At 39.1% G+C, this 72,089-nt stretch overlaps 1 protein-coding gene and 1 long non-coding RNA gene across 7 annotated transcripts; both read right to left on the bottom strand.

Annotated features, from left to right (window-relative positions):
* Positions 1–6,571: 6,571 nt before the first annotated feature.
* On the bottom strand, positions 6,572–22,866 carry LOC148044163 (uncharacterized). 3 transcript variants are annotated; one of them, XR_015697622.1, is made up of 7 exons: positions 22,797–22,866; positions 21,792–21,917; positions 16,994–17,085; positions 12,160–13,314; positions 11,822–11,903; positions 10,606–10,698; positions 6,572–8,701 (listed from the first exon to the last, which is right to left on the bottom strand). It is a non-coding gene; the product is annotated as an uncharacterized LOC148044163 (long non-coding RNA). The 3 variants fall into 3 exon arrangements; XR_015697623.1 differs by having other exon boundaries at positions 16,994–17,351; positions 21,792–22,866; XR_015697621.1 differs by having other exon boundaries at positions 21,792–22,866.
* A 3,784-nt stretch (positions 22,867–26,650) lies between these two features.
* Positions 26,651–67,584, bottom strand: MAPK12 (mitogen-activated protein kinase 12). Of its 4 annotated transcripts, XR_015697619.1 has the most exons (15): positions 67,422–67,584; positions 63,277–63,406; positions 55,607–55,665; positions 50,671–50,782; positions 48,124–48,153; positions 47,384–47,431; positions 43,903–44,017; positions 43,238–43,309; positions 42,189–42,268; positions 40,223–40,301; positions 39,696–39,869; positions 38,181–38,583; positions 27,370–27,469; positions 27,174–27,265; positions 26,651–26,824 (listed from the first exon to the last, which is right to left on the bottom strand). XR_015697619.1 is itself a non-coding variant. In XM_014054790.2 (12 exons), the coding sequence occupies exons 1-12, from the start codon at positions 67,535–67,537 to the stop codon at positions 38,513–38,515; spliced, it is 1,086 nt and encodes a 361-aa protein (XP_013910265.1). In that variant the 5' UTR covers positions 67,538–67,584; the 3' UTR covers positions 36,842–38,512. The 4 variants fall into 4 exon arrangements, 1 of the variants encoding a protein (XP_013910265.1); XR_015697618.1 differs by having other exon boundaries at positions 27,174–27,469; XR_015697620.1 differs by lacking the exon at positions 27,174–27,265.
* Between the last annotated feature and the right edge of the window lie 4,505 nt (positions 67,585–72,089).

Raw genomic sequence — 72,089 nt, 5'->3', positions numbered from 1 at the left:
ATGCCCAATAGCACATTTTTATAGCCATTATAGCTAAAGCGTCTGAAGAAAGTGTTTCCATTTTTATTATGTGAACTGCAGCAATGGAATCCATTCTCAGGGAACTTCTCTCTCTCTAGAATGTTTTCTACTGGGCTATTCTCTGCATAGCTTTTATATGGTGCCTGGTTGTGTGTAGCTTTTAGTTGTTAATTGGGGTATTGATGGCCGGCCCAATGCACACATTCTGGAGAGAGATAAATTCCCTTAGAACGGACTCCAGTATGAGTCCGAAGGTTTGGAAGACTAAACGGTCTCAGTCATTGACTCTGACTGGATCATGCAACATTATCTTGAGACATGTATATTTGTCTTTATTTGTGAGTGACTAAATCGCAGAGCAGGACTAATAGCCCTTGTCTTTAATGATACTGTGAATAGAAAGGGAGGAGTTTGTTACTTGCTTGTTTTTTTTTTCTGTTCAGTTTTGCCTTAGAGCAGCAGCTGAGAGTGGGAAAAGAAACAAAGAAATCTAAGTTTCCCTATCCCAAGAATTGTAGGATGAATTCTTCTAGAACAAGGAAGAAATATAGCCCATCCAGATCTCAAGAAGCAGTAACTTGAATGGGATCATGGTTTGGCTTTACTTTGTATAGCTCAAATCAAACCTCTCCCATTTCCTTCAATCTGGTTTTCGCTGAGACGTCATTGACCTTAGTCATCCTTCCACTTTCAGAGATTAAACCTTTTATTTAAACCAGATTATCATGTGGGTTTGCGTTGTTTAGTTTTGCTGTATCATCAATTCAATCTTGGCTCCCGATGACAGCCTGGGCATGTCCCTGCAGTTTTCTTCGTAATATTTTGGAACTGGCTTGCCATTGCCCCTTTCCAAGGACTGAGAAAGAGGGACTGGACTAAGGTAACCCAACTGGCTTTGTGCTTAAGACAGGGTTAGAACTCACAGTCTTCCAATTTCAAATCTATGCCATTAACCACTAAATCTTTGTGTTCTTAATAAACTCTATTATTTTAAAAGAATATTTTGCGTACTCCCTTCCTTCTGCCATCTCAACCAATGATTCTGAGCAATGAGCAATTTAAAATCAATCAAAGCAAATTTACATCTAGTACAAAAAATTAAAATGTACACAGCAGCTGAGAAGAATGTTGCACTGCATGATTTTTAGCGCAACCAGGAGATGGGAGGTTTTGGGTGAGCATGACACTGGGTGGGTATGATCTTGTGAAATTCTTTGGAAGACAAGGCTTTGTTAGTTTGACAATCAAATGTAGACTTAATTTGTTTTCCCCTCTGTCTATAAAACTTCACTACCCACATTCACCTTAATATGGGATAAGAATGAGGCTGGAGGAGGATCTGATTTGGTGTGTGTTTTTGTGGGTGCATTCAAAGGGAGCCAGTATCAGATGACACTCGGGCTCCCTTTGAATACACTTGTGCAAAACATTTCTATCAACATCAGAGCTGATCATCCTGTTCAATTTGGACATAGGTTTACAATTGTTTTAAAAGAGAATTAAACCCATGTTCAAAAAGAGTGTGCGCGCGCGCACGCACACACACACACAAAGAGTTGCACCATGAAGCACTCCTTTTTTCTTTCCCACTTCACTAGGCACTCCTTGAGCAGCTACTGATTCTTATTCAGGCTGATCTAAGTCACCAAATCAGAAATCAGTGCAGGGACTAATTAGACATGAGGGACAGTTCAGTTTGAAAGAACTGGATTCTCCCTTTGTCTAAAGCAGAATAGATCTGCAAGTGCATAAGGGGAAGGGATCATAGTTAAACTTTTATAGGGACTAAATTAACCCCATCTCAGGAATCATCTATCTGTGATGCTGAAGAAATGATAGGTGAAGTGTCACACCCATCTACCTTTCTGGGGCTTTCTGCTTGCTTTTAGAGAAAAAAGCTGCCTTAAGTATAAATTGAATATAAGATGTAATCAAAAGTATGAGAATATTGTAGAAAAAGGTTACTATGGTATATTTGTTTTTCCCATAGTTAGTTGCAAATTGGCAAAGGTTATAATTTACAATACAACACAATAGCAGAGTTGGAAGGGACCTTGGAGGTCTTCTAGTCCAAGCCCCTGCCTAGGCAGGAAACCCTAAACCCTAACCCTATGTTTGAGCTATAAAACAGCAAAGTGGGAATATTACACAATAAGTGTTGATAAAAACCAAAGTTATTTGTTGTTATGGTTATTGATAGAATGCAAATTACTGTCAGCTCCACTAGGTAGACTACACCATGAAATTAACATCACAGGAAAACTGGAACTACTTCTATGACATTGGCTATAATAAAAGAATCTTATAAGTCTGATGATGATGCATTTCTTTCCACCCCCTTCTTACACACACACACACACACACAAAATCAGGGAGGTGTCTGAGCCATTTCCAAATATTTTCTCGTTGTTCTGAACTTAAAAAAAGAATGCTTTGGTTTTGAATGCTTCCTTTTTGGTTAGGCAACAGCTTCTCCATATGTCCATCAAGGCTACCCTCCTTAGTCTCTACAATTATTCATCTGAAGTTACTGGCTTGTGAAATCAAACGAATCTAGTGTCATTTCAGCAGGCTATGAAAAGGATGAGTTTCAAATTATAGATAATCTATATTGGAATCAAGTTTCAAAAATGAGATGAGATAAACATTAATCCTCATGTTCATCAACAGACCACCCCAAAATGTCTGGCACAAAACTGTAGCAGTTTTTTGTAGGCAAAGGCTCAGTGTCTAAATAAACCTGATATGCAGGCCTTGTAAAATCTGGCAATGACAGAAGAAAAATGTGTTGTTTTGCATAATTCCTTGGATGACCCACTAAGGCCTGGCATTTAAACAGTTGGCAGTCAATGAGATCTCTGGGATTAACTTGACATTAGAATGCAAACCTACATTTAACAACAATGACACTTCTTCCTTTCTCTAGAAAAGCAGCTAACTTTTAAGGTCCAAGGCTGCTTCAGAGCTACAACTACAGCTGATGGGTTGTAAATCAAGTTTTGCAAATAATAACAGCTTTTTAACATTAAAAACTAGAATAGCTTCCTCTTAAAGCTCCGTGAATCTACATAAGCTATGATTGCCAAAAAGGCAGAATTACAACCACAGTATTCTAAACCTACATATTTTCTACTTATATGCCACTGGATTTAATTGGGCTTTTAATTAACAGTTTTATATGTTTTGTGTTCTGATCTCCCAGAAGTCACCAAATATATAGGTTTGTATTCTTTGCTGAGAGAACAAGACACAAATCCTCGTCATCTTAGAATTGATTAAATTGCTTGGCCAAGAACACCCCTGTCATTCCAGAAGAGGAGCACAGCTACCTCAAATCACAATACACACTATTGTGGAAGGTTGAATGAAGTTGTTGAAAAAGCAGTTTTTTATGATTAAAAAAGCAGGTTTTCACACTTGGAGAAAAAAGGCGATCACTTCTTTCTAAATGGACTTTTCTTTTTCAAAGCCCACTTCATGATTTCAATATGTGCACAGATTTTCTCTGTGTTGCTCTTTAATAAATGCTTTTTATTTTTATTGCACATTTAATGCATTTTGAAAACTTCAGTATGTGGTTCACATTTATCCTCAGCAGGTGGCAGCAACTAGCATATCTTAGTTGATCTCAGAAGCTAAGCCAGGTTGATCCAGGTTAACACTTGGATTGGGATCACCTGGAAATTCCAGGGCAAATGGCTAAACTGAGAAGTTGAGAAAAATATCCCATAAGAAGACCAAGTCGCTTTCTTTCGCTACTATAAAAAAGGACAGGATGGCAATCAGCATGTGTCAAGGTGAATTATTTGTTTTATTTATCAAATTTATTTGCCACCTATCTTCAGGCGACTTTGAGTTGATAATAAAATAAAACAAGCATTCAACAATTATAAATATTAAAATGAATTAAAATTACAACAATTAAAGCAAACAATTTAGTGCATTTACTTTTGTCACACACACATACACACATTAAGAAAAATCTGTCTGCTGAATTCTTTCCTATATTCTATTTGTGGATAATTATTCACTTATCTGGCTTTCCATCCTATCTTTTTCTTTCACTTTCTAGTTTAATTTTCCTATTTTATCCTATCATTAGAAACCTAATTATTCTACTGTAGTGTCTTTTTTAATTATTTCTTTCCTGTTCCTATTCCTTGCAGATTCTCATTCTGATTTGTCCACATATCTCTGGCAACCGAGGCCTTCCCATTAATCAATCGTCTAATTAAGTCCCTATTAGTTTCTATGAGAATGGTCAGCATACCTAATGGGAAAGCACCCGAGGGCTAGAAGTACTCCAGATTGGCAGAAAAGTTTCCTCATCCCAGCATAAATTGCCACTATATATTATATACAGTGCAATGTGCCAGAGGTTGCATGGAGTAATAATAGAACAGACATAGCTTGCAGGGAATTGGCCATCTCATTTCTGGATTCTGAGCAAAGCCTAGCACATCCAGCTGTATATAATACAAAAATGTCTCCAGTCATAATAGAATCACAGAATTAGGAGGAGGCATTGAGGTCACTAAGTCTAGCCTTCTGATCAGCACAGGAATCCAAATTAATGCATTTCAGACAGATGGCTACGTGGCCTTTGCTTGAAGGACACTAGATTGCTATAACATCAGCATTTCATTCACTGTTAAGCATATTGCAATCAATACATTGAAAGCAATCTGTGGTTTATAAAGGAAAATGGTTTATATAGCTGAGTTGGTAATAAAGATTAATTCATATCTTCGACAATCAAATAAAGTTAGTGCTAATAAAAAGTGACTTTAAAAAAGTATAAACAATATGTTGCTTATTACAGCCCAGCTACATTTCATTGATATGATATACATTAAAGTTGATCAATTATAATTAAAGAGAGCTAGGTATTAGTATGTTTAGTTATATGTATCTTTTAAAGATTATTTAAGGAAATCTGAGGTCATTTACACCCTATTGTACAAATATGACTATTATATATTACAAAATCCATGCTTACTATTTTCTTATTCATTTCATTTTATTGATAACTAAGAAAATTAAGGAAATTTTCATTTCAATCAAGAATAGAATTTGCCATCATCAACTAATCAACTTTCTCCACTTGATGCACCTCTGGATGGGTTGGGCTCAACTGTCAATTGTTAGAAGTTAGACTATGAGGAGAATTTATCAGTTTTTTTAAATTTTTCTTTTCAGCAACCAACCAGGGTGAATTTTTTATATGTTTACTATTGGATGTTTGGGTCATTTTTTTTTCTTTTCTTCCTTTTATGTATACATTTTTTTCTTTTTGTTGTTGTTCATACTGTTGGATGCATGTTTTTTCTGTTTTGTATTTTATTCCTATTGGTAACACACATACACATAATTAAGAGCATCTCACTTGCTCTATCAAAGAAGTGGAATACCCTCAAGATAAGGAGAATTCACTATGAGGTGACCTCATAAACAAATATATGTTTAGGGAGTAATCTACATATCTAATGGCCATCTTCCTTTTCAGACTTCTCATTTCCTCTGGGCAATATTTGAATATATAAAGCCAATGTATACCCCTCATGATCAAAGCCCAGATACAAACATACATACATACACCACTTCTCTGGGCATCTATGTAGGATAACTATATAGGATAACTATATAGGATACTTTTAACCACTGTTTTTGATTAAAATAATTTCCCAGCTGCTGAAATTTGTGTTTATTCATCATGATCCAGCTTAGGAAACTGGAGCAAGGAAATTCTTCTAACTCAATCAATATTCATACTGCCTGGGGACAATGGAAATTGTGGTCTGAAAAATCTGTACAGCACCAGAACTGAGCATCTTTTTTTTTCCTTCCTAAAACATGCTCTTTGTCTTAATGAAAATCAAGGCTGAATCAGGTATCTTGTCAGGGTCAAAGAATCAGGACCATAGGTTAAGTTTCAGTTCAGAAGGTTTATTGTTCACACTTATACACAAGAATCCAGTCAAGTAACAGCACTAAATTGGTACTGGATAAGAGTTAACAGAATTCAAGGGTGTAAGTGTTTTTGCGTGTGTGTGTGTGTGTGTGTGTGTGTGTGTGTGTGTGTGTGTGTGTGTGAGAGAGAGAGAGAGAGAGAGAGAGAGAGAGAGAGAGAGAGAGACAGACAGACAGACAGACTTGGATCGCTTGTGGGTATTTAAGGACTCCAGATCAATTCCTCTCTTGACTTTGGCCCTAGGCTCTGTCTTTAAGTGTAACAGAGTTGGAAGGGCCCTTGGAGGTCATGTAGTCCAACCCCCTTCTCACGCAGGAGACTTATACTAGGGATTCAAACCACCGACTTGCCGACCTTTCTGATTGACAAGCTCAGCGTCTTAGCCTCTTCTCCAGCTGGCCTCCCCCACCCCAATTTCCATGGCTTCATTGTAGTTGTCCTTCCCCCCCCCCCCACTCCTCCCTTGTTGCAAAGCTGTTCAAAATCTGAGTTTGCACAGGGGAGGCAGTGAAGCAATTTGAAAAGGACTTCCCCCCTCCCACTCCTGAAACAGCCGTTGAGAGTTCAAGTGGCAGTTGCTGCAAACAAGAACACAGTTAGGCCCCTCCCCTTCCCCCTCAGAGCTTGAAGGGCCAGCGTAAGCAGTCTCCCGGCTTTCTCCTTTAACCAGTGGCTGGTTAATTGCCTCCCCCTTTCCTTCAAAATAAAAATGAGGTGCTCTGAGGTGGGAGAGGGCCCAAAGAAAGCCTCTGAGTATGAAGCAAAGCAAACTACTTCTCCGTCTGACAGGAAACACAGAGATAGTGCCATTACTTTTGGAGACAGCTTCAGTAGGAAGAGGTTCTTAATGGTTCAGAAAAGGTTTGGCCTTCTGCTTGATTTGGGCAAAGAGATAAGTTTCTTTTGCATAAATCTCTGTGAAGGATCTCGGCCCTGAAGACATCCCTATCTTATTTCTCTCAGTTCCCTCATCCCAGGGCAAAGGGTATTTCCACCAGAATACTTTTTGGAGACCAGTAGGAATAAATAGATAGGTTTTCCCACCTCCTTTGCTGTACATAGTAACTGAGTCTGTTGCTCCCTCTGGACATCAGATCATAGATATCTTCTATACCCCGCCTTTCTCCCCTCACACAAAAACAGAAAAACACTGAGAAAAGCACTAGAGCAGAGGGAGAAGACGGTGGCAACGAGGCAAAATTCAAGAAAACATGCTTAATTCATGGCAAATAAAAGTGATTCCAATTGATATTACCAGCACGTCATTTGGGTCAAATCATTCCCTTCACATTGGAAAACTGTGGAAGAAAATTTTGCAGTTGCCAGTATTTATTTGTCCCTCTGTATGTCTATTTGTTTATCATCCATTTCTTTCCTTTGTTTTCTCTTTAAGAAGACTTTAAGACAGAGGACAGCTCACAAACAATAGTAAAAACAATAACAGTTGTAAAAAGAACATTGAAAACCAGCAAAGGACCTCCCAAGTCCCCCAAACCCAAGATGTCCCCTCCTATCCATATTAGACTTAAGATGTTCACTGAGATCCAGCCTGATATTACCTCAAGAGTTCAGTGCAAAAATAAAATCAACATCAAAATTTGACCTTGCCAGATCAAGGGTATCTCTCTGTCAAAGAAAAGCTAGACTGAAATGCAAGAGACCCTCAGAAATAGAAACATCCCAAACCTGGGAGGTACTGTATGGAACATGAAAAAAACTCGCTAAAGCAGAGGTTCTCAAAATCTGGGTCATGCTTTCTAAAGAAAAATGAACAAATTTAAGAGGAGATGCAAATGGAGTAAGCCTTGTGCATAAAAAATATTGAGCTGATGTGAAAATTTGCTCCTTCTATAAAAGTGGGAATTTCCCCACTCCCCTGAATTTGGATTTAGGGTTCAGCACATTGGAAATGCATCGTGGTGTGTTGGACTGAAGAGGAATTGATATAAAGTGATTGCTGATCTTAAGGCATGCTCCATGTCATGGAGAGGGACATGGTTTGGGAGGGATATTCTCTTTCTCTCTTGTACTTCAACTTTGGGGTGCAGAAAAAAAAGTAGGGTGTCTACATGCAAGCAAAAGGGATGGAAAGGCCTGAGCCAGGGTATGGACCAATGGGACACTGCCAGAAAAACTACTTAGAATCAATTTGTGACAAGCAGAGTAAGGGAAAATGTGGAAGTAAATCACAGAAAATCATTGTGATTGTAAATCACAGTCATGTAATGTTTTGCTTAAAAGCCATAAGGATTCAATTAAAAACTAAATGGCAAGTGATGTTGTAAGGCCACCATGGTAGTCAAATGTAGTCAAGCATACAGTTTTTTAAATGCAATTTTCAGTTTATTTATTACATATTGCTTCTTGTAAGATATTTCTACATTGTTTATAAATAAAATAACCCTTAAGTAGTGAGGATAACAAAATGGTTATCCAAACTCCAGTAAACACTTCTGTATAATACATATCAATACAATATTGAAAAAGTAGAGAAAACTTGACTAATGTTTTCAAGGAAGGATACTGAAAACGTAGCACAAAAGATTGTGCATATCTATCTAAAGAAACAGTATTTCAGAGAAGAAAGCAAATAGCATAAATGCAACACGTGTCCATTCCCAGCTGCTGTCTAGATTGAATTTTGATTCTCCACCTTAGCTGCTTAAATAGGGGCGGGAAGGAGGTCACAGATTCTCTGCTGTTAGTCACCTACATGATAAAAAAGATGAGAAAAAGGCAGAAAGGAATTTGACAAATTTGGCAAATGGAACCATATGCCTTTAATCAAATGAGAATAACTGAAAGATACAGAGATATCGAAATTTAAACTCTTTGCTACATAGCTGGAAAACATATACAGGAAGTCCCCAACTTACAACAACAAGACCAAAGTTTTGGTCGTAAGTCAGTGCAGTTTTAAATTAAGTCACCATGTGACCAGTCTAAACTTTAAAACCATTTTTTACAATGTTAAGTGAATCCTATCATCATGAATTGAATTACATGGTCACAAGTCCAGATCCAGGTTATCCGATGGGGTTTTTTGGAATTTGTTTTTTGCTGGAAAATAATAAAGTATCACAGGTTGCCATATTAGGCCTCAACTGGTCATATAAATTTCAGCTGCTTGGCAAATGGGGTGGTACAGCTGCCATAATTTTGAGGAGAGCTCCCTAATAACTTTTTTCAAGTCTGTCATGATTTTGAACAGTTGTTAAGCGACCTGTTTTAAGTTGAGGATTTCTGGAATGAGGATTTCTTTGTAAAAAGGTTACAAAGCACGGGACTGTTTTTCGGTCACTTCATGTGCCCATACTCTCATTCCCTCCTTTTAATGTTCTAAATAAAGTTACCTTCATTAATGAAAGCATACATCTTTGCAGCATGCCAGATTTCACTAGGAAATGCTGCACATACTGACTAGACTTTGTTGAGCTGGAAGACACAGAAAGAAATGCATTGCACTGTTGCCAAGGTATCTTGAAGAGTAATTCTCCTTCCTTTGGCCCATCAACACCAAAACCAAGTAGAATGAGAGGAAAAAGAACTCCTCCCTGTCCTTTTGTTCCAAATCGCCTCTAGCAAAGAACTCCAGGTCCCTACAAGCACTCCCCACTTCCCTCCTCTGCAATTCTGGCCTTGGAACATTACAATTGAATATGTGTCTTTATGAAGAGATCCCTGCCTGAAGAAAAACTTTTGACAAGCCATGTTCTTATAGTACTTGATGTGTGTCCTCACAATATCCAGTAATTGTTCACAGTGGGAGATTTACCAAGAGTTTTGACATGTCATGAGATACTGTAAATGTTTGCACTGGTCAAATATTCTTCAATCTCCTTCAATAATTTTACCTTCAAAATAAAAATGAAGTGCTCTGAGTTAGTATAAGATGGGCCAACTGCCAGGAGAAATAAGGAGGTTAAACTTTCCTCTCTTCTCTCTACCTCATGTAAACCCCTTTCCTTTGATTTGGTGATCTCAGCTGAAAAATGGGTGTTATGTGAATTTCGTTGTATGGGTATACTGCGTATACATGTACAATGACAAAGTATTATAGAAAAAATCTGAAATGCCCAAGTTCCAATGAAGCACCCAGGTGGTATTCAAGGTGTGAGCTGTTTTGTAATAATCAAGCTGCAAGGTGACCAGGGTGTGGTTCTTTGAAAGGTTTTTGCTTGCTTAGTACCGCAAACAGATTTTCTATACCCATTACCAAAGAAACAAAAGACTGACGTGAATATCTTATATTGTGAGCAAAATAGCTAATCCCACAGCAAAGCTGCTAAAATTATTGTCATCCAGGAGGAAACAAGGATGGAGAGAAGCAGAGAATTCAAATTCAATCAGGCTTCTCAAGCTCTTCCTCTTTGTCCCAGTCCCTTTTGACCTGCTATTCTGCTACATTTGATCTTTCAATGTAAAGAAAAATTACCCCTAGCTTAAGGACCTTTCTCCTGGGCAGTTTTTGAAAGCTGCATTCTGTTTCTCTGACAAACTAGAAGAGCTTCTGCTAAACCTTCTGAGAATCCAGGGGTGGCTTTTCCCCTCTCTCCAGTATCTTCCTATCCTCCTTTTTGCCAACTATTTAAATCCCCCTCCCACATATTTACCATCACAAGACTATATAGGTTCTTGTTCCTGGACACTGATAGGTCAGGGAGGCTGTGTGGTGTCTTCTCCTTGGGTCACAATTGCTTTTTCTTCTAGAAAGGAAACTTAAAATGTTACTGAGACTCCATTCTGAGGAATCCCCCCCCCTATAATATTTAGTTTATTCAAAAATAGTTAAAATTCAAAATATTAACAAAAACAAAAGAATAAAAAACACAACAAACAAGGCATTAAACAGAAAAGGTATCTTAAAAAAAGAAAAAAAGATTAAAACACACACACACACACACACACACACACACACATACAGACATAATATCCTTCCAAGTTGAATGCTGATTAATATAATACAACAGTGTTCATTTGCCACCCCTTGCAAAACAGGCCAAAAGAATTTTAAATTACTAAACTACTAAATACAAATTGTTAGCCTGTCATCTACACAATATGTCACAGTAGTGAATACACCCCCTCTCATTTTGTAAATATTTAAGTATATCTTTTCATGTGACAACTGAAAAAAATGACACTTGGCTACAATGTAAAGTAGTGAGTATACAGCTTGTATAACATTGTAAATGTGCTGTCCCCTCAAAACAACACAACACACAGCCATTAATGTCTAAACTACATATTAACCCTAATTTGTCCCAGATCAAATATCCACCTTTGTTTCTTAATTTAACCTCTTATCAATCGATTGAATACAGTAAGTCCAATCTCCAAAGCCAATCTATCTCCACCCTTCCAAAAACAGATGATTGTTCCCCAATTAAATAAGTCAACTTGCTATTCTCCTTCAAACCCCTTAAAAAAGACCCATTTGCTACTTAACCATCTAGAGAGTTCTCTATGTTATATAATGGCACATAGTTGAGCTTCCAGAAGAGGTATGAAGTAGTGTTTTTACCATTTTTGCAACAAAAAAAACCCCAACCTAAAACATGATGACATTACTATGGTATGCTGCAATTGGTCATAAATTTTAGATGGTTGCCAAATATGATCATAGGAGACGGGGCTGATGTAACTTTGAAGACAGGTCATAAATAACTTTTTAAAAATCTGTCATGACTTTGAACAGTTGTTAAATGACTGCTTGTAAATTGATGATTACCTGCACCCCATTGGGAATTCAAATTGTAATGTTGGTTTTCTGTCACTTTGTGTGCCAATACCCTCACCCTCTCCACTTAATGTTCTAAATAAAGTTACCTTCATTAATGTAAGTATACGCCTTTGCAGCATGCCAGATTTTCCTGGGAACTTCTGGAAATGCCTGCTGGACTTCATCGAGCTATAAGATAGAGAAAGAAGTGACTCACACTGTTGCCAAGGTGCCTTGGAGAGTAATTCTCCTTCCCTTGGCCCATCAACACAAATATTATCAGCAAGACAGCCATTCCAGGGACTTCTTAGTCCACTGTCAAGTGGAATCAGAGGAAAAAGAACTGTCCTTTGGTTCCAAGAGAGAGGTTATATGAGGGTGAGGTCCCAAGAGCAAAGAGGGACTCAAAGTCTATAGTTCATGAAACTTTAGCTTTGCTACCTACATTGATCCTAGGATGATGGTTCCCACAGTAGAGGAGCTGGTTCAATACAGCAGAGAACAATCTCCATTTGTGTGCCTCGAAGTGAACTGAAAAAGGACATTTCCTCATTTTTTAGAATCAAGAATGTCATTGCCAAAATATAGGCATGCAATTGATAATAAAGTCTTCTCTCCACCATTGGAACCATCCTGTGCCTCTAATATTGCTCCAGTATTCTTAAAATCCAGCCTCTTAGAAGGAGAAAGCTTTGGGATGCATATTTCAGAAAAGAATTCCGTCATCGTCAGCCATTCAGTCATGTCTGACCTTTCACCGCTCTAAGGGTCACCAATCTCCATGCCTCTCTGTCTTGCACTGCCTCCTTCAGATCTGCTATGGTCATCTCAGTGTCATCTTTTATACTGTCTAGCCAGGGGTGCTAGGATGGCTCCCTCTCTTTTTTCGGCTGATCACTCCAGTCTGGTTGACTTTTTGAGTGAGCCCGCTTTCATGACATGACCAAAGTATTTTCAGCATCTGTTTGGTGATCTTGGCTTCAAGTGGTATTTTGGGTGAGGACTTGTTTGTTATTTTTGTAGTCCATGGGATACATAATAGTTGCGTCCAGAAAAGAACTCTAGATCCTGGTCCCCTTTCCTCTGCAATTCTGGCCTTGAAACATTAGTTGAATACACATCTTTAGGAAGAGATCCCTGCCTGGAGAAAAACAACTTTTGTGACAAGCCATATTCTTATGGCACTTGATGTGTGTCCTCACAATATGCAGTTATTGTGGATAGTTTGACAGTGGGACAGTTAACAGGAGTTTTGACATGCAAATGGTTGCATCTCCTTCTATCATTTTACTTTCAAAATAAAAATGAAGTGGTCTGACTTAGTATAAGATGGGCCAACTGCCAGAAGAAATGGGGAGGTCAAACTACCCGCTCTTCTCTCCACCTCATGTGAAAAATCTTTCCTTTGATTTGGTGACCCCAGCTGAAAAAGTCGTAAATGGCTATGGTCCAAATGAAGCTTCTGGGTGCTATTCAAGGGCAGTCCGATGTGAAGTGTGTTATACCAATCAAGCTGCAAGGTGACCAGGGTGTGAGTGACTTTCTGAAAGGCTTCTCCCTTCTCAGTTGCTGAGCACTGCAAACAGATTTTCTTTACCCACTACAAAAGAAACAAAAGGCAACCTGATGTCATATATTGTGAGCAAGGTACCTAGTTCAGCAGTGAAACTGTTGAAATTATTATCACCCAGGAGAGCCTGGCAGAAAGCAAGACTGGAGAGAAGAAGAGAATTCAAGTTCAACCAGGCTTCTCCAGCTCTTCCTCTTTGTCCCAGCTCCCTTTGACCTGCTATTCTGCTACATCTGGTCTTTCAGTGCAAAGAAAAATTACCGTCAGGTTAAGGACCATTTTCGTGGGCCAGTTTTTGAAAGCTGCATTCTGTTTCTCTGATAGACTAGATGAGCTTCTGCTAAACCTTCTGAGAATCCAGGGGTAGCTTTTCTCCTCTCTCCAGTATCTTCCTATCCTCCTTTGATTGCCAATTTGCCACCCATTACCATCTCCCTCCCACTTAATTACCATCACAGCAAGACAGTACTGGCTGTTGTACCTGGAATCTCATTTGGCTGTTTCACAAAGGGTGGGCACTATTATTGTAGTAATATATTAATCAGTATTCAAGTAGGGGGTAACATTTATGTGATGGTTTTTTTTTCCTTTCAATACACTTTTTAATGTCTTGATTGTTTTGTGTTTTTTGTATTTTAACTTCCCTTTAATTAAAATAATACAGAAAGATTTAAAAAAGGAGAAGAGGCAGAAATGGTTCCTTCGTGGAGTAGTCCATTCCTGAAGAAACTCTTTTTCTTTTCCTCTCAAAGTTCCCTCCCAACCCAAAGTGTGTACTCATCACACTGCTCCACTTTGTTCCATATCAATCACAAATCGGATTCTTTTGTCAGGAGGCCAGCTTGTGTCATCCAATTTACATGTTGGAGGACTTGTTGCCCTGGCCTTCCTTGTTTTTTCTCCTCAGAAAAAAGAAATCCCTGAATAATGTCCCAGAACACAGGAAAAGGAATCTAAGGAATTAAAATGCACTAAAACTAGACTTATTTTGACTCAACTGAACACAATATCCTATAACAACATCCCTGTGGTGGAAAGAAGCCAAAGTTAAAAAAAAAAAAAACTTTTGTGATGAACTGTCGATTTAATCATGGTGTGTTCCAAAACTATATGAGTTTATCAAATATAAAAAGCTTTCCTAATTCAGAGGTTAAGGATGCTATGTGATCCCAATCAATTGGAAAAGTGGCCATCCCAGTCTTTTAGGACCACAAAAGATTAAAAGATAAAACTGCTCCGGAACACATTTACCCCATTTCCTAAGATGACAACAAATACCCAGCCCTGGACTATCCCAATCCTCTGAGAGGTTAGCTACAAAATGAGTACAGTTGCTTTGAGTCCAGCAGCTCTTGAGAAAGCCAACTTACTGGAAATGGAACTTTTCACTCATTGACGACAGGTAATAACTGAGAGTTAAATTCAGAGGTAGATGGAGGAGGATACAAAGGCCTTGGAGTTTCCAAGAAGACTCCAGACCTCCTTGCCATTAAGCATTGTGAGGTGGTAGCTGCCATCCTTTAGCTCAGCATTTCTGCATACCAGAAATGCCAAGCCAGTGTCTTTGGGAAGTTATCCTCTAAAATCACAAAACAGCCTATTTTCCATTGTATTGCTCAGGAGGACTAGCTCTTTGGATGTAGGCTGCATCTTAATGTGGAAGCTGCATTAAGTTAGCTGCTTGAGTAAAACTCACTAACTTTTGGAAGCATGTTGTCTGTGGATGTCCCTCTTGGGCCAGCTCACACTTTTATTTCTGCTCAGATGAAGACACTTCCTGTTTTCCTCTACCAAAATATTAAGATAATTTCTTACTATTGGAAATTATTTTTTTATAGCACTCTTTGGCCTGGTTAGTCTAAATTTACAGTCTAAATTTGCCAGTGTGAATTTAAGATTCCTGGCAAATTGTTGAGGTATTTCCCAAAAGGCAGAAAGCCTCAGGGGAAGGCATGGTGGTCAGAAGAGCTTCAGTAGGAATGGGTTCTTGGTGATTCAGAAAAGATTTGGCCTCTGCTCAATCTCTGAGCTGAAGCGAGCATTTGGGCAGAGAGAGAGAGAGAAAGTTCCTTCTGAATAAATCTCTGTGAAGGAGCCCAGTCCTGAGGGAATTCCTTCCCTACCTTACCCTTCTCAGTACCCCTTCCCAGGCAAATGGTCTTCTCGCCACAATGCTTTTTACAGATCAGTAGGAATATTTTTTCTCCTTTGCTGTACATAGTGACCAGGTGTGTTGCTCCTTCTGAACAACTTTGAACATAGATGTCTTCTACAGTATGTCTCCTTCCCCATATACAAACACCCCCTCCCCCCAAATAAGAAGAAAACATTAAGAAAAGCACTAGAGCAGCTCTTCTGAAGACCAACTTACATCTTGGAAGACATCTTTCTTGGTACTAATTGACAACTGATAATTAGTGACAGTTGAGCCTGGATTAATGAAATCGTAAAGCCAACAGAATTCCTATGGAAATGATAGGCTGGGGTTTTTCTTTCTAGGATCAGCTCCCTGTTATTTTGGTTTACATGCAGAAATCTTTTTTTGTATGCCAGAGAACTGTTAGAAAGTGCTGAGTTTAAGGACAGAGCTCTTTGTCTTTAAAATACTCCCCAGGTTTTTAACTACAGACCTCATTTTTCATACAGCAATCCAAGCCAGAAAAAAATGTATTCATATTCACATTCTACCCAAACAAAATATGGTGTAGCTTCATGATGCTGGAAGCCCAAATCACATGACCCTCTTTTAGACATGTTCCCAAGGATCCAACTCAAGAAAGGCAAAATATCGGACTTTTTGATCCCTAGCTCTCCTAGTGTACAGGGTGGGGCATAACCTTTTCCTAGGGGGTCACAGCAACACTTGTAATAACAACACAAATAATTCATACACCATTCGAAAGCCCATCAAAAACTGAGTTTATTGACACGATTTAATAGTCAGTATGACCACCATTAGCCCTTCGAACAGCATTCAAACGAGGTGGATAAGAACACAACAAATCTTCAAACAGTTCCATTCGATTTTCCAGATTTTTCAACACAGTTTCCAAATTCATTCTCAAAGTTTCAACCGAATATCGATTTTGACCTTGCTCCTGAATCATCAGAGCTTCCACTTCATCCTTAATTATGGCCCCAATGTTCTCTGCCGGATTGAGATCTGGCGAATTTCCCGGCCAGACGTCATTGCCCCAAAATTCGACATTGTTTTCCTTTAACAATTGCTGAGTCGCATTTGCACGCATGCAAGGAGCTTTGTCATGAAGAAAGACAGCCTCACCAACCACCAAGACATTGTCTGGATCACTGAGAAATGGAATGACATTCTCCAATAAAATTTTCTCACGGAAATAACTGCCATCCCAGGATTCCCCTTTATCCTTCAAAACCCAATGCAGTTTCTTGGCTGTGAAAATGACGAAAATCCCGATGCAAGTCGAAAGGCAATGCATTTTATTCTGTCAATGATCCTTTGTTCTTCCGAATCGAATTTTCCAGCCATTCTTAAAGCAAATTTAACATTTAATAGCTCATTCAATTCAGTTTTTTATGGGCGTTATGGAAGTTGTAAACTGCTGTCAATCTTGCTGTGACCCCCTAGGAAAAGGTTATGCCCCGCCCTGTAGATTCCCCCTTAGTATGGAAGCTCTGTTAAGGCACCCACTTGAACAAGACTACTTATTACTGCTCTGTTCTAGCTACTTACCTGGCAATGTCCCTATGGTCCACATCACTGCTCAGCCTTCTTCATTCTTTTTGCTTGGATGAAGATATCCTTCTTTTTCTTCTGCATGCAGTCTATGTACACAGGAAAGAGAGAGAGAGAGAGAGAAAGAAAGAAAGAGAATATCCCTCTCCAACCACATCCCTCCTCAAGACTTATCCAATTTGCATTACCATGCTGCTCCACTTTGTGATATAATTTTTGTCTTTCTTTGGCCAGAAAGATTGCCTGTGTCCTTCAATGTAGAGTTTGAAGGACTTGCTGGCCTGGCCTTTCTTTTCTTTGTCCCCAAACAGCATTGGAAGACTTTTGCCGACAACGTTCTCGGAATCTCAAGAACCTAAGAAAAAGAATAGAATTGACTAAAACTTCTCTTCCAGACTCTACCTGCTTTATGTTTTACCTGGCAGGAATAGCATTTGGGCAAAGAGAGAAGCTCCTTCTGTGTAAATCTCTGTGAAGAAGCCCAGTCCTGAGGGCATCCCTTCCCTACCTCACCCCTCTCAGTTTCCCCATGCCAGGTAAAGGCTCTTCTCACCAGTGTTTTTTGGTGACCAATAGGAAAACTTTTTTTCTCCCTTGCTGTACAGTCTCTAGGTGTGTTGCTCCCTCTGGACAGCTTTGAAGATCAGATCATGGATGTCTTCTACTGCCTGCCTCCTTCCCCACACATAGACAAACCTTCCACCTCCCAAACAAGAAAATAGAGAGAGAGAGAGCAGCCCTTCTGAAGACCTACTTACATCTTGGAAAACATCTTCGCTCTCCTTCACTTTGCTCTCCTCAGTGACCCCTGGCAATTGGTGAGCTTTGACCCTGGATGGATGAAGTCCTACCACCAATAAAATTCCCAGAGAGCTGAAGGGGACCTGCTCCACCTTTTCTGCATACATTTTTGGCAGCCAAATATCTCTAGAACCTAGAAAGAAATCTCTCCAGCTGCCTCTTTCTCAGCTTTTGGTACAGAAGCCAAAGCTCTTTGTATGGAGCCTTTCTAGAGACAGCGCCCTCTGTTCCTTCTGTTTAGGTGCAGATACCTTTTTCTGCAGGCCAAACTTTTGTTAGTTGGTGTTGTTTAAGGACAGAGAAAGAGCAGAGAAATTCTCTCTTGAGGTGTTTAACTTCAGACATCATTTCTCATAAAGTAATTCAGACCCCAAAAAAATATTTATAGAAAAGATTCTACTCAAAGAAAATATTGCATAACTTAATAATGCTGGGCCCCAAATCACATAACTCTTTTAGACTAGTTCCATCACATAACTCTTTTAGACTAGTTCCAGTATTGAGGGATCCAGTTCTTAAGGGAGCCAAAGGATCAGGTTTTTCCCCGTTTATTCAACAAATTGATAAACTGCCCCTTAAAATGGTGGCTTTATTAAACCACCCATTTGAGCAAGACTCATGATGATAACTCTCTGCCAGTAACTCTCTTTTGTCCTTTAGTGCACATCACAGCTTCCCCTCTCATTTCTTTCTGTTTGCATGAAGCAAACAGTTCCCCCCTGCTTTTATATCTGTACACACAAAGTTCAAGTGGAAGAGAGGGAGAGAAAGAGAATATCCCTCCCCAACCAGATCCCTCCCCAAGACACAGATAAATCAGCAATCACTTGGTATCGCTTCCTCTTCATTCCATCTCCACATCATGGTGCATTCTCCCTCATGCTAAATCCAGACTGGGTGTTGGGGATGGGGAAGTTCCCATTTTTATAGAATATATTTTTCTCAAATAAAAGCAATATGGTGCTGTTATTGTTTTAAATGAGGAATGAATTCACCAGCTGAGTTTTTCTAGGGTCAAGACTTATCCAATTCGCATCCTCTCTTAAATTTATTCATTTCTCCCTGTTTGAAAACCTCTTTAGAGATATTTTCATGTTCTGTACAGTATCTCACAGTCAGTCTCTTATATTTCAGCTAACGTATCCCTTGACTATGGCATACTCTTGATCTGGCAAGATCAAGCTTTGAAGTTAATTTTGCTTTTGCATGGGCTACGACTTTTCCTGCCACAGTTGTTAATTGAATCACTGCAGTTTTTAAGTTAGTAACACGGTTGTTAAATGAACCTGGTTTCCCCATTGACTTTGCTTGTAAAAAGGTTACAAAAGGTTATCACATGACCCGGGACATTGCAACTGTCATAAACATGAGTCAGTTGCCAAGTGTCTGAATTTTGATCACATAAACATGGGCATGCTGCAACCGTCATAAATTTGAAAAGCTGTCTTGTCACTTTTTTCAGTGCCTTTTTGTAACTTTGAATTGTCACTAAATGAATTGTAAGTCGAGCATTACCTGTATTCTATTTCTGTTGGTCTCTTACAGTTCAGCTTCTTTATCCTTGTCTGTGACAAACCCTTGATCTGACAAGTTAATTTTGCTTTTGCATGGAAGTGTTGAGGTAGTGTGAGGCTGGATCTCAGGGAAGTTCTCAAGACTAACCTGGATATGGGGGAATGACTTGCATTTTGGGGGAATTGGGAGGTTCTTAGCTGATTTCTATGTCTTTTTACAGCTGTTGTTGTTTTTACTATTGTTTGTAAGTGTGTTCATAAACAGACAAGCAGGCAGGCAGACAGACAGAGGGACAAATAAATTGCTGATTACTGCAATTTTTTCCCTATATAGTTTTCCAATGTAAAGGGAATGATATGCCTCAAATCTGATGTTGATAGTATATTTCTAAAAAATGGAACTCATCCTCCTTGTTTCTGAGGTCTATATATGTTATTTCTATTAATTCGTCACTGTTTCCTTCTGAAATTAAAAAAATATATTTTTATTTGCCAAATTTAATTTGGTACTTCTAGTGGAAGAGCTGGAAATAAAACATTTAATTTTGAAAGAGCCATCATTTCAACTGCCACAATTCAACTCAGAATATTTAAATACTTTTATCCCACTTTGTCATTTCTTTATTTTTTTCAATATTGGGATGAAATTATTATTAAATAGTTGATTGATATTTTAAAAATATTTATAGAGATTTGAAGGAGTTTCTTTCCATAGGTATATTTAAAATACTAGCTATCTCACTTAGTACTTTAGGAAAGGGATGGAAGAACATGAACTTTAACTTTTGAAAAAGTATTGTTAATCCCGAAGAATCAGGCCACATGTTAAATTCAAAATATTTATTGCTCAGGCCTACAAACAAGAATCTAGTCCACTAACGGTCAGCACTAAATTGCTGCTAGTTAACTGAATTTAAGGGGGGATGGACTTGAAACATGTATGGACGTAACAATTCTAGGCAGAGTCTTCTCTTGACTCACTCAAGGCTCTGCCTCTTCTTCACCTACACCACCCTCTCCTCCAACTCTCCTCCCCCCACATCAATATTCTATGGCTTCTTTGTAGTCATCCTCTTCTTGCATGGCTTTTTTGAAATCTGAGTTCACATGGAAACCTGACAGGAAGTAAGCAGTAAGCAGTTTCAACACTCTTCCTCTCCCACTTATGAAATGGCTAGAGAACCAGGGAGCAGTTGCTGAAAAATGAGAACAGCATTGAACTTCTGAACTTGAAGGCCAGAAGTTCAAGACCCATAGCACGCCTCCCCTTGGATGTGCCCATAGAGGCTGTAGATAATTTTCATCTAATTTTTCTCTTTGATTTCTTTTTTGCTCCAAAGACCTACTGCTAGGGTTTCTATAACATGATTAAATAATAAAGGGGAACATGGACAGCCCTGCTTGTTACATTGTACAGTAACAAAGTCCAACCCCCTGCTGTAGCAAAAGACCTATACTATTTCTGATAAATGGCTGTCCAGCCTCTTCTTAAAAGCCGCTAGTGATGGGGCACCTACAACTTCCAAAGGCAATTTGTCTTTTGTGACTGGGAATTGCACAGAATCATAGCTGCTAATTCTAATCTAGGCATTGATAATATTATTAGTGTCAGGGTTCCAAGTAATATACTCATGGCAAATAAAACTCCAAGGCAAGTGTTTCCCTAAAGAACAGTTTTATTAGATACATATTGGCATAGACTGGTGAAAACCAACTCTAATGGTTCCTGTGGTTTTCACCGAATTAAAAGTAAAAGTTTTCCCTTTTTCCCAATCAGTCAATCACATGGTCCAATCAATGCGCTGTCCAGTTACTTGGTAACTTCACTACTCCTCTCTTCATCCAACTGTGGGAATGTCCTTGGTTCCCAGAGAAAACTATTTTGTTTTGGTTACTAACTCCTCCAGCTATCTCTATTCCCCACTCCCTAACCCTCATCTCTATAGTGAATCCTCAAAGATGGCTTGTGTCAGGCCAGTTCAGAGTTGACAATTAGTTCTACCACATTGTGACAGGCCTCCCAGGTAAACCTGGGAGAAACATGACTAATTCTACCTTATTGTAAGACTACATTAATGGAATCTTGAAAGTCCGAAGGTAGGCATTTTGACTGAACTTCTGTATTCTTTATCTTGTGTTTGCCTTAAATGGGTGGTCTGGAATTAGGGACATATAAAGGTCCCATAGATACAAGAAAGACACTCTCCTGTGAAAAATCCTAGTCTATCCTCAATAGAGTTCATGGATTTGCAGTATGTTTCATTGTTCCTCTATCCTGGGGAGATGATAGTTAGCCAGTGACAGTTCAAACAAGCAGGTGAAATTTAGGCACCACATGGAATTTTGTCCCAAGCTTCTAAACAGCCTAAGAAGAGACAAATTACCTGGCAAAATCAGCATCAACCATATATTTGATAGAAGAAAAACCCACATTTGCAGAAATTCAACTATCTCTTAGTCCAATCTTTCATACTACCAACCTGCTGCAGCATATTAAAACCGATTATACCATAGTTGGCATCTGCTACACAAGACACGCAGTCTCAGTGCCATCTTTGAAACTCAAAGGAGAACTTCATAGTACAGAGGTCCATTCTTCCAATGATCTAGAAGCAAAAATACCAGGATTTACAGTAAGGTCATAAAGTACAACAGAGCAAATTCAACTATTACAAATAATTGCTGTAGGTTGTACATGGAACAAATGAAGGGCCTTTCCTTGAGACAGTGGAATTTTTTTCATCCATCTTTGAAAGGTAACTGTATACTAACTATACTATACTATACTATACTATACTATACTATACTATACTATACTATACTATAGTTACTACTATATAGTAACTGTATAGCTGGATCGATAGAGGAGGGTGGGAGGTGACAGCTCCTCTACTGCTAGGTCACCTGCATGGAAATGAAAGGTGAAAAAAACTAAGGAGGGAAGTTGATAAATGGAAGGGGACTTTATGGCTCCAAACAAAGGGAGAAAATCTGAAAGACAAAGAGATATTAAAATTTAATCCGTTTGCTACATAGGTGGGAAACATATACAGGTTTTCTACCTATGGTAGTTTTCCTCAACTTATGACAGTAACTGAGCTCAAAATTTTGGGGTGGTAAGTCATTGCAGTTTTAAATTGAGTCACCACATGACCAGATTTAATTTTACAATCATTTTTACAACAGTTGTTAAGCGAATCACATAGTGGTTAAGTCCCAATGTAGATTATCTAGTGGCTGTTTTTTGCCATTATTTTAATTTTGCTCTAAAACAACAAAAAAAATCTCAAAGAGTGATCATGCAAACATTGGATGCTGCAAATGATCATAAATCTGAACTTATTGCCAAGTCCTCGAAATGTGATCACATGAGTTTAGGGTTGGTGTGACTGTCATAACTAAAGGGGCAGGTCATAAGTAGCTCTTTTCGAGTCTCTCATGACTTTGAACAGTTGAACAGCAACAGGTCGTAAATTGAGGATTACCATTGGAGGGTAAATCAGATATGCTATTGATTTTCTGTCACTTTATGTGCTGATGTCCTCACCCTCTCCTCTTAGTGCAAATAGAGTTACCTTCATTGATGTTTTTGTTTTTTTTTTTTTATTTTTTTTTTTAAAGATTTTATTGGTAAAAAGAAAATACAACATCCATAACTTGTAACAAACAATACAACTACATTTCGAGATATTCCCATACTATCAAATCATTATAAACATCAAAGGTTAGGTATCTTTCCCTCCCTCTTTTCTTCCCTCCCCCCCTTACTTCCTTCTCCCCTGCCTTCCCTCCTTTCTTTTCTCCTTTCCTCCTTTCCTTCCCCGTCCTTTCTCTCCCTCGGTCCCCCCCTCCTTCTCACATACCTTTCCTCCTTCCCTGCCTCTTTCCCTCCTCCTTCCTTTTAATCTCCCTCCTTTCCTCCCTCCTTCCCTCCTTCCTTTCAAATCTCCTTCTCTCTTTCTTTCCCTCCCTCTTTCCCTCTTTACTACCCTCTTCTCTTCCCTCCCTCCCTCCTTCCCCAGTTTTCCCTTTCTCCTCTCCTTCTTTCTTCCCACCTTCTTTCCCTTCTCTTCTTTCTCTTCCTCCTCTTTATCCTTCCCCCCTTCTTCTGCCTTTCCTATTCCTCTCCTTTCTCCTCTCCATCCTGACTTCCCTACTGCCCTCCCTCCCTCCCTTCTAACCTTTATTACATTTGCATATTTTCCTCTGCTGAGGACAACCTGGTTTTCTTCCCCTTTCCTTGCTTGAAGAGGCAAGGATTATAAGTCCTCTCGCCTCATCTAAAATGAAGTTTGATCGCTAATTTCATGCAGGTAATTATAGCGGATTTCCTATCAGCTTTTTAAAGTTTTCCCAACATTGTAGCGTAACAAAATTGCTCGACGGTGGGTTCTCGCCCCTGATACATTTCTCCTTTCGTTTATCTCTCAGTTGTTGTATATTGTTCATTTGAGTTATTAGTTTAATCGTATTAGGTTAGTCAGCTATCTCTTTTTATGTCTAGGTCTTCACTGACTCATCAAGCCATTTGTATAGCTTCTCCCAGACTGTATAAAAGTCTGTGTCTTCTTTGTCATTAATTCGCATCGTCAGTCTGTTCATTTCTGCTAGTTCTAAAATTTTATTCATCACCATAGTGTTGGTGGGGGCATTTTCACTCTTCCAGCACTGTGCGTAAACAATCCTTGACGCTGTCAGAATATGGACTAGGAGGTATTGGTCAGATTTGCAAATTTTTTGATCTATTATTCCTAATAAGAAAGTTTCCGGCTTAAGGCATAGTTTAATTGACAGGATTCCATTCAGCCATCCTAGTATTTGCTTCCAATATGCTTTGGCTACCGGACACGTCCACCACATGTGGTAGTACGTGCCCAGCACCGCTTTACATTTCCAGCATATGGCCGAAACTTTTGAAGACATTTTCGCCAGTCTTGTCGGTGGAAGATGCCAGCGGTAGAACATTTTATATATATTTTCTTTATAGGCCGTCGACTTTGTCAATTTTAGGTTCCATTCCCAGACTCTTTCCCAGTCGTCTAGGTCTATTGTGTGGCCAATGTTTTGGGCCCAGGTTACCATGACTTCTTTTACCCTTTCTGCTTCCGTTTTTCGAATCAGTAAGCAGTTGTATATTTTTGAAATTAATTTCTCATCTGGTCCAATTAAAATTTTATCTAATTCCTGGTTCTTGTTCTGGAAGCCAGGTTGTGCTAGATCGAATTTGTGTTTGTTTTGAATTTGGAGATATGGCCACCAATCAATGTTTATTCCCTTATCAGCCAAATTTTCCCTGGGGTTTAGTTTGTTTTGGTCGTCTAGCAACTGTTGGTAGGTAACAATTTTATCCAAGTTTATCAAATTCGGGTATATCAGGGCTTCCGTCGGAGATATCCATTTAGGTAGTTGCGTGTAGTATCTCCTTCTAATTTCGAGCCAGTCCTTAATCAATACCCCCCTTAAATGGTGACTACTAAAATAATTGTGAATTTTATTTCCCTCGCACCATAGGTAGTTATGCCACCCGTATTGCAGGTCGTGGCCCTCTATTGTTAAGATTCTTTTATTAGCTAACATTACCCATTCTTTTATCCACATAGTTGTTGCTGCTTGATGATATGTTTTCCATTCCGGTAATCCCATTCCCCCTTGAGTTCTTTTATCCTGCAGGTGCATATATTTTATTCTGGGCTTTTTACCATTCCATATAAAGTTTCGAATCATTTTGTCCAAATCATTATAAAATTTTTCCCCTAGTTTGACCGGTGCCGTTTGAAATAGGTAGAGGATTTTTGGCAGAACATTCATTTTAATTACTGCGACTCTTCCCATCAGTGATAGTTGTAGTTTTGACCAGGTTTTTAAGTCCTTTTGGGTATTCTGTAACAACTTATCATAGTTGTCTTCTTTTATGGAAGAGCATTTCGCAGACAGCCAGATCCCTAAATACTTAATTTTTTTAGTTACCTTTAATTCCATTGTTTCCTCTAGTTCTCCAATCTGGTTTTTGGGGAAGTTTTTTATAATCATTTTTGTTTTTTCCTTGTTTATTTTTAAACCGGCCACACACCCAAAGTTCTCAATGTCCTTCATCAAATTCGGTCCTGAAAGTAAGGGGTCTTCTACGATAAAGACCATGTCATCCGCGAAGGCCTGTACTTTATATTGTTCTCTTTTTATGGTCAAGCCCCTAATTTCCTGATTTGATCTTATCCGATTTAAAAGGACCTCTAGTGACGTAATAAATAGTAGTGGGGAGAGCGGGCACCCTTGTCTAACACCCTTTCCAATTTGTATCCTCTCCGTTAGTTCCCCATTGACTATAATATTTGCAGATTGAATACTATATATTGAATATATAGTAACTGTATAGCTGGATCGATAGAGGAGGGTGGGAGGTGACAGCTCCTCTACTGCTAGGTCACCTGCATGGAAATGAAAGGTGAAAAAAACTAAGGAGGGAAGTTGATAAATGGAAGGGGACTTTATGGCTCCAAACAAAGGGAGAAAATCTGAAAGACAAAGAGATATTAAAATTTAATCCGTTTGCTACATAGGTGGGAAACATATACAGGTTTTCTACCTATGGTAGTTTTCCTCAACTTATGACAGTAACTGAGCTCAAAATTTTGGGGTGGTAAGTCATTGCAGTTTTAAATTGAGTCACCACATGACCAGATTTAATTTTACAATCATTTTTACAACAGTTGTTAAGCGAATCACATAGTGGTTAAGTCCCAATGTAGATTATCTAGTGGCTGTTTTTTGCCATTATTTTAATTTTGCTCTAAAACAACAAAAAAAATCTCAAAGAGTGATCATGCAAACATTGGATGCTGCAAATGATCATAAATCTGAACTTATTGCCAAGTCCTCGAAATGTGATCACATGAGTTTAGGGTTGGTGTGACTGTCATAACTAAAGGGGCAGGTCATAAGTAGCTCTTTTCGAGTCTCTCATGACTTTGAACAGTTGAACAGCAACAGGTCGTAAATTGAGGATTACCATTGGAGGGTAAATCAGATATGCTATTGATTTTCTGTCACTTTATGTGCTGATGTCCTCACCCTCTCCTCTTAGTGCAAATAGAGTTACCTTCATTGATGTTTTTGTAGGTCGTTCCAACCTGCCAGATTTCCCCAGGAACATCTGGGAAAGCCTGCTGGACTTCATCAAGCTAGAAGATAGAGAAAGAAGTGACTCACCCTGTTGCCAAAGTGTCTTGGAGAGTAATTCTTCTTCCCTTGGCCCATCACACAAATATTATTAGCAACACATCCTTCCCAGAATGTCCTCAAGTGGAATGAGAGGGAAAATACCTTCTCCCCCCCCCACACTTTGGTTCCAAGAGAGTAGTTATTTGAGGGTGGGGTCCCAAGAGCTGTGGGGGACTCAAAGGCTGCAATTCTTGTTAGTTTAGTTTTCCTGCGTACATCGATCCTGGGATGATGATTCCCACAGTAGAAGAGCTGGTTCAGCACCGGCAAGAAGTTTCCCATGTGGGTGCAAGTGCTGTGGAATTGACAAAGAAAGGACACGTTTGCTCATTTCTGAGACCAAAGAATCTCACTGCTAAACTACAATGTGTGCAATTTATAATACATCCTTCTCTCAGGCTCTGGGACCATCCAGTCCCTCTAATAAGGCTCCAATATTCCTAAATTTATTCCGAAGAGATCCCTGTCTGAAGAACAGCAACTTTTGTGACAAGCAAAGTTCTCATGGTATTTGATGCATGTCTTAAGGAACAATCCTCCAGTTATTGTTCACCCAGGGACATTTTATAGAAGTTTTAAATTTGATTCTGTGAATGTTTGCACTGGTCAAATGTTTCTTCAAGCTCCTCATGGGATTTCCTTACCTTCAAAATAAAAATGAAATGCACTGAGGTGGAAGACTGCCGAAGGAGGCCTCTGAGCGTCAGGCCAAAGGCCTCCTCCACCAACTTCTCCACTTGAAAAGAAACATAAGAGATGGTGCTATTACTTTTGGGGAACATTTTCCCATCCATGTCAACAGCAGAAAAGAAATTCCAGAAATGTTGGTGAAGGAGGTACCTCAGAAACATCTTCATCTTGTATCTCCATGGTGGCCATCCAATAGAAGATAGAGGTCTAACAGCATGGATTCCACTGGTGGGTCCATGGCTGGTGTGACCTTGCTGTGGGATCAAAAGAAGAGATATCAGTGCCCATATTAGTATAATAATATTAGTCTTTATTGTCATTGTACAAAATAAATACAACAAAATCAATGAGCAACCCTCAGTTTCATTTTTCCCATAAGAATAGGATAAACTGGGTCAACTGCTAGGAGAGATGGGGAGACCAAGCCACCCTCCCCTTTCTTCTCTCCACTTCATAAGCCACTTTCCAAGCCTCAAAATGGCTACCGCTATCTTCGCAGGCTTTTCCGACCCACAAAATGGCCACCAATACTAAGTGTGGCCAGGTGATCTGCAAAATGGGCCAGCAAACTCGCCTGGAACCGCTGCGCATGAAACGGCTGGTTGCGCGTCCCTCTGAGTCAAGGAGCACCGCAGGGAAACAGCTGTGCAGCCGTAGCTCGTGAGCTGGCCGATCTGATTGCAAAGCAGGCTTCCTGAGTGAACTCGTGGCCACAGGCAGTCAGACGGCTGAAGAGAGACAGCCAGAGAGCAGTTTCGAATTTCCCTCCAATTTGTCAGAATAAAGAATTATTTGAAAAACCAATTTAAAGGAATAAAAAAAAACTTGGGAAAAAATCGCCAATTAAAGTTATAATTGAATTTTGGAAGAGAGAGCAATTCTCACAGCTAGTCCAGGTTGGACTGAGTCTGAAACTGGGGAGGAGCCACAAGGGCCTGATGACATCATAAGTGTAGACTCAGTCAGATTGGTTAATGGACGGGGCATACCCAGTCTGGTTGCTGTCTCTACGATCACAGGAAAACTTTTTTTCCCCCTTGCTGTACAGTCTCTAGGTGTGTTGCTTCTTCTGGACAGCTTTGAAGATCAGATCATGGATGTCTTCTACCACCTGCCTCCTTCCCCACACATAGACAAACCTTCCACCTCCCAAACAAGAAAATAGAGAGAGAGAGCAGCCCTTCTGAAGACCTACTTACATCTTGGAAAACATCTTCGCTCTCCTTCACTTTGCTCTCCTCAGTGACCCCTGGCAATTGGTGAGCTTTGACCCTGGATGGATGAAGTCCTACCACCAATAAAATTCCCAGAGAGCTGAAGGGGACCTGCTCCACCTTTTCTGCATACATTTTTGGCAGCCAAATATCTCTAGAACCTAGAAAGAAATCTCTGAAGCTGCCTCTTTCTCAGCTTTTGGTACAGAAGCCAATGCTCTTTGTATGGAGCCTTTCTAGAGACAGCGCCCTCTGTTCCTTCTGTTTAGGTGCAGATACATTTTTCTGCAGGCCAAACTTTTGTTAGATGGTGTTGTTTAAGGACAGAGAAAGAGCAGAGAAATTCTCTCTTGAGGTGTTTAACTTCAGACATCATTTCTCATAAAGTAATTCAGACCAAAAAAAAATATTTATAGAAAAGATTCTACTCAAAGAAAATATTGCATAACTTAATGATGCTGGGCCCCAAATCACATAACTCTTTTAGACTAGTTCCAGTATTGAGGGATCCAGTTCTTAAGGCAGCCAAAGGATCAGGTTTTTCCCTTTTATTCAATAAATTGATAAACTGCCCCTTAAAATGGAGGCTTTATTAAACCACCCATTTGAGCAAGACTCATGATGATAACTCTCTGCCAGTAACTCTCTTTTGTCCTTTGGTGCACATCACAGCTCCCCCTCTCATTTCTTTCTGTTTGCATGAAGCAAACAGTTCCCCCCTGCTTTTACATCTGTACACCAAGTTCAAGTGGAAGAGAGGGAGAGAAAGAGAATATCCCTCCCCAACCAGATCCCTCCCCCAAGACACAGCCATGTCTTAAAATCAGCAATCACTTTATACCAATTCCTCTTCAGCCCAATTGATTTGCAACACCAGGTGCATTCTTCAACCCGCTGAACCCTAAATCTGGATCGGGGGAAAAGTTCTCCCTTTTACAGAATATATTCTTGCAAAATAAAAAAAAAACCATATGGTGCTCTTATTCTTTAAAAAGAGGAATCATTTCATGTGATCAGCCCAGATCCAGGAAGATACAGAGCTAATTTTCACATCAAATCAGTTTTCTTATGTGCAAGGCTGACATAATTTGCACTCCTTCTTAAATTTGTTCATTTTTCCCTAGAAAGTCTGACCCAGAGTTTGAGAACCTCTGATTTAGAGAGTTTTTTTCATGTTTAATATAAAGTATTCACAGAGTTGGGTTACAGGTAGTCATTGACTTATGAACACAATTCAGACCAAAATTTCTGTTGCTAAGAGAAACATTTAAGTGATTTTAGCTCCACTTTACGACCTTTCTTGCCCAAATTGTTAAGTGAATCACTGCAGTTTTTAAGTTAGTAACACTGTTGTTAAGTGAAACTGGCTTCCCTATTGACTTTGCTTGCAAGGGTTTGAAAGGTGATCACATGACCCAGGACAATGCAACTGTTATAAACATGAGTCAGTTGCCAAGTGTCTAAATTTTGAACATGGGCATGCTGCAACCGTCATGTTTGAAAAGCTGTCTAAAGTTTTTTCAGTGCCCTTTTGTAAATTTGAACAGTCAATAAATGAATCATTGTAAATCGAGGACTATCTATTCCTAATTCTGTCGTTATCTTACAGTTCAGCTAGCTTATCCTTGCCTGTGACATACCCTTGATCTGGCAAGATCAAGCTTTGAAATTAATTTTGCTTTTGCATGGAAATATTGAGGTAGTGTGAGGCTGCATCTCAGGGAGGTTCTCAAGTCTAAAATGAATGTGAGGGAATGGCTTGCAATTGGGGGAACTTGGATTTATTTTATTTTTTGTTGATTTCTATGTTTTTTTACAGCTTTTGTTTTTTATTATTGTTTGTGATCTGTCCATTGCCTTGAAGTCACTGGAGATAAAAACAGTGAAAAAACAGCTCGTAAACAGATAGACAGGCAGACAAATGAATGCTGATTACTGGAAGGTTTTCCTTCCCTCCTTTTCCAATGTAAAGAGAATGATGTGCCCCAAATCTACTGCTGATCGCATAATTGTAAAAACAGAAACTTTTTACATGTTCTTTCCATGAATTCTTAACTGTTTAGTTTTGAAACAAGTTAAACCCTTTTCTTTGCCATATTTTATTTGGTACTTCTACTGGAAAAGTTAAAAAAAAAACACAACAGTATTTAATTTTGAAAGAGCCATCACATTAAATCTTGCAATTCAACCCAGCATATTTAATTATTTTTAATCCCACTTTTTCATTTCCTTCACTTTTTTCACATAATAAAATTATTATTAGTTTGTTGATTTTTTAAAATAAAATTAATTCCTAGATATTAGAAGGATTTCCTTTCTATGGCTCTATTTAAAATACGTTATCTCATTTAATATTTTAGGAAAGGTATGGAAAAACATGAATTGTGACTCATGAAAAATGACTGGCACTTCTACAAATTATTTCAAATCTATCTTAATATCCTTAGCTGTATTACTAGAATTTGCAATAGATATCACCTGCAAACAAATAGTCACCAATTAAGAATGGTTACAGTTCTTAATTATCTTTAACATGAATTTGTATGTTACTGAACTAAAACTGTTGCCTATTACTAAAAATGGTAGATGGTGTAGCCCTTCCTAGAGCTAAAACTTTGCAGGCTATATATTAAAATCAGGCAGCTTTCACTGAAAGAATTGCACAGCTTTGATGGTTTATCAGCTCAAGCAACAAGAATGCCGTCTGGAGCCTTAAATTGTTTATCTTTAATATAAAGCAATATATTTCTGAAATACCTGGATATTTAGAGAAAATAGGAGGCTGTCTTTCTGGGAGATGCATCTGATCACACCCTTTTCATCCAACATGTTTGAGTTGACCCCTGATTTTCCACCGTGAAGATATATAGATGGAAAGCCATTGTTCCATGTACAGTACAGCACTCGTAGGTTGCTGGTTTTTTGTTTGTACATTAAAGCTATTGAAATAAATTGTTTGGATTTGGGTTCCTTTCCTCACATCTGTAATGCAAAATTTAAATTAGGGCATATAATCTTGCTCAAGGAAATGACATGTAAATTGCTTCATGTTTTTTAAATCCTAAGCAGGCTGGTTTCAATAGGATAAGATAAAGAAATTTCAATAATAAAAATAATAATTATCTACAATGTCATGATCAAGTTGCCAAAATTATGCATTGTTAACTTTGCCAGAAGTTTGGGTTTGAATGCAACAAAAATTACTGGGGACACCAAGTTGATAAAGTTCTTGAAAACAAACAGGTCAAGATCTTGTGGGATCCAAACAGACAGACATCTGGCCCACAAGGCAGCTGACATCACTACTGTGGGGGAAAAAAGTCTGGTTCATTGATATTGCAATATCAGGTCATGCACGATTTGAAGCGAAACAACTAGAAAAAAATAACAAAATATCATGATGTGCAAATTGAAGTTAAGCGATTGTGGAGGAAGAAATCAATGGTTGTACCAATAGTTATAGGAGCCCTTGGAGCAATACCCAAAGGGTTGCCTAGATGCATGAAAATTTTGAACTCATATTAGACTTGAATATTCTGACTTTGCAACAACAACAAAAACACCTTACTCGGAACTGCCTATAATACTCAGCTGCTACCTTAATAGCTTTTAGGTTGTTAGGACTTAAACTGTTAAGTTTTTATCAGTCCCAGACTGTGAATTGAATAATAAATTTTAAATGGGTAGTAAAAAAATAACACACCTAGTGTGAGTTGAGAAATGAGAGTGTTTCCCTATCATTACAATAAAATGCATTCTGTTTTTTTCTCAGATGTAGTAAAAGTAGTTTATTTCAAGAGTTATTTCTATCAATTTTCATAAATTTTCAAGCCTGTATCTTTCTTCTTCTTTAAGTAAATAGCTCTAAAACAATCTATCTCCCATCAGTGATTATATTTCTGTTTTTATTAATTGAGTAGCAGCCATACTCTTACTTTCACACACTTTCTTTGAGCACATCCTACTATAAAAAGTTGCTGGGAAAATTTTCCATTAACAATAAGCATGCCTCTGCTAAATCTTATTTCGCACTGTGCAAACACCATAATAAAGATACGCTTATCTAATCAAAAGCTGTTGCTGTGGAGATGTAATAGCCCAAGGATTCCCTTCAATGTCATTTTGAGCTGTTAAATACAGGATAAACATAAATTCATATATACAATCCTGAAAACTGGTTGTGATGTCTTTCCATAACCACTAGGTGGCTAGCTATAATTCTTAAACAGACTTCATCTATAATGGAGGAACATCAAGAGTTTTCGCACTCTTGGCTACTATCAGCCACAGAAATGGGTATGTTTCTATCTCCCAACCTAATCAACTGGAAGATGTTTTGTTAAAGGTGCATGCAGTTATAAGCAAAACACAACAGGGAGTCCTCGACTTACAACCACAACTGACCCCAAAATTTGTTGCCAAATGAGACAGTTAAGTGAATTTTGCCCCATTTTACGATCTTACTTGCTACAGTTGTTAAGTCAACCAGTGCAGTTATTAAATTAATAACACGGTTGTTAAGTGAATCTTCCCCATTGACTTTGTCAAGTCGCAAAAGGTGATCACATGATCCCGGGACACTGCAACTGTCATAAATATGAACCAGTTGCCAAGTCTCTGAATTTTGATCGTGTGACCATGGGGCTGCTGCAACAGTTGTAAGTCACTTTTTTTTCAGTGCCGTTGAAACTTTGGTCACTAAATGAACTTTAATGAATGGATTTCTTAAAATATTGGCTGTTTTGCAGGCATAAATGGGAGACTGGAAGAACCCTGGATGCCTACTTTAATTAAAAAACACAAAGATGCTGCCTCCTTTCAAATTGCAATTGACCTGAATCGTTTTAAATGGGCACAGCTTTGAAAGGCATTTTGTTGTGGCCTGTTGGCTGCCGGCCCCTCCAGCAGCTGAATCAGAGGAGGCGCGTGTGTGAGTCAGGGTCAGCATCAAGGCAACCTGGGAGCTCTGAGGGGGAAGAGGGAATGGAGCTGGCAGAGAACGAGACTGTCAGTCTCTATCTTGCATGCTTACTATTGGCTGCCCTAATAACGTGTGTGTGTGTGTGTGTGTCATGGTATTTGGAAGGGGATATGTGCTGATGGAACGATCTCAGAAAAGGGAGTTTTGTTCTCACCATCTTCTACGTATACTGATGGTTCGTATTTAGGTTTGGTCAAGGCCAACTGTCTCTGCATACCTGCTAAATGAGGCCACCTGAAGATGCGCCCCACATGACACCTTTGGGAGTTGGAGATTGGACATTGGTTCTTGGTAATTGGGGGCAGGGATCTGGGTAAACGTTTGATATGTACAAGTTCACGCTTTCTTGCTTCAGATCTTTGCGTCATTTTCACTGTTTTCATTTCATATCCAGTAAAAGTATATTTTCTCTAATTAAATGGAGTTGGGGGTTTTCTTTCTTGGATGTTGAATGAGGCATGCCTGACCATCTGTCAGATGAAGTCAACAACCCCAGTCTGGAGGTGGTTGATGAAGAAAAGGAACAGCTGGGTCCAGTGCCTGACACACAGCTGCACAGAAGGCAGAGAGTAGTGGAAAGCTGTGGGCCAATCCTGGGGAAGGAAGAGCCACTGCTGCTAGCAAGGCTCTTGGTATAAGGGGGGGGGGGGGAGAGATGAAGAGGTGTGGCAAGCAACTATTCATCTTCTGGCCAGCCAGACTTGTTAGCCTGCGAGGGAAAGCTTTTTGCCGGGGCTGCCGGCATTCCCAATAAAGGAATCTTTTGAGTTCACGTCAGGGGGGGTTGTCGTGTTTGGGGATCACAATGTGTTCAAAACACATTGATGTTAGTATTAAAAAGGCCCTCCTTGTGACCATAAGTGACAAGGATTTCAAATTAGAAAAATACCCAGAACACTTTTGAACCCTTTCACATAATTCACGATATAGTATTACTGTCCTTACAAGTATCTGTTTTTATACACAAGGTATAACTGAATACTTGTATCATGATTTATGGATATAGGTGTTTGATCTGTGAAATGTATTGTGTTTTTTTAAACTGCACAGAAGGGATACTCAAGGTGAAGAAAATATTATTATTATTATTATAGCGGATTTCATAGTCATACCGGTATGTACCTATTTTTCAGAGTATAAGACGCACCGGAGCATAACACACACCAAGGTTTTGAAGAGGCAAATTAAAACAAAAAGTAGGTAGGTAAATAGAGGGGGAGAGAGAAAGAGAAAGAAATACAGTAGGTAGGTAGGGAGAGAGAGTAGTTAGGTAGGTAGATAATGGGATAGAGAGAGATGAGAGAGAGAGATACAGTAGGTAGGTAGGGAGAGAGAGTGTGTGTAGGTAGGTAGGTAGATGTTTCCAGGTGTATTTATCCATATGCTGGAGAAGGAAATCACTGACAATCTGCAGCACCTAAGACTTTGTTTCTGCTGGCACAGCACTTGATCAATGTAATTCTCATCAATCAGTTAAAGAGCTTTCCAAAAGGAAAAAAAGTTTTTACACTTTGCAAACCTCCCAAAAAACAGACCATTTTTCATGAAAACGGCCCCGTTTTTTTTAAAGGCATGAATAGCCTTGGGGGGGCTTGCAGAGTGCTCCTGGAGGAGGGGGGCAAAAACAAGCAAAAAATGGCCCATTTTTCACAAAAATGGGACCATTTTTTTTGTAAAGAAAAAATACATGCATAGTCTTATGGAGGTTTATAGCTGCTGGGGTGGGGTGGGGGCAAAAAATGGCCCATTTTTTGTTCATTTCTGCCCTCCCCAGCCCCCAGGAGCTCTCTGAAAGCCTCCATAAGGGTATGCACGGGCATTTTGGTGAGGGGGGTGGGGCTCCGGGAGGCAAAAAAATGCTGTATTCGATGTATAAGACGCACCGAGATTTCCAGCCTCTTTTCTGAGGAAAAAAGGTGTGTCTTATACTCCGAAAAATACGGTATTTAAAAATATGCTGTAGGTATAGGCAGTCATCGACTAACGGCCACAATTGAACACAAAATTTCTATTGTTAAGCAAGACAGTTGAATTTTGCCCCATTTTATCACTTTTTTTTTGCCATAGTTATTAAGTTAGTAATATGGTTAAATGAATCTGGCTTCCACATTAACTTTGCTGGTCATGTCCCCGGGGCACTGCAACCAACACAAATATGAGCCAGTTGATAAACATCCAAATTTTGATCATGTGATCAAAATATGCGGCAACAGTCAGGTGAAAAATGGTCATATAACTTCAAATGGTCACTAAAGGAATGGCGTAAGTCAAGGACTACCTGTACAAAACTTTCAAGACATGTATCAAAATGATTGAAAAATAGTAAATCCCCAAAAAGCTAACATACCAAAACAATTGAATGAGTTATTCTTCATCAAGATTAGATGAAGGATAAAAACCTGTTTTATTTCAGTCTCATCAGCTTTGTCCTTGAAAGGAACCAGTGACAAGAATAGGATTTCCAGGCCTACGTATTAATAGTGGGGGCTAGATGGAACCATTACTTCATGTGCTTATAAACTAGCATGTGGCCATTTATGCACCCAGAAGGGTTATCCTGCAAAAAAACATATCTACATGAAAGTGTCCTTCATCAAGTTATCTTACTCCTAGCACATCATCCTTCAATATTTGATTCCACAAATAAATTGTACCTTTTATGAAGATGTACTGGAAGTAAGTCCACAAGCCATGTTGGAAATATTTTCCAGAGTTAAGCAAATAGTTAACTAGATTGGATACAAAAGGATAGATGGTTACCTGAAGGAAGGCAAGCAAAACAAGTGAGGTCTTTGATCTATCATCTTCTCTAAATCTTCAAAGGACAGTTAGGAATGAAAATTATTTTGAGAAAAAGAAATCATCCTTGCATTAATATAGACCTAGCAAGTTTTCTTCAGACAACTATACTTTCTGGCTGAATATTAAGTTACTGGAAGCACATGAAGTCTGCCCATTTTCTTCACACTTAAAAACAGCCAACTTGGGTACAACAACCATAATAGATCACACTCTTTTATTCTGTATCCCCAATAGATAAATTCACCTTAGACAGTCTAACCTTATAGAATTTTAGGCTGCATAAATCCTGACAACCGCTAGATGTCAGTACAAGAAATCCAGAAAATCTCAACTTGATTCTTCCATTTAGATGATGTTCCCTAAATGAACACTGGATATTGCCTTTCAGTTTGAACTACTGATGGTAACCTGATAGAACTGTGCTGCAATTTGGAATTTTATTGCAAAAAAGATACAGGAACTCTTTGAAGAAGCTGCCTCTTTTGGTTGTTGTGATTAATTGAACAAAAAAGAGTGGTTTCTTTTGTATCCTGGCAGCTGTTTCCACCTGATTTTAATAGCAATTAATATTTGTCTTTTAAAAAATTGCTAGCCTTACGAAAAACTGCTCAGAACAGAGAAGAAAAACATTACTGTTATTTATTGAAGTTGGAGGTAGACAAAGCATTGCGAAGAATTTACAATACATTCAATTTACAACACACTTGTATTTACATTTAATTTTAAAAGAAAATAGTTACTGTTTTTTTATTCCTGAGTTTCTCAGCATCAACAGAATTGATAAGTAAAAGGAATGGCATGCTATATTTCCAACTCAATAGTCATATTTATGAAGGTTTATTTTCACCAGAGAGATGGATTATTTCATTAATCATTAACCATTTTTCATACATGTTTTTTAAAGGCGCATATTCACAGTTACAGAAGGTTGAGTTTGGGATTCTAGATTTCTTTCATTGAAAGAACCCTGCACAGAAAAGCAAATATGCAAAAAGAAAGCAGTGAATTTAGATAACATTCAGCAAACAGACATGGTAGGAAACAAACAGATTGTATGTTTTGCATGTTAAAAAAGTCCCTTTTTAAATTAGTGTATAAAATTTCAAGCAACACAACTAGGAATTATTACTAAATTAAATCCTTGGATTATCTGTGCCAGTCACAACAGGAAATACTGAACAAGAGAATCTGACTTAATCAAAATGTAATCTACTCTCTGAAGAGTTGGTCGAGGGGCTTTGGACCACTGTAAGATACAGGAACTTGACTGTAAATTTCCCATGTTCATAGGTCCATATTGCTAGCTATGACTCTACAAAACTGATGCTCAATATGCACATTATGAGTTATTTTCCAATTTAGTGTAAACGTAGTGAAAACAAATTGCTGTATTTTTCAAATGATTTTTTTTAAGTACAAGAAATTATGAGCACATAACCTATATACTAGGAAATCTATAAACTAGGAGGAAGAGAAGGGACTGCAGAATTGTTTCTAGAGATGCTCATGTAGCAGAATGAAACATTCACATAATCATATAATCTCATTTATAAAGGCACTAGCTTCAAAGCAAATATTCAAAATATAGATAACTGATTTTCAACAAGTGTGCATGGTCTCAATATATATGCAGTCCTCAACTTATGATCATTTAATGATGATTCGAAGTTACAACAGCCTTGGAAAAAGCAATTTACAATCCGTACTGTCACGTATGATTGTCACTTCATCCCTGCAATCATGTGATTGCAATTGGGCTGCTTGGCAACTGGCTCACATTGTTCTCATGGTTGCAGCATCCTGCAGTCATGTAATCACAATTTGTGACTTTTTTGTCAATTTCTGACAAAAAATGCCCATTGAGAAAGCTGGATTTGCTTACTGATCATGTGATTCATTTAAGAATTGTGTTGATTCACTTAATGATGGCTGTAAAAATTATCATAAAATCAGATTCAACTTACAATCACAATGATTTATGATGGAAATTCTGTTCCCAATTGTGGTCGTAAATCAAGGAATACCTTGAAAAATATCATAATAGAGGTGGTAAACATATCAATATCCATCTTGGGGGGGAAAGTTTTGTTTCTATAAGAGAATTAAGGTTACAGAGGGACTGCTGTAATTTACGATATAAAAAAATTCAGCACAATGGCTTCAAAATTCATATTAAAATTGTTACATCTAATTTATAAAAGATTTGTACAATTATATACATATATACATTTACATAAATTTAACATTTACAATCTCTTTTCTTTACTCTGTTTTTAAACAAACCCACAACTTGATGTTATACTACCGTTTCTTTTGACTCAGGCAATTGCAATGGCTTAAAGTTTACAACTTCTTTATATGTGATACCTGGAAAAGTTAAAGAAACATAAAAATATTCACGTTAGATTCAGAATTTTTAAATATATATATCAAAATTTATTAAGATGGTGCAATAATCCAGATTTGGGAGAAGGAGGAAAGTCATCTGGAGCTTGGTGCAGGCAAGCATATCACATTTGTTCACTAATTTTTTCCCCCCTGAGATCTCATAAGTGTGTTAATAAGTGTATCAATCAATGTCATCAATAGCTTACAGTTTGAGGTCTCCCATTTAGCTATATATGAATTTTTAAAACACAATTTATTACATTCAATTCTAAAATGCCAGCAGCAATAAATTAACCTCACTATATATAACATCTTGAATTTTGTAAATTTGAATTGGCCCAATTAAGGTTTAGCTATACACAGAGGGTAGCTTTTCCAATTATATATTTCAGGTATTTTAAGCATCCAATGACTAGAAACCAAAAGGGTGCAGTTCCTCTCCTCTTCCTTCACCGATTCTCAGAAAAAGAGCCAGTTTTATCTTACTACAATACTTTAAAAGCCACCTGATACACAAAGTAGTTGATGATCTTCATGGCATGGAAGTATATTGTTTAAGATTCTGAAAGAATTTAGCCACTTTAATGACCATGAGTATCTGATTAAAAAACACATTAAAAAATCTCCCTAATGAATTCCCTTAATGCAAAATTTACAGAATGCTGTCAGCAAATATTTTTCCCTCATGATAAGGGCAGTTTTAGTAATTATTATTAAATTTATACCATGCCATTTCTGCTTATAGAAGCTTTCATAACTATTTTCATTTCTTCTTGCTATTCTCTCATTTCTTGCCCATCCATGTATATTGAAGTCTATTGCAGAACTGAGCGTAGAAAAGACATTTGAGTAAGAGTTTGTAAAATTAATTGGGAGAGAGGGAATAATATATATCAAAGAGACAGAAGAGAACAGCAAGGACAAAGAAGTATTTCTATGTGTCTTACTTAATGCAGCAGATTCTTCAGTTCCCCTGATTATATTTTAATTAAAATGTTTAAAAATCTATTTGAAGAATGTAGATAAGGTTTCCTACACCAATCTCATTGTCATTAGAAGACTGCTATTCAACACAACAATTCTAAACATACACTTCCATTCATCCAGGGGCAGATCCATGTTGTCAAAAGTGTCATCATATTTCTCTGCTTTGTTTTCCTCTTCAGGATCATGAACTGTTTCAAAATAAGAATGTGCCAAAGCTTCACTTGCTGTTATTCTCTTCTCTGGGTCTAACACCAACATTTTTTCCAAAAGATTTACAGCTGGATAAACAAATCAGAAAGGAGGTTTAAGGACAAATTTTCTGGAAATAGATCAAGCATGTACTTAATATTTTGTGTAAGTTCTACATCTTCTGGAGATCACGTAGCTCAAAGAACTTTAGTTGATAATAAAATGTATCTAGCAGAAAAAGCTGACCTTTATTAAAACGAGCTAATCTGACAATTATGAATAAATTATTGAGAAAAGAATTCTACAATGAAATTTTCACAGGGCACACAAAAAAATCTTGGAAGTTTATTTTATGTAAGAGGATAGAAGATAAATCAGCCTGTTTACTATCCTGATACTGCATAATTTTCTAATATACTACATCCATCAATATTTAACTTACCTGAAGGGTTTGCATTTTTCAAAATGGCAGCAAAATCTTTTTTCTCTACTTGTGGAAGGTTTTTGATATAATTTTTTGCCTTAAAATAAATAGACACAAAGATTACTGGATATTAATTGTTTATTAATTCAGGAAATGAATCAGAGAAAAAGAAATTGTATGCCATCAAACTGGGTTTTATTCCTGGTGAATATATGGGAAAAAATGCACTTGTAGAATACAAATTATATACAAATTCACTTTGGATGCAAAGTTCCTAAATTCATACACAATTTGCCCACTTTCAATTTATAATTATTGTCCAATTCTAGCAGGCAGTGCTCATTTGTTTCTTAGCCGAGGGAGCCAGCATTGTCTGAAGACACTTCCGTGGTCATGTGGCCAGCATGACTATACACTGAGGTGTACAGGACACTGCTATCTTCTCACCAAAGTGGTACCTATTTATTTACATTTTGCATACTTTCAAACTGCTAGGTGGGCAGGAGATGGTAGAAGTAATGGGAGCTCACCCTGTCACATGGCACTCAGATCTCAAATCCAGGTTGTCAGTTCAGTTCAGTTCAGTTCAGTTTATTGTATTTGTATGCTGCCCTTTCCCCCCGAAGGGGGACTCAGGGCGGCTCACAACTCGAACTGGGGAAGGGGGATACAGACAAAATTTAAAAAAACAAACATAACAATATATAATTTAAAAACTCACAACAGTCATACCATTCGAGACGGGGGCAACAGCTCTTTAGCCCCAGGCCTGTCGGAACAGCCAGGTTTTGAGGGCTTTGCGGAAGGCCTGGAGGGTGGTGAGGGTTCGAATCTCCACGGGGAGTTCGTTCCAGAGGGTCGGAGCAGCCACAGAGAAGGCTCTCCTCCAGGTAGTCGCCAGTCGACACTGGCCGGCGGATGGAATTCGGAGGAGGCCTAATCTGTGGGATCTAATAGGTCTAGTGGAGGTAATTGGCAGCAGGCGGTCTCTCAAGTACCCAGGTCCAATACCATGACAAGTTTTGCAGCTGACAAGTTCAGAGTTTTTAACCGCTGAGCCATTGCATTCCCTACCTATATCTATATACACATAAAGTCAGCTCCTGTGTTAATATTCTGAGCTGCCTATAATAAATGAATTAAAATTGGGCAGAAATTGTTGATCCCCACATTCAAACTTCTCTCTGCAAACAGGACTGAAACAGATAACCTGTCTTTCAAGGATATTAGAGCTTTTGATTGGCTTATTACAGAAAAGCTTATCACGTGATCTTAATTCTATCCCTCTGTTTATGTAGCCTAGAACTGTGTTGGCTTTTTTGGCAGCTGCTGCACACTGCTGGCTCATATTTAAATGGTTGCCCACTAGGACTCCAAGATCCCTTTCACAGTTACTACTGTTGAGCAAAGTACCACCTATACTGTACCTGTGCATTTTGTTTTTCTTGCCTAAATGTAGAACCTTACTCTTTTCACCATTGAATTACATTTTATTAGATAGTAACCAATGTTCAAGTTTGTCAAGAGCCTTCTGTATCTTTAGCTTATCTTCTGGAGTGTTGGCTATTCCTGCCAGCTTGGTGTCATCTGCAAATTTGATGAGTTCCCCATTTATTCCCTCATCCAAATCATTGATGAAGATGTTGAAGAGTACTGGGCCCAAAACAGAGCCTTGGGTACTCCACTGCATACTTCCCTCCATGTAGATGCAGATCCATTGAGGACTACACGTTGAGTGCGGTTGGTCAGCCAGTTATGAATCCATCTGGTGGTGATGCTGTCTAACCCACATTCTTCTACTTTATCTAGTAGTAGGTTATGGTCTACCTTATCAAATGCCTTATTAGTTTCTAACCAGATTTCCTTTGTTTGCTGTTTTCTGTGCTGTGTTAAAGGGAAAAAAAAAGAACTAGTACATTTAAGTACCACAGAACCATCTATTTCTGAACCTGCTCATGTAAATTTGGTAAAAGCAGCAACTTACATCTTGGCTTTGTAGTTTCTGAACAAAATCCTGAGTTGGTGTGCCTGTAACTTTCATAATTTCTGTAAGCTGGTCCAAATCTGAATGTCAAAGTCAGGAATCAAATATTCAGTTAGCATGTTATTTAAAAAATGATATAATTAATCTGATTTTCTTACTGGTGAAATCAAAGCATATAACATATACTTCATATACTTTTTCATAATTACCAGCAGTTGGCTAGGAATTGACAACTAAAAGGATACTCCTCAAATATTCATTAATGGATCATCTTCACTTTTGTTTTTTTTAACTACACTTTTGTTCACCTCAAGTGTTTTCAGGTGTAACAATTTGTAAAAGCTTTCATACCTATATTAAAATTTTAGATTTCTTTTTGTTAAATTAGTATCAAAGATCTCATCTTCCAAATTTTGAAGAAAGAAAGCTATGTTTGTCTTTAAACACTGATTCTTCATAACTCATTTTGAGCCTCTAAAAATGTTCATGACATTAAAAAAAAAGATTAACTCAAAGGTTAGCTACATCAACGCATATAAAATAAACTAAAATACAATCTGATATGCCAAATATTAGAACCAAAAATGTGACTTTCAACCAGCATTTAATTATATTTAATTTAATTAAAATAGAGCCCTGGTGGAGCAGTGATTAAAATGCAGTATTGTAGGCAAATTCTGCCATAGCCTGGAGTTCGATCCTGATGTGGCTAGAGCCTTCCACCCTTTCAAGATTGGTAAAATGAGGACTCAAGATTGTTGTGTGAAATATGCAAATAATGCTTCTTCATTGTAAATTGCCCAGAGAGTGCTGTAAAGTGCCATTGGGCGGCATATAAGCCTAAATGCTATTGCTATGAGTTGTGTTGAATTATTAAACTTGCAACTTTCTGGCAAAGCTACAGACCTCCAAAACTGGCTTGATGCTTGCAAGTTAATACCTCAACTGATCATTTTTCACTTGACGTGATTATGAAGTAACTTACTTTGATTCCCAAATTTTTGCATATTTTTCCAAATTAGCATGAAGCATTCATCAAGAAAGGATACGATCATTGCCCTTGAAAAGCGGCCTTCCAGTTACCATCTCAGCCATTATACACCCCACCGACCAGATATCCACTGAAACACAGAAAATGCACCCATTAAATTGGTGTGAGCAGCATCTAAATTCAGCTCATGAATCAAGAAAAAAACCTTCAAAAAGAAAGCAACAACACAGAATCAGTGTTTTGTGATTTGTAACTGAAAATGTGTGTTCTATTTCTGCAATTTCAATAGTTCAATGAATGCTTTTTTAGAACGTTGATGGTCTGAACTATATGCATCTTCTTTGTTTCAAAGTTTCTTTTGAAGGGTCACTGTTAAGAAGGGTTGAATAGGAAAACCAGATAAGTGTAGTCAGACATTGCAGAAAACCAAGAATTTCAGAAGCCTACCTGATGTCCTGCAGATGACTAGAACTAAAATGTTTCCCTCTAAAAATGTTATAGAAATTAATGTGCAAACAGCTATACCATCTATTCAATTCTTAGCAATTTTATTCAATGTCTCTGCAAATAAAACAACAGAGTTTTTTGATTGGTCTACAAAGAGATTGCAGCAGTTTTTGTAAAGCTGCCACTCTTTTGCAGTAGAAGTGATGAAATTATATAATCAGTGGTTACAGAAACCCCAACGCAGAAAAAACAGTTTCTACCAAATACAAAAATTACCTGTTTGTGTATAATGCATCCAATTAAGTATAACTTCTGGGGCTCGATACCACCTAGTAACCACATAGCCAGTCATCTCACTATCTGTATGTCTTGCCAGCCCAAAATCTAAAATCTGTTTTACAGGAACAAAATATAATCAATTTTCATTTCTAGAATTGTCATAAAAACCTTGAATTGGAATGAGATTTGTTCATGTTAGAAAATATCCCTAAACATTTCCCTAAAAATATAAATCTATTCCCTTGAGAATAGTTAAAAAAGATGCCTAACAGGCACTGCTAATACACTTATTTCTCATATCCGTATATATTCTCATTACCTCCATTCAATTTACAATGTTATCCAAATAATTGATTGCAATGAAATGATACCCTTATTTTAGAGGAATGCAAATTGTTATTTGGATTGTGTAGCCTTGTACATATTAAACAGCATTTTTGCAAGTAAAAGATAAGAATCTCAAAGGCCTATTCATTACATGCTATTTATTCAAGCATCATAAACACAAGTTTGACATATTACATTGTTCCTGACAGTAGTAAGTGGAAATCCCAGTTCACAGGAATTATTTTTTACTTATATAATCATAAAGGCAGAAAACTGAAACAACATGAATTTGGTTTATTATTCATATATTCACAGCTACCGTTGCGTTGAGCTTACTTTAGGCCATGACAATGTAGCTGGCAGAAACAAATTTTCTTCCCCCATTATCAGCTACTCCAAAATGCCACGTAAAGGGTCAAAACCTTCTGGCTCCAAGCATTACACAGGGTTCAGGGTTACTATGCCCAAAGTGGATGGAAATACAATTTGAAAATCAATCTCACTACTCATTACTGCATGTACCAATATGTGGATCCAACTGAATGCAATTATTTTTTTTAAATTAAATTGTTATGATTTTAAAAGTGAAAAAAAATATGAAATAAAGCACTTAATCCTCCACTTATAACCACAACTGGACCTGAAATCTTGTTGCTTGAGATACCATGTGACTATTTTGTTCACTGACTGCAGTCCTGGTTCTCCCACTTGCAGCTGTGGGTCATTAAGCAGACTGCTGGGGTTTGGGCTTCCAGTGGAGGGGAGAGGGCCCAGGCCAAGGAGAATGATCACCAGAATGCTGGGGTTTGCTAGTGTTTTTGCCAGATTTGACGACCATTCCTCCAGTGTGTGGAAGGATTTTTCCTCCCTGCATAAAGGGGAAGGAAGGTCCCTCTGCACACTAGGGGAATGGACCTCAAATCCAACATATCCTCCATTTACAAACTTCCCTCTCTGATTCCCTTATTGACTTTCTGGGTGTTAGCCACAAACAACCACAACACACATCCAGAGTTTGAGTTAACTACTTTATTATGTTCTGTCTATAATATAGGAATCCCCTCAATCTAGCAGCCTACTCTTGGGAACCATTAGATAAGGCTCCAAGGAATTTAGGAAGGGTTGACCTTAAGCCCTTTTGCGGCCGTGCAGTAATTCCAGGCTAGCTCTGAGCTTGATCTCTTGCCCTGCCAGGTTGGGTGCTTCCCAACACTGCGGAAGCTGGCAAAGGAAACTGTAAATGGCAATCACAATTTCAGGACATTTGGCAACTGGTTGTAAATGTGAACAGGTTGCCAAGTGCTCAAAATGCAGTCATGTGATGGGAGAGCAGCGTGACATTTTCTTATGGCAGGAAGCACTTTATGATCTCTAAAGCACCCATTTCAAGGCTTTAATGACTGACAGACATTAAATAACTGGCCATAAATTGTGAACTACCTGTAATTGCTTTCTTATATTACAGTTGCAATTTAACAGTTGGCAGGTAAGAAGCTTTGCATACTTTCAGAGGATTTTGCTGCAAGATTTTCATGAAAATACCCTACATCTAACCCTCTGTTTTCTGTTGGAATGTTTTTTTAAAAAACAGTGTATCTGTTTAAGCACACCTATGATGCTCTAACAAAGTTTAAGCGATTTATGTTGCCTTAATGTGCTGTCCTAGGGATTATTGCTTGTGAGAAACATTGTCTGTTTGCCATGAATTCAAACAAATCCTGAACTCAATAACCAGCTATGGTGTCAGGTCCAGCGAGCCCACAGGCCCAAATTGCCATTTTGGGGGGTGGGTGGGTGGAGCTATGGGAGCTGCCAAGAATAGTGCTTATCAGCTGGGGATCTCCCTCCTCCACAGGCAATCCAGCTGAGAACTCTCCATAACTCTTCATGACTGACTGCCGGGTGGTTTCCACTGAGAACATTCCATAACTGATAACTGACTGAGAACAATCCATGACTGATTCCTGGGTGATTTTCACTCTGGGTCACGAGGTGATGGGTGTGTGCGTGCGCAGGGGTTGGGTTTAGCCTAAATACCAAATAAAGTATAAAAGGTGGTGGGGAGCACTGGATGTCAGTTCTGATAATTTATTCATCGCCTTAGTGCTTTGTTGGTCAGTTTGTGTTGCAGGATATAAACTACATTTTTCAAACCATCTCTGTGTTTGGCTGTTTTTCTTAACCCTTCAGACCCTGACATATGGTTGTTGTCAGAGTGCACAGTGTGATTATGTGAGACAACCCAGGAGCAAATACATGAAACAGGTTTGTGTTTAAATAGTGGTTTTATCTACAAAGAATATACTTTAGTCAGACCTCAAACAAACAGCAATCAGCAATTACAGTATGGAAGCGCACACACAGAGATACACCGCAACAGGGCCACTTCTTATTACAGGTTCTTAAAGTGATATTTGCCCAAACACCTTGCTGACTCATTCCCAGTATTACATCATTCTAGCAGCTGGTCAGCTCTTAAATCATTACCCTGACAGTTGTAACATAAACCCAAACTGAACATCACACTGAACTGCTTGTAGCTTCAGCTATACATACTAATAATAGTAACTCAAAAATAATTTAATTTAAGAAGCTTTTTACATGAACCCCATCAACAGAGTCTTTATTAAGAGGCTCAATTGTCTAAATGAAAGCTTTACAAAGTGAAAAGCCCTAGAGTGTCTACTCAGCATTTTATTCCCATTACCCCCAATCTAGGAGTGCATACTATGTTTCCAGCTTGTATCTTATTTTCCAGTTTAATTAAAGATACCTTTTGAAAAAGACAAATGGTCTTTTGTAAAAGACAAAGACTTGATTCTGCTGTCTTCTTACAAAACAATGGGATTAAATTCAATAATTATCTATGAAAACATTCAAGCTTAAGCTTCTGGAGAAATGTTAATAAACTTCTTTTACAAGCAATCATCCTTACATAGTGTGCAATGTTGCAGAATCTACCCTTAGTCAGGAAATCTGCAGTTAATCTAGGCACACAGACATTAACAGTCTATTACTTCACACAATAGTGCTACAGACTGCAACCTGTTCTCATTTTTAAAATGTTTTTTTGGATTAGTTATATCTGACATAATTCCAGATTCCCCTGTATTTACTTTTGAAAAAGCCACTAGAGCATTCAATTTCTTACCTTCAACTCACAGTCTTCATTAACCGCTAGGTTTCCAGGTTTTAAATCCTATAAAGATGTTTAAAACAAGAAATATAAAACTGAGTTCATTTGTAATTGGATTTATTTCAAAGGCAGACTTTTTTTTAGTTGTTCAAGACAAACAATGGCCCAGAATGCAAATGTGCCGATGTGTTGCCAAATATGAATATAAGAAATGAAACTCAAGGGATCAGAAGCTTCTCTGGCAGTGACTGAACAATTTCAGAAACCAAGGGAGCAAGCAAAGTATTACAAAAAATCCAAAGTCAATCAAGTTTGTGCATGTGAATCACTATAACATTTCCACTGAGCAAAATGAAAATATTACAATATTGGAAACATCCTGATCTCCTTGTAATCAATCACAAAGGAAACTTGTACTATTCATCACATTTATAATGAATTGGAAATAGTTATTGTAATAATTCCTGAAGGATAGTTTAATTTACATTTAAGCTGTGACTTTGCAAATAGTACAACAAAGAACCCAAGGAATACATTATCAAGTTCTCATTAAAACAGCAAAGAATTTTTCAAAGTAGCCTTGTAGGTATCAATAATTAAAATTGTACAATAAATGTTATCTTTCTTTGTATATTTCAGTATAAAACTTCAGTGTAAAATTTAAAAGCATTATATATGGATATGTGATTGAAGAGAATCCTTCTACAAGAATATATAAACATATCAAAAAGGAAAGCTTGAAGTTTTTTACTTACTCTATGAATTATGCCAGATGAATGGATATACTGTGGAAAGAAAGAAACACTATTTTACTCAGGCAATTAGGCAATGGCAAAAACAATCCATGGGGAACCATTGTGATGCAAGTAGTCATCACAATGACACTTCATCTTGATCTGACTTTCCTTTCTTTGGTTTTAAAAAAGGTCTTCTACTAAGCGAAACACCAGGCTGTAATTTTGTCTATATTTACAGATATGCCTCTGGGCCCCACAAAACCTCTTTACAGTTCTTAAGAATAAAAAAATATATATTTGGTGTCTTCAAAGAGGCATTTTGCATGGATACCCATCTGTTAATGGAGAAAGGTAATCTGAGGCAATAATGAGCATCTTGCAAGATTAGAGTATGAAACTGCCTCGTCTGTTTGCTTTCTCAAAAATGCTATTTTGCGATCTGAATGCCCCCACTCTAACATTTGTTATGTGAATGGGCAAGAGTTCAGAGGAAGCATTTTGTCAGTGTTCATGACAAGGTTTTGAAATTAAAATGGGTCTTTCAATTCAAAAAACCCTACCTCCTGTACTTTAGCTGTGTGTTTATGGAAGTTGCAATCCAACAAACCTAGAAATCAATCTTTAAGTTGTCAGAAACCAAGTATCTAGATTGAGAAACATGAATGGAAAATTCAGAATTCTTTTATCAAACCAGGCACTGTTAACTGGAGGATTATTTCTTTGCTGCAGACCAACGTTTCATCTTACCTACAGTACATAAGTAGGAAACCAGTCTTTCAAACTATGGCTCAAGACCAATTGTGTGCCATTCTTCTCTGCAAGCACTAAACTTCCAGATAAAATGAATTTGCAAAACAGAGTTTGGATGGTGCTTTTGCACACCACAGCTCTACTTGGGTTCTATTTCTGTCCTTGTTTTACTTCAACAGATGGCATTGCCATCAGTATGGGATTCTCAGATTAGAGCCTTCAGGCATTTTAATCTTAGCTTTCTTGTTCTTGAAACCTTAACATGAGCCCTTACATTTGCACAACATATTCACAGTATATTTTGTGTAGAAGAAATTGATTATTAGTAGTCCTACAAGTAGGAAAAGATCATTATGGAAATATTCTTAGGTAAGCAAAGCTTCCTAAGAAGCTAACAGGGAACAGGGAAAAGCAATGATTTCAGCTGGAAATTCTGTAATGGGGTGATGAATGTGATGGATTAGGGACTGGGGAGGCAGATTCAAGATCCGCCTGAGCCATGAAAGCTAACAGGGTGATTTAGAATCACTCTTGCAATTCAATATATCTCACAGGAATGTTATGGAAGGATAAATGCTCTCTATCGGTATCCTCAAACTTCTAAAGGAAAGATAGGAAATCAATCAAATAAATATATGAAACCATTCTTAATCTTGTGACAGTACAACAACATCAAATATACATTCTTTTTCAAAAAGGTTGTTTTCATTTCTTGTTGACATAACAGGCAGTTTAAACAAACATGAAAAACAGCCAGGTGTTGTTTCTCAGCAAACACCAAATACAATATTTAGGCCTTTCCACTCTCCCTATACCTGGGCCAGATTTGCACATTGCAAATGAGATGGCTTTCTTGCTTAAAAGAACCAGAGCACTACACAAGGCCCAAGGTAATCAAAGGCCATTGTTGTTTTCCTTGCTTGATTTGCCGTAAATTCAACAATGCCAAGGCCTAAACCTGACAATAAATTTCCATTCCATTCTCATTCCATTCTCCACACCATTCTACTCTACTGTATCCCTATACATCATCTCTATCCCTGCTCTATCCTTTCTCCTTCCCTCAGCAAGTAAAGGGAGAGATAATTTACTATTAAGTCGAAATTTAGAAGATATTTGATTGCTGCCAAATAAGTCAGGATGTTTTTAAAAAATTATAACATATTTTAAAGGAGGCTTATAGAACTTGGGATATTTTAGGATCAAAACCGTAACTCCAGCTTTAGACAAGTCATGAAGCAGTTTTTTATTTGCTAGGATTCCTCATTTTCCTGCACAGTATGAATAAGGTTCATAAGTAAATGGACTAAACAGAATCTTCACACTTACCTTCAAATTAATTAAATTTGGGACTAAGAGAAGTTAGAAGGGATTTGTGCAAATAATCAAAGTTTATAAACTTAAAAGGATTTAAAATCCAAATCCTGATAAAGAGAAAAGTTCACCAATGAAAATGTAACATAAGAATCAAAATTCCTTCAGAGTAAGGATTTGTAAAAACACATTCTAATTTCAAACTCCATCTGTCAATGAATATGTAATTTTATACCACATTGAAGCACACCATGAAGTGGATTAGAAACTTGCACGAGGAAGTTCTATATATATATATAGTTTCTGAAGTGGTTTGCCAGGACTCAAAATAACAGCTCCAAAGTTAACTGGCTGGCATTGTGCCTAAGGCAGGACTAGAACTCATAGCCTCCTGGTTTCTAGCATGATGTCTTAACTACTACTAATCATAGGAAAGGATATATTGTGACTCAAGAAAATGATGACAAAAACCAACAAGCAATTTAAAGAAAAATCTCTAACCTTTAGACCCTTTAACATCTGGTAAACCAGGAACTGGATCCTATCTTCAGTTAGTTTCTCATGCTTCATTATTTTACTTAAGTCTGTTCCCATAAATGGCATGACAAGGTAGCTAAAATGAAAAGGCAAAGAAACATGAACTAAACCAAATTACATTGTCTAAGTGTAATATTGTATAGCAACTTAACATGTAAAAACATGCCAGATTATGAATATTTCAGTTAGAAGATATCAGGACGATATTTAACAAAAAAAACCAAATAAATCTATCTATCTATTAAATCTATTAAATATGAACATTAAATTGGAATACAGGTAGTTCTCAACTTACAATGAAACTTGAGCCCAAATTTTTAATTGCTAAGTAAGATAGTTGCTAACTGAATTTTGTCACAATTGTAAAGTGAATCACTGTAATTGTTAAGTTAGTAACATGGTTGTTAAATGAATTTGGCTTCCCCATTGACTTTGCTTGTCAGAAAGTTGCAAAAGGTGAGCACATGACCTGGGACACTGCAACCCTCATAAATACATGCCAGCTGCCAATCAATCAAATTTTAATCACGTGACTATGGGATGCTGCAATGGTTGCAAGTGTGAAAAATGGTCATGTCACCCCCCCCCCCGTAACTAAACAAATGGTTGTAAGTCAGGAATTATCTATATAATAAAAAGGCCAATGTAAAAAGATGTGCCTTGAAACCTTTCCTAAAATTCCAGGGAACTGGTGGCGCAAAACTCTTTTCTACAATGTATTATCTAGGTTGAGAGCAAGATAGAATTTACTTTGGATTATAAAATAACATGTAAAAATTGATCTTATTTTCCAGTAAGCATTATGTTATATAAAGGCTTTCCATTCTTTTTTTTTAACTGAACATCAAAAATGGTTTAGGCTTTAGAACAATAAATGTTGATTGATAACACTATCTGCAGTTGGCACAGTTTTATACTAGTACCTAAAATTGGACTGAGCTAGATGATGTAGGTTGCCAAAGCTACTCTTTTGATTCCTCCATCATCTAGCTGCTTCAGCTGAAATAGATTTATCAAGAAGGCAAACCAGAAATGAGGATGAGTGGAGACAACTGAGAATCTCATATACATACAGATAGAGCAGTTCTTCCAGCCCACATTTCCAACATAAAATACATGAATCTGGTCTATGTCAGGATTTTAAAAAAATATTTATTTATTGAACCAATTTAAATAGCCACCTATCTCACAAACAAGTAACTTTGGACAGTGTACAACAGGGTTAAAAAAGTTAATACATTTTTTATTAAAATAAAGATAAAACAAAGTAACATATGAAAGTTGTTAGTTTATTGAAGCCAGCCAGGCAGAAAAGCAAATTAAACAAGGCCTGATTTGTTTTCTTCCTTTCCTTCAATTAATATATAAATTTTGGAGAGAGTATCAAAGCAAATCACGAATTAACTATGACCTGTGGTTCAGCAATATCCAAAACTAAAACTAATCAGGCTTCATAAACCAAGAAGCATGGTAGCTTTTCTGTGGTGTGTTACACAGCATAATAAATTCCAAAACAATCATATTACATTGTGACATGTTTTTTATATGCAAGGCCAATATCTGTATAAACCAGGGAAAGATGCCATCTCTTCAATGTTGACTCTTAATGAACATATAGATTTTCTCCAGGAAAATGTTGATCATAAGCATAAGGACATAAAGCTGAACTACACAGTTTAGCTTATGTTGAGTGACCTAATTTTTTTTAAAGCAGGACTAATTCTTGGGATCGGGATCTACAGGACCATAGACAACAATAGATACTTCTTAGAGGCAGACAATGTAAGTCATTTCCATATTGCTATCAAGAAAGTCAATGGGAGATTATCTCATTGCCTGTCAATAGGATTTTTAATGTTGTAAGCTGCCCAGAGTCACCATGTGTGAATTGGGTAACCATATAATACAATAATAATACAATAGCAGACCTTGGAGGTCTTCTAGTCCAACCCCCTGCCTAGGCAGGAAACCCTATACCATTTCAGACAAATGGCTATCCAACATCTTCTTAAAGACTTCCAGTGCTGGGGCATTCACAACTTCTGGAGGCAAGTTCTTCCACTGATTAATTGTTCTGTCAAGAAATTTATCCTCAGTTCTAAATTGCTTCTCTCCTTGATTAGTTTCCACCCATTGTTTCTTGTTCTATCCTCAGGTGCCTTAAGGAATAGTTTGACTCCCTCTTCTTTGTGGCAACCCCTGAGATATTGGAACACTGTTATCATGTCTCCCCTATTCCTTCTTTTCATTAAACTAGACATACCCAGTTCCTGCAACCATTCTTCATGTTTTAGTCTCCAGTCCCCTAATCATCTTTGTTGCTCTTCTCTGCACTTTTTTTAGAATCTCCAAATCTTTTCTACATTGTGGCGACCAAAACTGAATGCAGTATTCCAAGTATGTCCTTACCAAGGCATTATAAAGTGGTATTAACACTTCATGTGATCTTAATTCTATCCCTCTATTTATGTAGCCTAGAACTGTGTTGGCTTTTTTGGCAGCTGCTGCACACTGCTGGCTCCTATTTAAATGGTTGTCCACTAGGACTCCAAGATCCCTCTCAGTTACTACTATTGAGCAAGGTACCACCTATACTGTACCTGTGCATTTTGTTTTTCTTGCCTAAATGTAGAACCTTACTCTTTTCACCACTGAATGTCATTTTATTAGATAGTGCCTAAGTTTGTCAAGATCCTTCTGTATCTTAAGCCTATCTTCTGGAGTGTTGGCTATATAAATGTCTTAAATAATCAATCAATCAAAGGAGAGGCACAAATGTGTGTTGTTAAGCCCAAGACTGATAAAATGATGAAGACTCTTAACAATTGGTGGTTGTTTTTTTTTTGAAGATTGTAATGTAAGTTACTTGGAAGGACCAAGGCTTGGGGGCTTTGGAACAGAACAGATGATGTGAGAAGCTTTGGCACCTGGAGAAATATTATCTTGCTTGCCTAAGTAATAAAATATTATTAATGCTTAATTAGAAGTTCTACTAAATTAAATTAAATCCACTTAAACCTTTAAAAATGTCTAAGGTAGTCCAATTATACCCTCCTATCTATTATTTAAATTCAAAGGGAAACAATGAAATTTGCAAAAAAAAAAATCCCACATAAAAAGGGAGGAGAAAAAAGCAGGTACTTTTCAGCTTCTGGGAACTGCATTTAGTGCAAAGGAAAAAGCAGAGCTTTCTGATTAAAATAAAAACAAAAACAGGATAAACAAAGAACCAGGCCTGGAGTGCTGACAATTGTTGAATAATGAAAACACTGATGTGTGCTTTCCTCCATGATTTTATTATGGCTAATGTGCCACAGCTTATGAATATTGCAAAGCTGCCGAATAGCTTGCAAGCTATTCCAACAATATAAGTAACTAATGACAAAAATATGGTTGAAGTAATAACTGTAGCCTTTTTACACTAATACATGTATGGTAGATACTACTGTGTTCACATGTAATAAGAAAATGCAGGATTTTAAATAAGGGTTAAAAGCTGACAAATACATGCAAAAATGCAATACTAATTTAAAGCAGAAGAGAGGAAAATAAACTGTTTATAGAAGCAATAAATTGTAAAAACCCAAGTAACTAATAAAAGTTTCATAGACTTCTCTGGCTAGATGGGGCGGGAGAAATTACATATTTCTATTTTTTGTGCAAGTAGCTAAAACTTCCCAAGTGTTGCACACTATAGCACCCATCAGTCTCAGCCATTTTATATGTCGACTGAATATAGCAGAAACTGGCTACTGTCACAGTTTATACCCGGCTACTGTCAAGTAGAAAAAGCAACGTTAGGTTTTAAATGGCTACACCAATCTACTTTTTAATAAATAAATAGATCTTCAAATCGTGACCTGACAAATGCGTGCCGATGAAACCGCGCTGACAAAACCGCGTCCATAAAAAGCGTGCCATCCACAAACAACATAGTGGGATGCAAAAACAATGTTTAAGGGTTAGGGATGTTGTTTTTGCGTCCCACTATATTGTTTGTGGATGGCACGCTTTTTGTGGGCGCGGTTTCATAGGCGCGCATTTGTCAATGAACCCTTCCCATACCTAATTATAAATAATAAACTTGCTTTTAAAAAATCAGATATTTAAGTAGTCTGACAAAACAAAAGGTAGCATATAAACCTAACAAATAAATAAATGAACTACTTTTAGAATAAGACATATTACTTTAAATAATTCCATCAGCAATATTTTCACTACTAGAAAACAAAACAAGCATTAAAGTGCTGGTTTACATTTTATTTGGCAGATATGGTCTAAATGTCCTACGGCTTTATTTGGTAAAATCTTAACCTTTAAATGTAGAAAGATCATTCAGAATTAAATTTTCTACTTAATGCTATAAGGAGATAACAATCTATCTCTAAGTTCATAGTGTGTAAAATCATAGATGGTTGAGATGTCATTTTATTCTATGTATAGTCATGTGATTCTTGCAGCATGACAATGCTCAACAACATCTAAATTAATGTATCCTAATATGAAAAACCAGATTCCAAACTGTTCCTGTTAACTCCAAAGCAAGCTTAACCAAGAACAGGGGTAGGCCACTAATTTTCCTAAGGGCTCACATGAGAATGCTGTGGAGGGCCACTGCCACCCTGCCAATGCCCCACCATTTGCAAGTGCTACACGGGGATCCTGCCTTCAACATTCTCTCTGCCCCACCCCCACCCCACCCCCGACATATTTCTGAATATGTCCTCCCACTGATGCCAATGCCATGTGCCAGACTGGAACCTGTGAGCCAAAAAATGCCCAGGTCTGCAAGAAGGAACAATTCCATCAATATAAATACAAAGAAATTTGAGATCAGCATCTATTTTAGTGTAAATCATAACACAGAATCCAAAGTTTTCCCCCAAAATTATACACTTACAAGTCATTAAATTTATCCTGTGAAGGATCTGGTGTGAAGACATCTAAAAGCCCAATTACCTATAGAAGGAAAGAAACACAAATAAGAAAATACTGCCATTGCAATTATTTGCATAAGAAACATTAATTGCCAGTCTACTTCCAGATCCAGATTAAGGTATTGATTATGATCTTTAAAGCCCTACATTGTGTGAGCTCAGGTTACCTATGGAACTGTCTTTATCCCATTACATCAGCCTGATCCACCTGATCACACAGGAAAGATGTGCTGCAGACCCCGTCAGTTAATGAATGACTGGTGGGGTCCACAAAGAAAGTTTTCTCTGTCTTTACCCCACACTCTGTGGAAGCCTACCTATCCTCCCAGAGGTGAGGCGGATCCCCAGGGCGGGCAAGGATAGTTGATGCGCAAAATATACATTGCAACGCTTATTGCAAAGCCTCTCAACTATCAAACGACAACCCGGCCTTCACGTGGTGCCCCCCGTTCCCACCAATCGGGCTCTGTCGACCCTTGGGACTGGCGTCCCCTTGGGTATATCCAGCTGAAACAGTTTTCATGGATCGCCGTAGGCGTCAAATTTCCATGGAAGTTGCCTATACCCACGATGGGTGAAGAGGCGTCAAGTACAAGTACAAGTAAGAGGCGGATCCCCACTCTTGGCCTTCCATAAAAGTGCTAAAAACACAGCTCTGAATCTTTTCTTGCGCCAATGAAAGGGAGGGTTGGTGCCTTGAAAGCCCCCCAACTTTTAATCAATTTGTAACATCCCTTACCTGTTTTAAATTTTACATATTGTTTTATATGTTTTTAATACTTTATCTTACCCTTCACAGAATCATTTTGTGAAGGAAATGGACAAACAAATAATTAGTGAATTTAGGGTTTGTTTTGCTGTAGGGCAAGAGTGTCAAACTCAAGGCTTCGATCCAGCTCTCAGGGTGCTTAGATCTGCCCTGCGGAGCCACCCCGGAAACAACTAAGGATTGACCCACGGTGCCCCGAGATAGGCAACAGAAGGAAATAATCTTAAAGATTTATCACAATTAAAAAATAAAGCCTCTCACTGTATTGCCGCCACCTAAGTTTAGTTCACATGGAAGATGTAAATCCCTTATAAACATCATTCATCCAGAAATATTAACTATGATCCTTCACCACTAAAAGGTTTCTACCCATTTTAGATTTGGTTTAGCAACAGAGCATACATAGATACCCCTCCCTAAATATTTAATGAGTAGATAAAATATTACAAGCCTGTAATTATCTCATATATTCTCATGAAAATTCATGACCCACAAGCATTCATCTGAGAATGACAAAGCCAGGAGTCAATAAAAGTGCTGAGCCTTGATTTACCGCATCCCATCAAGAAAACTTTGACCAAATTAACTTGCATGAAACCACAAACCTGCCTGATTCTTACCTACTAATTTATTTGCTTGGCAGAAAAAATAGAAGATGATTAGTGCTGAAAAAAGAGTAATAAATGGATTCAAAATATATTCTGTTTGCTCCATGCTAAAATGCAATGCTAAAACAAACACTCTGAAACAGCACTTTAACAAAACTATTATGGCTTGAGTGAAATGGAATATTTGCAACTAGCAACAAGGCAGCATTCTCTTCCTCAACCCCCGGATTCATAATCAGTACTGATAATTACTAGACAAAATATATGTTTCATTGGACCGAAAATTATTCCTGTCAAAAACACATGGAAATATCAACTGGTATAACAAAATCCTTTGATCTCTAGCTTTCAAAAAAGGGGAACAGGCATTCTGCAAAGTTATGATTGTTCAGATATGATAGTAAACTATTTACATTATACGTATTTAAATATTCTATCTATCTATCTATCTATCTATCTATCTATCTATCTATCTATCTATCTATCTATCTATCTATCTATCTATCATCTATCTATCTATCTATCATCTACATACCTACCTACCTACCTACTACCTACCTACCTATCATTTTTAATGCTGTAATTCCAAATCACAAAAATAATTTTGCAGTACCAATATATTAAAAATCAGTTATAATTAAAACAAAATTTCCACAACAACATTTCTAAAACTGCATTTAAAGTCACAGTTCCTATAAAATTCCAGGCATTTGAGATAGCAATAGCATGGAAATACACAACAATACCATTCAGCCAAAGGGCTCGGTGAACAAAATATCAAACTGGCGCATTTGTTCATTAGGCTGTACAACAATTCTCTCTTAATCATTAAGATTTTTTTTTAATTTGGCATTCTGTAATATTACCCTACATATTAAACTATGGTTAGCATTTTCACCCACCTGCTCTGTTCCTTTATTATCAAGACTATGAGATTAGTGTATTTTTCAGTTCCAATTTTAACTGAATAGACTTTAATTATGGATAGATCTTAATTGTTATTCATTTAACCAATTCTGACTGCTGATTGTTTCAATAATGTTCAATAAGCTTCTGCAGACTAAGTGATCCTTTTACAAGTGTACTTTAAGGCTGAAAGAGATTAAAGCTGGAAGAATAACAACTTTTAGAAGTCAGAAACACAAAAAACATGTTGCCTATGTAGATAATTTTACTGATGACTTTGATTTGGGATTGTTCTGTTAAACTTATCCCAGATTTGGAGTCAAAGGTAATGCTAACTAAAAATGAGATGGCATTCTCATGGCCACACTTGGAAAAAGGGCATTGGTACTTAGGTACTTACCTGATACGCCTCTTCTAATAGGATGGAGATAGCATCCATGCACAGGTTGACATTGTACGCCTTCTGATTGGACTGAGTCTGATTAAAGTTAGTTAAGACATGCCCTTTGTTGCTAGCCTTACCCAGGTTTTCGGCGAAGAAGAACTTAGACAGACTCAACGTGTCATCAAACAAACAGTTTAGTAAACCAACTCCTTATGCAGAAAACGCGAATCACAGTATTTACAATAACACAGTAAATGCAGAGCCCAGTTTATAACTCATAATATGGAAGACATAACCATGCAGTACATACCGAACATAACTCAGATCAGTCAGTGAAGGGAGGGGATGGAAGCTATCTCCACCCTATTAGAAGAGGCGTATCAGGTAACTACCAACACCCTTTCTCAATAAGGGTTGAGATAGCATCCATGCATGGGACATACCCAAGCCCAATTGTCCCTAAGGGAGGGAACCAGACTGTTTGGAACAGGTACAGTAGAATGAGCAGCTCGTAAGACTGCCTTTGCAGATGCAAATTTATCAATCTTATAGTTGGTAATGAAGGGGGAAGGGGAAGCCCAAGTGACCACCCGGTAGATCTCCTCGAGAGAAGCCAGGGTGACCCAAGTTGCTGCAGTAGCCGCGCTTCTTGTAGAGTGTGCTGTTATACCTACAGGTACTGGCTGATGTTGAGAAGTGTATGTCTTGGCTATGCAACTGCAGAGCTACCTGCCAATGGTCGAGGCAGTCACTTTCCTACCTAGGGTTTCAGATTGAAAGGAGACAAACAATGCCTCCAACCTCCTAAAGTCATATGTGCGACTGATGTAGACCTTGAGGGCCCGTCGCACATCCAGCTTGTGACACCATCTCTCTAAGGGGTCCTCAGGTGAGGGGCAGAAGTTGGACAAAACTACTTTCTGTGTCCTATGGAACCAGGAGGAGACCTTTGGCGTAAAGGAAGGATCAAGCTGAAGCACCACTCTTGTCAGTATGGAAGATGCAATGATCTCCCTCACCGACAGAGCCTGCAGCTCCGAGATCCTCCTAGCAGAGATGATGGCCACCAGGAAGACCACCTTCCACGTGAGGAACTGCAGTTCCACAGGGCGGATAGGTTAAAAGGGGGCTCCTGCTAGGGCTCACAAAACTGTGGATAAATCCCACGTGGGATAGTGGCGAACCACGGGTGGTCTCAGGTTTATCGACCCTTTTAGGAACCTCCTTACCGCCGGGTGGTGGGATAAAGGCTGTCCCCCTCCCCAAATCAGAATCATGGCAGAGCGGCTACCTGCCGTCTCAGCATGTTGGGCGATAACCCTTTCTCCAGCCCATCTTGGAGAAACTCTAATACCTGGGGTACAGAGCAGTTGGGGAATGAATTGTCTTGGTGTCGCACCATTTGCAGAAAATACACCTTGTAGCATCATTTATGCGGACCATGGAAGGCCGCCTGACGGCTTGGATCGTGCCAATGACCCTGGAGAAGAAATTGTCCTCCCTCAGAGAGTCCCACTCAAGCGCCAGGCGGTCAGCTGGAGCCATTGAGGGTCCGGATGCTCCAGCAAGCCCTGGCTGAGGGTCCTTGCGGCCTGAGGGATCCTCTAGGGGCTGTCCACCGACAAGGTCTGAAAGTCGGCAAATCACAGCCGTCGTGGCCAATGAGGGGCCACCAGGATCACCTCAGTTCGTTCGGTGATTACCTTGCGCAACACCCAAGGGGTCAGGGACGGGGGGTAAAGGTGTAAAGAAGCCCTAGGGGCCATTAACACTGGTGAGCATCCGTCCCCTCTGTCCCGTGTCCAGAACCTTGCGTAAAAGTAGGGAAGCTGTGTGTTGTCTGGGGTGGCGAACAGGTCCACAACTGGTGAGCTGAAGTGGACTGAGATCTGTTGGAAGAGGCCCGGATGGAGTCGCCACTCTGCATTGTCCATTTTGGCCCGGCTGAGCCAGTCGGCCCGAACATTCAACACCTCCGAGATGTGTTCTGCAGTCAATGAAGCCAAGTGCCTCTCCGCCCAGAGACCCAGTTCCTTGGCTTCTTTCATGAGTCTTGGACTTTGTGCCACCTTGACGATTTACATGTGTTTTGGTGGCCACGTTGTCCGTCAAAACCAGCACATGCTGTCTGGTGTCGAGGAACCTCTGAAGGGCCAGGTGGATGGCTCCGAGTTCCAACCAGTTTATGTTATGAGCCCTGTCCACCTGGTCCCATTGTCCCTGGGCCATTTACGCCTGCAGATGGGCCACCCAGCCATAAAGGCTGGCGTCCGTGGTGACAGTCACCCTGTGAATCACCCTGAAGTGGCATCCCTTGGTTATGGCAGTCGACTTCCACCAACGGAGAGATCAGAGGACATCCGCCGGAACTGTGACCTTCAGCAGTGATGTATTCCTGAGAGCCTTCTGGAAGGGTAAGATAAACCACTGAATGTCCCTAGTGTGTAGGCATGCCCAAGACATGATGTTAATAGCTGATACTAGTTTCCCCAGCAAACGGGATAAAGTGGCTAAGGAGACCCTATGGTGACTCAAAACCTCCCCAACCAGCTGTTTAATGCTCGCTTGCCTATCACCCGATAGGAAGACCTGTCCAGAGATCGAATCAATCCATGCCCCTAGGTGTAAGATCCTAGTGGAGGGCTCGAGATGGCTTTTGTTCTTATTTTGTTCCTTGGCCTTGGTCAGCAATGTTTTGAAGTGGGCTGGCTGGAACAGGCCCAAGAAAGATGGTTTTTCTGGGACGGCCTCCTCATCCCCAGAAAACTCCACGTCCTTAATCTCCCCATCCTCAGAGACGGGAGACTGGCTACGATGAGATCTAGCTGGTGGCAAGGGCTTCTGGACTGCTGGAACCAGCAATGTAGTAGAGTTAGCCACAGGAGGCACTGGCACATTAGCCATCAGGGGCACTGGGGGTGTCGCCCCAGCACCCTGGGAGACCTGCAGCTATGCACTGGGCGATGGCGGAGGCTATGACTTCCTGTACATTGAGCACTGTCAGGGAAGGCCCTATCAGGTCCGGGCGGAGCCCTGGAGTTGTTGGGGTGAATGTAGCCTCAGCAGGCCTTTTGACCACAGTCCCAAATTGCACATCATGCAACAGCTGTCCTTTCAGATCAGAGCCTGACCCCAACAGACCAGAGGTGTTTATTGGAAAAAGAGGGCTGAAAGGACCAGGGGTGTGTTCCAAATGAACAGGAGAGGGCTGGACAGATTTAATGCTGCTGGCCTGTGACACTTTATTCCCTTTTGAGGACAAAGAAGAATGCCTACGAGAAGCGGCCTTGGAACGTTTTTGCTCAAGTGTCTTATCACTGCCTGTGTCAGGCCGAGAGGCTGATTTAGAAGTCTTTTTGCCTTTAGAATGGGCCTTGACCTTGTCAGAGTTCTTATGCCCCTTGGGATCAGCCCCAGCCCAGGAAGTGGAAGCCGCCACCGTGATTAGAAGCCCCTGGCTCACAGCCCCCTCAGCAGTCGGGACAACAGCCAATGCGTTTGCCATCTTAAAATGGTGGTTGAGAGTCAACATGGTGGTTTGCGCCTTTTCTAAGCCGCTGTTAGAGGCCTGCACTTCGTATGGTTGTCCCTGGGGCAGAGCGTGGCTAAGAAAAAGGCCTGGGCAAATTTGAGCGCTCACCCTCCCTCTCAGCACGATCGCTGTCACGCACTGCTTCTGTGCCTCTCAAAGTTGTCCAAAAACACTGCTAAAGAGACCTGACTTAGCCAAGTCAAAGGGATGGCTTAGACAGCTGTGCAGCTTCACTCCCTCAGCAGAGGATCCGGCCGGCTTATGGATGGCGCAGCAGCAATTTAACAGCCGCGCATCTCAAACTACAGCTGATGCCTCTGAGACAGCGTGGCGACAATCTGACAGCCACGCCTCTCTCTCCTCTCGGTCCTTACAAGTCAGGAAGCTTCGACGACCACAGCAAAGCAACGCTGACATGGCTGCAAGCTGCGCGGCACTTCAAAGACCTCAAACACTCCGGAGCTGTCAGTTAACTAGCTGAAGAGAGCTGTGGCTGATCTTTACCGATGGAGATAAGCGGGGATCCAAGATACCTATAGTGCCCTTCCCAAGAGCGCTGCGCTCTCTTCTGCCTTGACAGAGGCTCTGGGCAAGCAGATGGCCCACATGGCAAGCTAAGGGCCCAGGCCCTCACGCTCCATTCCAGATGACAGCTCAGACTAAAGTCTAGTCCTGGCACAAGGTTGGAACAAATGCCAGTAATTTATGAAATTAGATAGAATACCAATTAGCTTAGGAGATAAGCGATAACACAACCGTCATTGAAGTGGACTGAGTCGAAAAGCTGGGTAAGGCTCACAACAAAGGGCGTATCTTAACTAACTTTAGTCAGACTCAGTCTAATCAGAAGGCAGACAATGTCAACCCACGCATGGATGCTATCTCCACCCCTATTGAGAAAAAAGAAGTTTATTTATGAAGGGCTAAACTAGAGTTGTTAAGCAGTGCTTGTTCATACCAGGTTTCTGGTAGAGCCGAGGTGGCGCAGTGGTTAAATGCAGCACCGCAGGCTACTTCAGCTGACTACAGTTCTGCAGTTCAAATCTTACCGGCTCAGGGTTGACTCAGCCTTCCATCCTTCCGAGGTGGGTAAAATGAGGACCCCGATTGTTGTTGGGGGCAATATGCTGACTCTGTAAACCGCTTAGAGAGGGCTGAAAGCCCTATGAAGCAGTATATAAGTCTAACTGCTATTGCTATTGCTATTCTGCATCTCATGAGTCATGACCTGTTACTAATAAGTTGATGAGGCAGTGGAGGAATGAAAGGCTGTGCAAAACTTCCTCATTTAGACGAAATAGTAAAACAAGAATAACGATTCAGATAATCTAGAATAGATCCATGTTAGACCACGTGAACTAGTTCCTGCTAGGCTACTAAATCAGAGTGCGCAAGGACTGTGGAACAAAAGGTTTGTTAGAGCAAGTACTCACATTTTCATGCTTCATGTGCTTCAGAAGACGCAGTTCCCGATAGGCTCTTTTGGCAAAAAGCTCTGATTGAAATGGGCGGTACAACTTCTTGATAGCCACCTTGCTTCCACTTTTCTGGTCAATAGCTGAACTTAACAGAGACAGAAAGAGTTGAATTAGATGTAAATAGAGACGACGTGTGGACCTGTCAAGCCAAAATAGCTACTGTATTAATCATCTAAGGTGGAAAGATTCAGCTCCTATCTTTAATTGTTCTATAAGGATGTATATAAATGAATAAGGATGGTTGTTCAAATGAGGTTACCTCTGCCCTGTTCTCCTTCTAAGTGTGGCAAGAAGTCTGCTTATGTTGGGAAAATTCTTCACTGACTGGAGGCTCACTCCTAGCACCACCAACACAGTAACTACATGCTTCTTCCTTAATAACAAACTAGTCTGCTTATTTATAAGTTTGTCAGCTTGAGAGGTGTATTGTAACAAGAAATCTGCTCAAGTAGTATCGTTTCTCTAACTGGCACTGACACCTATTTTCAATCACCTTCCATCACCTCCTTTTAAGAGGAGCCAGAGAACTTCTGCATGAGAGACAGATACTTTATCAAAGAATTAAGAACTCACCTCAGCAGAGTATAATTACTTAAGATTATGTTCCACGTAAGAGAGAGAGAAGCGAGAACGAACTGTGTATGTATGTGTGTAAGATAGAACAACAACATAATGTATTATTTACAGGGGGTCATATGCCACTCCAATCCAAAAGATTGAAGCAACTTAGATTCACCTCTACAATAACTAAACACCTGAGGAACAACCAAACATAACGAGAGGTTACACCATCCTCTTCCACGGCCATGCTCTGATGTGTTCTGAAAAGCCAATGGAATTTAAGGCAGTTAAAACTTGAAGGAGTTCCAAAGCACAGGCAACATGGTCCCTGGGGATGATATTCCTTAGGGGGCTGGGGATACTCTTTATATGGGTCTTATTGGACAGGAAGAAGCCACTGGGAGAAAATCCAGGTCCTAAGCCATGTAGGGTATTAACGGTAAATACCTCGACTTGCACTCAGAAGGAAAGAAAACTTGCACTTGAGAAGGAAACACTTCCCAAAAGATGTGTTACATGAGAGACTCTAGATCAGCGATGGCGAACCTTTTGGGAACTGAGTGCTCAAACTGGAATGTGTGTGCATGCGCATGAGCTAGAGCACCGGAAACTCAAAGACTAGCTGGCTGGTGCACATATGTGCACATGTTTTTTTGGCTGTTTATGGACAGTTTTGGGGCCATTATTCGGGCTGTTTTCAGGCCGGGTTTTTTGGCCATTTTCAGACCATTTTTTGTTTTTTTGCCAGAGTGCTAAAAACAGCCTGAATATGGCCTGAAAAATGGCCAAAAACGCCCAGAAAAGGGCCTGTTCTGGCACTCCGGTGGTCGGCATGCATATGCACACCAGAAACAAGAAGAGCAACTGCTGACAGCGCGCGTGCCCACAGAGAGGGCTCTGCGTACCATATCTGGCACCCATGCCATAGGTTTGCCATCACAGCTCTAAATGTTATCATCATTATTGAAACTATGTTCTGGACCAGCTGAAGCTACCAAGGTAGTTTCAAGGATGTCCCACATAAGGTATACCGCATTAATTCAAACAGGTATGAGGAAGGTGTCAGTGACTGTAATCAGGACCTTCTGATCCACAAGACTGAAGCTAATGCACCAGATACAACCATGCAGGAGTCCATGCAACCTCAATATTTGCCTGTTTTTTAAGGAGATCGAAAACATTTTCAGAAGGATAAGACTCTTTGTAGCTTATAGGACTTGTATATATTGAAAATTATGGGTTTCTGACGCTGCAGGTAGCTACCTCAATTTTGCTTATTTAGATTCAACTAGATGGGCCTAATGTTCTTGTCCATAGCAGGATTTGGCCTGGAGGAATTGAGAGATGCAATGACTGCCTATATATAAAGAATAAAAAGAATCACATCTATCACAAGTGTTCTTTAGAAATTCAAATTCTATACCCCAAGACATAACATGTCCAGCAAGGTGGAGAGTTTGGTAAATCCAGTAAATATAGGTAATATTTAGTACTTGCACCCATTTAGTCCGGAATACCATGTGGTATTCTGCCCAATGTATCAATAACTACAGGAATGATAATTTCACACTTTTTTCATAATTACTCGTTTTAATTGTTTAAACTCAGTATTTTGTATTTTTCCTTATATGTTATCAATATTGCAAAAATTGCTCTTTTCAATTATTGCTATTATGCAACACAGCTTCACATTGCTCAATTTTACTTCTTTTGACTTAGAATATATACTGGAAACTGGAAAGTTTAAAGGAGCCAAATATTTTTCCCAGTTAATCCCATTCAGAATACCTTTTTCCACATAGATTCACTTCCATTTAGTTTACCCAATGAATAAATTGCACACAATGAGTCAGAGATATATCCACCTGGCCAGATAATAAGGCTACCCCGAAAGGAAAAATCTGGACAGGCTCCAGAGTAATTGAAGACTGAATTCAAGATTCCAGGATTTTATTTTCCAAAATCTGTCAGAATTATAACTGGTCACAGACGTACAGTTTTGTCAATGCATTCAAATTGCCAACCATCCTCAGGGCACATGCCAGAGGAAGTAAAACATCATTTTTTCCTATTTCCATTTGATATCTGGCATCAAAAGAAGAAAAGAAACCAGTAATTGATAGATGGAAATAATAGAACGAACCATTAAAAGGGAAGGGAAATCAAGAAGGGACAGGATGTAATGTGATGTAATAGACACACTTCATAGTGTTTTGGGCAGTAATATAGAAGCAGTTTTCAATTGCCTTTTTCCAAGTTGCTTTTTCAACTTCCCAGTCTACCCTATAGCTATAGAATCTCCTGGTGGTCTCCCATCCATAAAAAGAAGTCCAATTTGGTTTTTTTTTAATCAGATCCTCTTAGGTTGGCTAGATGTTGGCTATAAATTATTGGAATTGGGTTTCCAAGAGAACATTTGGCTTTCTGTTTATTTGGCTTTTGTTTTTAATTACTCCCAACAAGATATTCAGAATAATAGAATTGGAAGGGACCTTGGAGGTCTTCTAGTATAGAATGGTATAGGATTTTCTATCTTACTCAGCTAGGAAATCCTATACCATTTCAGACAAATGGTTATCCAAGCTCTTCTTAAGAACTTTCAATGGTGGCGCACCCACAACTTCTGGAGGCAAGTTGTTCGACTGATTAATTGTTCTGTCAGTTAATTTCTCCTTAGTTCTAGGTTCTCTCCTTGATTAATTCATTGCAAAGATGTTAAAAGGCTGAGTCATTTCCAGTTAGTAAAAATGGCATGTATTGCAAAAATATTTTGGGGTGGATGGGTGGTGGTAAACATTTCCCTTTACAAAGACCAGCCACATTTTTGCTGTTGTTGCAAAATTATAATTTACTGCCCAAGGTTGTTTCAGATTTCCCCTTCAGTAACTGTTCTCTCTCCTCCCTCCGCATTTTCTATACAACATAGTAAAAAGAGCAGAATTAATTCATCCTTCAAAGCCATCCGAAGAGTCCTGCTAACACCACCCACTCGTTCTGGGTTCACTTTCAATGCACAAAGGAGCGTGTGCTACATCCACACGACACGTTGTTAAAAACCTCTCCATCTGCACGCTAACTTGATTAACGATACTGTTAACTGTTGATTATTGGAGTCTTTTTTCGTGTCTCCGCGCGTTAAGAATCATAGAATCACAGCGTTGGAAGGGACCACGGAGGTCATCTAGTCCGACCCCCGGTTCAAGCAGGAGATCCTTACAGAACGACCCCGGCTGATGCAAAGTGAGAGAAACTCAAAGAAAACGGATCCCCCTAAGTACCCCAGATCCAGCGTACGTGTGAATAGGTCCGACCGCAGCTCTGCGGGAGAAAATGCGCTAAGGTTGGCGTTTCGCGAGCCCACCTCTGGTTACCGGCTGCCGGGGAACGGCCTAATGATGTGCGTGTGTGCGAAGAGGCTATTGTTCCCTTGCTGGACGGCGCCGGACTTAAGGCCCGGTAGCAGCGCAGCGCCTCCTTCGGGGCTCTTTTCCATTGCCCGCAAACCCAGGGGCGCCCGGTGTGCCTTAGCGACCACTTACCAGACGGCGCCGTAGGCTCCGGAGCCCACCGCCTGCAGCTCTCGGTAGCGCTCCCTCACTTCCCAGACGGTCTTGGTGATCTCCTGGCGGTAGAAGCCTTTCCTGGGGGCGGTCATCGCGGCCTCTCCCTCTTCCCCAGAGTGCCCACACAGGAGAGGGGATGTGGGGGACGCTGCGAGGAGCGTCAGACGGGAGGAAAAAAAAAGAGGGCGGCGGGCTCTTTGGACCCGCAGCTAATGCCTGGCGCGCGCAGGGCCGTTTGTGAGGCGGCAGCGCGCGCGCGCGCGTGCGTTTCCTCTTGCGGGGGTCTACGGAACTGGGTCCCCCCCTCCCTTGCCTGCTCCTATTCGCTTTCCCCGCGTGGAAGAGGAGAGCCGCGCGGCGGTCCCTTGACTACGCCAAAAGGCCACGTGCGCGCCGCTCTCTCCGCCCTTCCTTCCGCGCTCATTTGTGAGGGTGGGGGTGGGTGGGTGGGTGAGGACGAGAGAACCCCCGCGGGATGGACGGGGATGGGCCCACTTTCTGGCTCTCGCCTGCCCGTTGTTAGAAAATGCCGCCTTGGGTTTGCCAAGTTTCAGCAAGGAGGTCTATGGTGGGGAAAGCAGCTGGTTGGAAAAGAATGGAACAAAAATGAGGTTTTATGGCGGGCGGGGCAGCCTTGGGATTCTCTCTCTCTCTCTCTAGCTGCTGAAAACGGAAGACGTTATTTCTTCATGATTAACTGCCTTTGATGTCCTTACATAGGCATATCTCGATTAAAAAAAAACAGAAAAGTGCTCCCAAACACACCCTGGCCATAGATACGGTCTCCCCAGATTACTCGCTCTCAGCCTTCCCTCTAGTCTTCCTGTCCTAAGTATTTCCATTTCTAGGTTTATCAGATTTTCAAGCATGGGGAGATTGCAATCTGCAGGCTAGTTAGTGCAAGTAAAGCTGGCAGCAGGGAAGTTAGTGCAATTCAGTTTCCCCCTTTGTGCCGCATGCCAAGGCCCATGAACTATAAAACCATATCCTCCTTTTGTGGGTTGGTGCAACCCCGTTCTAGAGGGCTTGTAAACTGAATGCCATGCAAAGCCAAATAGGGGAGAAACATGTGTTGGATATGTTTGCCACCTTGAGTTATTTGTAAAAATAATAAAGGTGGGATACAAATACTTAAATAAATCCCAATCAAAGCAGGACATACGATGAACCTAATTTCTAATTTGCAGGAACCTCCTTGGATGAGATCCCTTCAGTTCTGTCCACCATCATATTTAACTGGAATGAAGCAGGTTGATGTACAGTAACGTATTGTGCAATTGTATAAATTAAGTCAGCAGTAAATTTAGATTTTTTCATAAACTGCCCTGGGATTATCTAAACCTCAACCAGCCCATTATGTTATCCAAAACCAAAATAAAGATGGCAAAGTTGATTTTGTGTCATTCAAGCAGCCACATAGATTTTTCTCTGTGATGATCTGCCCTAACCTGGTCCTGCAACTTTCCCAATGTTGCATTCCTCACTGTTGTAGCTGAGCCTGATTCTATGGCGATCACAGGAGGAAACCTCTATTAGTCTACAGTAGAGGGGGGGGGGGGGAAACCCGATAGCACTTTTTCTTTCCAACAAATTCAGTTAAAAGGGCATAAGCTTTTGTGAACGGCAGCTTTTTCATCAGAAACAAAGTGCTAGATAGATGTGGGGTGAAGTGGATGATGGTGATGGAGAGGTGTTTATGCAGATAGCACCCACTGAGATGGTCTGAAACTTTTTGAAGTATGTGACTTAAGCAATCTCTTGCTTGGTGATGGAATTAAAATGTTAGTTTTCCAAAATAGTCATCTTGAGGTCTGCTGCAGAACGTCCTAGGAAGTTGAAATGATGTTCTGTTCTAAGGATTTGTGACGTGCTATTGCTCTTTTCATAAGGAAGGTTAATTGGAGATTTCTGAGATTACCACAGAAGAGCATGTGGGCAAAAATATGTTCCACCCATAATTGATTTCTTGACTGGGGAATTCAGTTAGACATAATAGCCAAGAGAAAAATCAAGAAGAACAAGGATAGCCAGGGGTGTCTGTAGTATATGGTCAAAAAAGTCAAGATGGGAGCCATGATAGGAGGATTGAAATTTTCACTTTTTAAATGTGCATTGAACTTCAACTGCAACTTTGTGTTTTCCATATCAACTCTTTTGACCGTATCCCTAAGGGTATCTAGTAATATAAGACAAATTTAGCATTTGCTAGTTTTCATTTAGTTACAGTTTATCAATCTTGTCTCTACTATCTCTATAAAAAGTTAGGGTATAGATTATAAGTAGAAGATATGAGCCATCTTAATCACCCAAAGTATGTTCTCTAGCCTAGAGTTCTTAAATACAGTGTAATCTCTTATTGGTTTGACTTTTCCTAAACATGGTAACTTAAAGGTGGAAAGACGAGGGCCTCTTTATTTTTTCCCTGGTGCTTACTTAAGAATGAAGCTTAGAGAGGGTGGGGCCGAAGCTGTGATGAGACGATGTGCGATCTCAAAGCTCTGAGATCGCAGTCGACACTTTTATTGCTGGGGGGTTCCAATGGACCTAAATCATCCTGAAGAGATGGTGAACATGAAGATTACATCTTGCTGATCTCGGGGATATCGCAAAATCTCCGAGAGAAGCAAGGGAAAGTCTTCTGCTGGTAAAAAAAATTCCAATCTGTCAGGACTGACAAAGTCAGGGCAGCCTCAGAACGGAACGGTGTGGAAAGAGAAAGTGTTTCTAGCTGGTGAGAAACTTTTATTGTTTTAAAAAAACGGACTGCCTATAAAATCTAAAAACTAATTTAAATCAAAGAATAGAAGAACTTAGCGGCGAATCTGATTTTTGTAATGGTTCTGGACAGTGGTTATCTTACTTTCTAAATGCTATTTACATGGATTGAATCTAAGCAAAACCTTTTCAAATGGATGGATTATTCTTCTAACATTTCTTTGTGACTTTCTGTAAGCTACAGATGGATTGTTTTGACTTCAACATTCTAAGCTTTTATTGCTTGGCTGTTTGGCTTAAGACCTGATAAGATTTTACAGCTGTCCCTTTGAAGTTTGTTTTTGCTTACAGAGAGTTTGCGAGTGAGTGTTTCAGTCTTGCTGAGCTTCTAAGAAAAAATATAACTGCATATGAACATGGCGTCCACAGGGCCTTTGTACTCTCTCCGAGGAGTACTCTTAGTGCTGCAGAGAGTGTTGGATACAGAGGAAAGAATTGAAAGAAAATTGGAATATTTGGTGCATTTAACAACGAAATATGATGAAAAAACTGAAGATGTTCTTCAAACACAAAATAAGATTGAAATTCAAAAAATTGAAATGGAAGACGAATATAAAGAGATTGAGCCTGTTGATATTCGTGGCAATTGGTTTATTTTTGAGGGAGGAAGGAATGGAATATTGGAAGAGGAATTAAATGGAGAGAAAATTTATTTCAAAGGACAGGACATAGAAGAAGAAGAAAACATTAAAGAATTTATGGACTATGAAATACTATTTGCAAAATATTTGATAACACTGCTGATAATTAAAGACAAGCTGAACAAGGAAACAGAAAGAGGGCATCAATATTACATGAGAGATATTACAAACAAGGAGTTGCTAAGAGGAGTCCATACAGATTTGTTCAAGAGGATGTTTGGAGGACTGGATCCACAAATGGCAGAAGTCATAAGATTGTTTTGCTATTGGAGAGATACAGGTTGATAGATGGAAGAGAATAATTTAAAACTAGCTAAACTTAGTTAAATTTAGTGATAATAGGTATAGTTAAATAAAAATTGATAATGATAGTAAAGTATACAATGTTGAGCTGTTATGATAAGTAATAATTGGATATGAATATTGAATGTTACCCTTGAAGGGAAGGATAGAAATACTTTTGGACTATATATAAAGGTTATTAATAACAATAACAATAAAAAGAACAAAATTAGACACAGCTAAGTTTTAACTAATAGGGGGAAAATGTTATATAGGATATAGTTAATAAAGGATAATGTTAATAAATTATATACATGGAGGATTAGAAAATTTTGGTATTAAATATTATGGATGTTTAGCTAGAACAGGATATGAGGATTTAATGTTAATGGAGGATTTTTTAAATAAGTAAATGAAATGCCAGTACGTAAATCTTGGTATATTTTATGATGAAGGAGGTTTAAATAATCATAGTCAAATAAAAGTGGAGGTATGATGATGGTAATATAATAAATATCTGAGTTAAGATATTAGAATTAATATGAATTATATTTGATGACGGTGGAAGAGATGCACGAAAGCCTTTTGGAACCAACTGATACACTTTCTACAGTATGTAAAGAAGGAGGATTTGTATGTTTGTTTTGAAAATAAAAATTAAAAAAAAGAATGAAGCTTAGCGGTTACCCACACATAAATACTAGATATTGCTAAAAACTCCTTTGTACACCTTACCTTGAATGATTCCTTCACCAAGAAGAAAGCTATTTGGGCATGTTATATTTAATCCACATGGAGCTTGCTTGTGAGGTGCAAAACACCAAACCAAAACAAAGCAAGCCAAACTCAAACCCCTCCTGGAATCTTAGCTCATGATCCATCAAGGATTTCTATTAAAGTATGGCTGCTGTGACTATCCATGCCAAGGTTGACTTCAGTGTCTCAA

This window comes from Thamnophis sirtalis, unplaced genomic scaffold (genome assembly GCF_051295495.1).
Source record: "Thamnophis sirtalis isolate CommonGarterSnake01/CBP01778 unplaced genomic scaffold, rThaSir2_p1.2 scaffold_9, whole genome shotgun sequence".
Lineage (NCBI taxonomy): Eukaryota > Metazoa > Chordata > Lepidosauria > Squamata > Natricidae > Thamnophis > Thamnophis sirtalis.
Note: the sequence above shows the minus strand (reverse complement) of the source record. Positions and strands in the feature narration are given on the sequence as shown.

Excerpts from the sequence above, each read along its gene's own strand:
- MAPK12 (XM_014054790.2), bottom strand. The coding sequence starts at position 67,537 with ATGACCGCCCCCAGGAAAGGCTTCTACCGCCAGGAGATCACCAAGACC. Across the intron at positions 48,154-50,670 it reads AGATGTTAAAGGGTCTAAAG|TATATCCATTCATCTGGCAT; the intron begins GTTAGAGATTTT and ends TTCTTTCCACAG. Across the intron at positions 40,302-42,188 it reads AGAAACTACAAAGCCAAGAT|GCAAAAAATTATATCAAAAA; the intron begins GTAAGTTGCTGC and ends ATTTATTTTAAG.